The sequence below is a fragment of the Gorilla gorilla genome, chromosome 23 (assembly GCF_029281585.2).
Source record: "Gorilla gorilla gorilla isolate KB3781 chromosome 23, NHGRI_mGorGor1-v2.1_pri, whole genome shotgun sequence".
NCBI classification, from domain to species: domain Eukaryota; kingdom Metazoa; phylum Chordata; class Mammalia; order Primates; family Hominidae; genus Gorilla; species Gorilla gorilla.
The window spans coordinates 13,241,031-13,313,119 of record NC_086018.1 but is presented as its reverse complement, the minus strand read 5'-3'; positions in this window follow the sequence as shown (position 1 = coordinate 13,313,119).

Here is a 72,089-nt window from a genome sequence, read left to right as displayed (position 1 = left end):
GTCTAGATTTTATATGAAGATATTCCCGTTTCCAACAATATCTTCACAGTTATCCAAATATCCACTTGCAGATTCTACAAAAAGTGTGTTTCCAAACTGCTCTATCAAAAGAAAGGTTCAACTCCATTAGTTGAGGACACACATCACAAAGAAGTTTCTGAGAATGCTTCTGTCTCGTTTTTATGGGAAGATATTTCAGTTTTCACCGTAGGCCAGAATGTGCTCCAAATGTCCACTTGCAGATAATACAGAAAGAGTGTTCCATACCTTCTCTAAGAAAGGGAATCTTCAGCTTTGTGAGTTGAATGCAGATATCACAAAGTAGTTTCTGAGAGTGCTTCTGTCTAGATTTTAGATGAAAATATTCCCGTTTCCAACGATATCGTTAGAGCTATCCAAATATCAACTTGCAGATTCTACAAAAAGAGTGGTTCCAAACTACTCTATGAAAAGAAAGGTTGAACTCTGTTAGATGAGGACACACATCACGAAGAAGTTTCTGAGAATGCTTCTGTCTAGATTTTATATAAAGATGTTCCCGTTTCCAATGAAATCTTCACATTAAACAAAATATCCACTTGCAGGTTCTACAAAAAGAGTGTTTCCAAACTGCTGTATCAAAGGAAAGGTTGAACTCTGTTAGTTGAGGACACACATCACAAAAAAGTTTCTAAGAATGCTTCTGTCTAGATTTTATATGAAGATATTCCCGTTTCCAATGAAATCTTCACAGTTATTCAAATATCCACTTGCAGATTCTACAAAAAGAGTGTTTCCAAACTGCTGTATCAATAGAAAGGATCAGCTCTGGTAGTTGAGGACACACATCCTAAATAAGTTTCTGAAAATCCCTCTGTCTCTTTTTTATGGGAAGATATTTCAGTTTTCACCGTAGGCCTTAATGCGCTCGAAATGTCCACTTCCAGATACTACAGAAAGAGTGTTTCAAACCTGCTCTATGAAAGGGAATGTTCCGCTCTGTGACTTGAATGCAGATATCAGAAAGTAGTTTCTGACAGTGCTTCTGTCTAGAATTTAGATGAAGATATTCCCGTTTCCAACGAAATCGATAGAGCTATCCAAATATCCACTTGCAGATTCTACAAAAAGTGTGTTTCCAAACTACTGTATCAAAGGAATGGTTCAACTCTGTTAGTTGAGGACACACATCACAAAGAAGTTTCTGAGAATGCTTCTGTCTAGATTTTATATGAAGATATTCCCGTTTCCAACGAAATCTTCACAGTTATCCAAATATCCACTTGCAGATTCTACAAAAAGAGTGTTTGCAAACTGCTGTATCAAAAGAAAGGATGAACTGTGTTAGCTGAGGACACTCATCAAGAAGAAGTTTCTGAGAATGCTTCGGACTAGATTTCATATGAAGATATTCCCGTTTCCATCGAAATCATTAGCTCTATCAAAATATCCACTTACAGATTCTACAAAAAGAGTGTTTCCAAACTCCTCTATCAAAAGAAAGGTTCAACTCCTTTAGTTGAGGACACACATCACAAAGAAGTTTCTGAGAATGCTACTGTCTAGATTTTATATGAAGATATTCCCTTTTCCAATGAAATCTTCAGAGTCATCCAAATATCCACTTGCAGCTTCTACAAAAAGAGTTTTTCTAAACTGCTGTATCCAAAGAAAGTTTCATCTCTGTCAGTTGAGGACACACATCCCAAATAAGTTCCTGAAAATGCTTCTGTCTCGTTTTTATGGGAAGATATTTCCCTTTTCACCTAAGGCCTGAAAGCGCTCGAAATCTCCACTTGCAGATACTACAGAAAGAGTGTTCCAAACCTGCTCTAAGAAAGGGAATGTTCAGCTCTGTGAGTTCAATGCAGATATCACAAAGTAGTTTCTGAGAGAGCTTCTGTCTAGATTTTAGATGAAGATATTCCCGTTTCCAATGAAATCGTTAGAGCTATCCAAATATCCACTTGCAGATTCTACAAAAAGTGTGTTTCCAAACTGCTGTAACAAAGGAAAGGTTGAAATCTGTTAGTTGAGGACACACACCACAAAAAAGTTTCTGAGAATGCTTCTGTCTAGATTTTATATGACGATATTCCCGTTTCCAATGAAATCTTCACAGTTATTCGAATATCCACTTGCAGATTCTACAAAAAGTGTGTTTCCAAACTGCTCTGTCAAAAGAAAGGTTCAACTCCGTTAGTTGAGGACACACATCACAAAGAAGTTTCTGAGAATGCTTCTGTCTCGTTTTTATGGGAAGATATTTCCCTTTTCACCGTAGGCCCGAATGCGCTCGAAATGTCCACTTGCAGATACTACAGAAAGAGTGTTCCAAACCTTCTCTAAGAAAGGGAATCGTCAGCATTGTGAGTTGAATGCAGATATCACAAAGTAGTTTCTGAGGGTGCTTCTGTCTAGATTTTAGATGAATATATTACCGTTTCCAACGAAATCGATAGAGCTATCCAAATATCCACTTACAGTTTCTACAAAAGAAGTGATTCCAAACTGCTCTATCAACAGAAAGGTTTAAGTCTGTTAGTTGAGGACACACATCACAAAGAAGTTTGTGAGAATGCTTCTGTCTAGATTTTATATGAAGATATTCCCGTTTCCAACAATATCTTCACAGTTATCCAAATATCCACTTGCAGATTCTACAAAAAGTGTGTTTCCAAACTGCTCTATCAAAAGAAAGGTTCAACTCCGTTAGTTGAGGACACACATCACAAAGAAGTTTCTGAGAATGCTTCTGTCTCGTTTTTATGGGAAGATATTTCAGTTTTCACCGTAGGCCCGAATGCGCTCCAAATGTCCACTTGCAGATAATACAGAAAGAGTGTTCCATACCTTCTCTAAGAAAGGGAATCTTCAGCTTTGTGAGTTGAATGCAGATATCACAAAGTAGTTTCTGAGAGTGCTTCTGTCTAGATTTTAGATGAAAATATTCCCGTTTCCAACGATATCGTTAGAGCTATCCAAATATCAACTTGCAGATTCTACAAAAAGAGTGGTTCCAAACTACTCTATGAAAAGAAAGGTTGAACTCTGTTAGATGAGGACACACATCACGAAGAAGTTTCTGAGAATGCTTCTGTCTAGATTTTATATAAAGATGTTCCCGTTTCCAATGAAATCTTCACATTAAACAAAATATCCACTTGCAGGTTCTACAAAAAGAGTGTTTCCAAACTGCTGTATCAAAGGAAAGGTTGAACTCTGTTAGTTGAGGACACACATCACAAAAAAGTTTCTGAGAATGCTTCTGTCTAGATTTTATATGAAGATATTCCCGTTTCCAACGAAATCTTCACAGTTATTCAAATATCCACTTGCAGATTCTACAAAAAGAGTGTTTCCAAACTGCTGTATCAATAGAAAGGATCAGCTCTGGTAGTTGAGGACACACATCCTAAATAAGTTTCTGAAAATCCCTCTGTCTCTTTTTTATGGGAAGATATTTCAGTTTTCACCGTAGGCCTTAATGCGCTCGAAATGTCCACTTCCAGATACTACAGAAAGAGTGTTTCAAACCTGCTCTATGAAAGGGAATGTTCCGCTCTGTGACTTGAATGCAGATATCAGAAAGTAGTTTCTGACAGTGCTTCTGTCTAGAATTTAGATGAAGATATTCCCGTTTCCAACGAAATCGATAGAGCTATCCAAATATCCACTTGCAGATTCTACAAAAAGTGTGTTTCCAAACTACTGTATCAAAAGAATGGTTCAACTCTGTTAGTTGAGGACACACATCACAAAGAAGTTTCTGAGAATGCTTCTGTCTAGATTTTATATGAAGATATTCCCGTTTCCAACGAAATCTTCACAGTTATCCAAATATCCACTTGCAGATTCTACAAAAAGAGTGTTTGCAAACTGCTGTATCAAAAGAAAGGATGAACTGTGTTAGCTGAGGACACTCATCAAGAAGAAGTTTCTGAGAATGCTTCGGACTAGATTTCATATGAAGATATTCCCGTTTCCATCGAAATCATTAGCTCTATCAAAATATCCACTTACAGATTCTACAAAAAGAGTGTTTCCAAACTCCTCTATCAAAAGAAAGGTTCAACTCCTTTAGTTGAGGACACACATCACAAAGAAGTTTCTGAGAATGCTACTGTCTAGATTTTATATGAAGATATTCCCTTTTCCAATGAAATCTTCAGAGTCATCCAAATATCCACTTGCAGCTTCTACAAAAAGAGTTTTTCTAAACTGCTGTATCCAAAGAAAGTTTCATCTCTGTCAGTTGAGGACACACATCCCAAATAAGTTTCTGAGAATGCTTCTGTCTCGTTTTTATGGGAAGATATTTCCCTTTTCACCTAAGGCCCGAATGCGCTCGAAATGTCCACTTGCAGATAATACAGAAAGAGTGTTCCAAACCTTCTCTAAGAAAGGGAATCTTCAGCATTGTGAGTTGAATGCAGATATCACAAAGTAGTTTCTGAGAGTGCTTCTGTCTAGATTTTAGATGAAGATAATCCCGTTTCCAACGAAATCGTTAGAGCTATCCAAATATCAACTTGCAGATTCTTCAAAAAGAGTGGTTCCAAACTACTCTATGAAAAGAAAGGTTGAACTCTGTTAGATGAGGACACACATCACAAAGAAGTTTCTGAGAATGCTTCTGTCTAGATTTTATATGAAGATGATCCCGTTTCCAACGAAATCTTCACATTAAACAAAATATCCACTTGCAGGTTCTACAAAAGAGTGTTTCCAAACTGCTGTATCAATAGAAAGGATCAGCTCTGGTAGTTGAGGACACACATCCTAAATAAGTTTCTGAAAATCCCTCTGTCTCTTTTTTATGGGAAGATATTTCGGTTTTCACCGTAGGCCTTAATGCGCTCGAAATGTCCACTTCCAGACACTACAGAAAGAGTGTTTCAAACCTGCTGTATGAAAGGGAAAGTTCCGCTCTGTGACTTGAATGCAGATAACAGAAAGTAGTTTCTGACAGTGCTTCTGTCTAGAATTTAGATGAAGATATTCCCGTTTCCAACGAAATCTTCACAGTTATCCAAATATCCACTTGCAGATTCTACAAAAAGAGTGTTTGCAAACTGCTGTATCAAAAGATAGGATGAACTGTGTTAGCTGAGGACACTCATCAAGAAGAAGTTTCTGAGAATACTTCGGTCTAGATTTTATATGAAGATATTCCCGTTTCCAACGAAATCATTAGCTCTATCAAAATATCCACTTACAGATTCTACAAAAAGAGTGTTTCCAAACTCCTCTATCAAAAGAAAGTTTCAACTCCTTTAGTTGAGGACACACATCACAAAGAAGTTTCTGAGAATTCTTCTGTCTAGATTTTATATGAAGATACTCCCTTTTTCCAATGAAATCTTAAGAGTCATCCAAATATCCACTTGCAGCTTCTACAAAAAGAGTTTTTCTACACTGCTGTATCCAAAGAAAGTTTCATCTCTGTTAGTTGAGGACACACATCCCAAATAAGTTTCTGAGAATGCTTCTGTCTCGTTTTTATGGGAAGATATTTCCCTTTTCACCTTAGGCCTGAAAGCGCTCGAAGTCTCCACTTGCAGATACTACAGAAAGAGTGTTCCAAACCTGCTCTAAGAAAGGGAATGTTCAGCTCTGTGAGTTCAATGCAGATATCACAAAGTAGTTTCTGAGAGAGCTTCTGTCTAGATTTTAGATGAAGATATTCCCGTTTCCAATGAAATTGATAGAGCTATCCAAATATCCACTTGCAGATTCTACAAAAAGTGTGTTTCCAAACTGCTGTAACAAAGGAAAGGTTGAAATCTGTTAGTTGAGGACACACACCACAAAAAAGTTTCTGAGAATGCTTCTCTCTAGATTTTATATGACGATATTCCCGTTTCCAACGAAATCTTCACAGTTATTCAAATATCCACTTGCAGATTCTACAAAAAGAGTGTTTCCAAACTGCTGTAGCAATAGAAAGGATCAGCTCTGGTAGTTGAGGACACACATCCTAAATAAGTTTCTGAAAATCCTTCTGTCTCTTTTTTATGGGAAGATATTTCAGTTTTCACCGTAGGCCTTAATGCGCTCGTAATGTCCACTTCCAGATACTACAGAAAGAGTGTTTCAAACCTGCTCTATGAAACGGAATGTTCCGCTCTGTGACTTGAATGCAGATATCAGAAAGTAGTTTCTGACAATGCTTCTGTCTAGAATTTAGATGAAGATATTCCCGTTTCCAACGAAATCGATAGAGCTATCCAAATATCCACTTACAGATTCTACAAAAGAAGTGATTCCAAACTGCTCTATCAACAGAAAGGTTTAAGTCTGTTAGTTGAGGACACACATCACAAAGAAGTTTCTGAGAATGCTTCTGTCTCGTTTTTATGGGAAGATATTTCAGTTTTCACCGTAGGCCCGAATGCGCTCGAAATGTCCACTTGCAGATACTACAGAAAGAGTGTTCCAAACCTTCTCTAAGAAAGGGAATCGTCAGCATTGTGAGTTGAATGCAGATATCACAAAGTAGTTTCTGAGGGTGCTTCTGTCTAGATTTTAGATGAATATATTACCGTTTCCAACGAAATCGATAGAGCTATCCAAATATCCACTTACAGATTCTACAAAAGAAGTGATTCCAAACTGCTCTATCAACAGAAAGGTTTAAGTCTGTTAGTTGAGGACACACATCACAAAGAAGTTTGTGAGAATGCTTCTGTCTAGATTTTATATGAAGATATTCCCGTTTCCAACAATATCTTCACAGTTATCCAAATATCCACTTGCAGATTCTGCAAAAAGTGTGTTTCCAAACTGCTCTATCAAACGAAAAGTTCAACTCCGTTAGTTGAGCACACATCACAAAGAAGTTTCTGAGAATGCTTCTGTCTCGTTTTTATGGGAAGATATTTCAGTTTTCACCGTAGGCCCGAATGCGCTCCAAATGTCCACTTGCAGATAATACAGAAAGAGTGTTCCATACCTTCTCTAAGAAAGGGAATCTTCAGCTTTGTGAGTTGAATGCAGATATCACAAAGTAGTTTCTGAGAGTGCTTCTGTCTAGATTTTAGATGAAAATATTCCCGTTTCCAACGAAATCGTTAGAGCTATCCAAATATCAACTTGCAGATTCTACAAAAAGAGTGGTTCCAAACTACTCTATGAAAAGAAAGGTTCAACTCTGTTAGTTGAGGACACACATCACAAAGAAGTTTCTGAGAATGCTTCTGTCTAGATTTTATATGAAGATATTCCCGTTTCCAACGAAATCTTCACAGTTATCCAAATATCCACTTGCAGATTCTACAAAAAGAGTGTTTGCAAACTACTGTATGAAAAGAAAGGATGAACTGTGTTAGCTGAGGACACTCATCAAGAAGAAGTTTCTGAGAATGCTTCGGTCTAGATTTCATATGAAGATATTCCCGTTTCCAAAGAAATCATTAGCTCTATCAAAATATCCACTTACAGATTCTACAAAAAGAGTGTTTCCAAACTCCTCTATCAAAAGAAAGGTTCAACTCCTTTAGTTGAGGACACACATCACAAAGAAGTTTCTGAGAATGCTTCTGTCTAGATTTTATATGAAGATATTCCTTTTTCCAATGAAATCTTCACATTAAACAAAATATCCACTTGCAGCTTCTACAAAAAGAGTTTTTCTAAACTGCTGTATCCAAAGAAAGTTTCATCTCTGTTAGTTGAGGACACACATCCCAAATAAGTTTCTGAGAATGCTTCTGTTTCGTTTTTATGGGAAGATATTTGCCTTTTCACCTTAGGCCTGAAAGCGCTCGAAATCTCCACTTACAGATACTACAGAAAGAGTGTTCCAAACCTGCTCTAAGAAAGGGAATGTTCAGCTCTGTGAGTTCAATGCAGATATCACAAAGTAGTTTCTGAGAGAGCTTCTGTCTAGATTTTAGATGAAGATATTCCCGTTTCCAATGAAATCGTTAGAGCTATCCAAATATCCACTTGCAGATTCTACAAAAAGTGTGATTCCAAACTGCTGTAACAAAGGAAAGGTTGAAATCTGTTAGTTGAGAACACACACCACAAAAAAGTTTCTGAGAATGCTTCTGTCTAGATTTTATATGACGATATTCCCGTTTCCAATGAAATCTTCACAGTTATTCAAATATCCACTTGCAGATTCTACAAAAAGTGTGTTTCCAAACGGCTCTATCAAAAGAAAGGTTCAACTCCGTTAGTTGAGGACACACATCACAAAGAAGTTTCTGAGAATGCTTCTGTCTCGTTTTTATGGGAAGATATTTCCCTTTTCACCTAAGGCCCGAATGCGCTCGAAATGTCCACTTGCAGATACTATAGAAAGAGTGTTCCATACCTTCTCTAAGAAAGGGAATCTTCAGCTTTGTGAGTTGAATGCAGATATCACAAAGTAGTTTCTGAGAGTGCTTCTGTCTAGATTTTAGATGAAAATATTCCCGTTTCCAACGATATCGTTAGAGCTATCCAAATATCAACTGGCAGATTCTACAAAAAGAGTGGTTCCAAACTACTCTATGAAAAGAAAGGTTGAACTCTGTTAGATGAGGACACACATCACGAAGAAGTTTCTGAGAATGCTTCTGTCTAGATTTTATATAAAGATGTTCCCGTTTCCAATGAAATCTTCACATTAAACAAAATATCCACTTGCAGGTTCTACAAAAAGAGTGTTTCCAAACTGCTGTATCAAAGGAAAGGTTGAACTCTGTTAGTTGAGGACACACATCACAAAAAAGTTTCTGAGAATGCTTCTGTCTAGATTTTATATGAAGATATTCCCGTTTCCAACGAAATCTTCACAGTTATTCAAATATCCACTTGCAGATTCTACAAAAAGAGTGTTTCCAAACTGCTGTATCAATAGAAAGGATCAGCTCTGGTAGTTGAGGACACACATCCTAAATAAGTTTCTGAAAATCCCTCTGTCTCTTTTTTATGGGAAGATATTTCAGTTTTCACCGTAGGCCTTAATGCGCTCGAAATGTCCACTTCCAGATACTACAGAAAGAGTGTTTCAAACCTGCTCTATGAAAGGGAATGTTCCGCTCTGTGACTTGAATGCAGATATCAGAAAGTAGTTTCTGACAGTGCTTCTGTCTAGAATTTAGATGAAGATATTCCCGTTTCCAACGAAATCGATAGAGCTATCCAAATATCCACTTGCAGATTCTACAAAAAGTGTGTTTCCAAACTACTGTATCAAAAGAATGGTTCAACTCTGTTAGTTGAGGACACACATCACAAAGAAGTTTCTGAGAATGCTTCTGTCTAGATTTTATATGAAGATATTCCCGTTTCCAACGAAATCTTCACAGTTATCCAAATATCCACTTGCAGATTCTACAAAAAGAGTGTTTGCAAACTACTGTATCAAAAGAAAGGATGAACTGTGTTAGCTGAGGACACTCATCAAGAAGAAGTTTCTGAGAATGCTTCGGTCTAGATTTCATATGAAGATATTCCCGTTTCCAACGAAATCATTAGCTCTATCAAAATATCCACCTACAGATTCTACAAAAAGAGTGTTTCCAAACTCCTCTATCAAAAGAAAGGTTCAACTCCTTTAGTTGAGGACACACATCACAAAGAAGTTTCTGAGAATGCTTCTGTCTAGATTTTATATGAAGATATTCCCTTTTCCAATGAAATCTTCAGAGTCATCCAAATATCCACTTGCAGCTTCTACAAAAAGAGTTTTTCTAAACTGCTGTATCCAAAGAAAGTTTCATCTCTGTTAGTTGAGGACACACATCCCAAATAAGTTTCTGAGAATGCTTCTGTCTCGTTTTTATGGGAAGATATTTCCCTTTTCACCTTAGGCCTGAAAGCGCTCGAAATCTCCACTTGCAGATACTACAGAAAGAGTGTTCCAAACCTGCTCTAAGAAAGGGAATGTTCAGCTCTGTGAGTTCAATGCAGATATCACAAATTAGTTTCTGAGAGAGCTTCTGTCTAGATTTTAGATGAAGATACTCCCGTTTCCAATGAAATCGTTAGAGCTATCCAAATATCCACTTGCAGATTCTACAAAAAGTGTGATTCCAAACTGCTGTAACAAAGGAAAGGTTGAAATCTGTTACTTGAGAACACACACCACAAAAAAGTTTCTGAGAATGCTTCTGTCTACATTTTATATGACGATATTCCCGTTTCCAATGAAATCTTCACAGTTATTCAAATATCCACTTGCAGATTCTACAAAAAGTGTGTTTCCAAACGGCTCTATCAAAAGAAAGGTTCAACTCCGTTAGTTGAGGACACACATCACAAAGAAGTTTCTGAGAATGCTTCTGTCTCGTTTTTATGGGAAGATATTTCCCTTTTCACCTAAGGCCCGAATGCGCTCAAAATGTCCACTTGCAGATACTACAGAAAGAGTGTTCCAAACCTTCTCTAAGAAAGGGAATCTTCAGCATTGTGAGTTGAATGCAGATATCACAAAGTAGTTTCTGAGAGTGCTTCTGTCTAGATTTTAGATGAAGATAATCCCGTTTCCAACGAAATCGTTAGAGCTATCCAAATATCAACTTGCAGATTCTTCAAAAAGAGTGGTTCCAAACTACTCTATGAAAAGAAAGGTTGAACTCTGTTAGATGAGGACACACATCACAAAGAAGTTTCTGAGAATGCTTCTGTCTAGATTTTATATGAAGATGTTCCAGTTTCCAACGAAATCTTCACATTAAACAAAATATCCACTTGCAGGTTCTACAAAAAGAGTGTTTCCAAACTGCTGTATCAATAGAAAGGATCAGCTCTGGTAGTTGAGGACACACATCCTAAATAAGTTTCTGAAAATCCCTCTGTCTCTTTTTTATGGGAAGATATTTCAGTTTTCACCGTAGGCCTTAATGCGCTCGAAATGTCCACTTCCAGATACTACAGAAAGAGTGTTTCAAACCTGCTCTATGAAAGGGAATGTTCCGCTCTGTGACTTGAATGCAGATATCAGAAAGTAGTTTCTGACAGTGCTTCTGTCTAGAATTTAGATGAAGATATTCCCGTTTCCAACGAAATCGATAGAGCTATCCAAATATCCACTTGCAGATTCTACAAAAAGTGTGTTTCCAAACTACTGTATCAAAAGAATGGTTCAACTCTGTTAGTTGAGGACACACATCACAAAGAAGTTTCTGAGAATGGTTCTGTCTAGATTTCATATGAAGATATTCCCGTTTCCAACGAAATCTTCACAGTTATCCAAATATCCACTTGCAGAATCTACAAAAAGTGTGTTTGCAAACTGCTGTATCAAAAGAAAGGATGAACTGTGTTAGCTGAGGACACTCATCAAGAAGAAGTTTCTGAGAATGCTTCGGTCTAGATTTCATATGAAGATATTCCCGTTTCCAACGAAATCATTAGCTCTATCAAAATATCCACTTACAGATTCTACAAAAAGAGTGTTTCCAAACTCCTCTATCAAAAGAAAGTTTCAACTCCTTTAGTTGAGGACACACATCACAAAGAAGTTTCTGAGAATGCTTCTGTCTAGATTTTATATGAAGATATTCCCTTTTCCAATGAAATCTTCAGAGTCATCCAAATATCCACTTGCAGCTTCTACAAAAAGAGTTTTTCTAAACTGCTGTATCCAAAGAAAGTTTCATCTCTGTTAGTTGAGGACACACATCCCAAATAAGTTTCTGAGAATGCTTCTGTCTCGTTTTTATGGGAAGATATTTCCCTTTTCACCTTAGGCCTGAAAGCGCTCGAAATCTCCACTTGCAGATACTACAGAAAGAGTGTTCCAAACCTGCTCTAAGAAAGGGAATGTTCAGCTCTGTGAGTTCAATGCAGATATCAGAAAGTAGTTTCTGAGAGAGCTTCTGTCTAGATTTTAGATGAAGATACTCCCGTTTCCAATGAAATCGTTAGAGCTATCCAAATATCCACTTGCAGATTCTACAAAAAGTGTGATTCCAAACTGCTGTAACAAAGGAAAGGTTGAAATCTGTTAGTTGAGAACACACACCACAAAAAAGTTTCTGAGAATGCTTCTGTCTAGATTTTATATGACGATATTCCCGTTTCCAATGAAATCTTCACAGTTATTCAAATATCCACTTGCAGATTCTACAAAAAGTGTGTTTCCAAACGGCTCTATCAAAAGAAAGGTTCAACTCCGTTAGTTGAGGACACACATCACAAAGAAGTTTCTGAGAATGCTTCTGTCTCGTTTTTATGGGAAGATATTTCCCTTTTCACCTAAGGCCCGAATGCGCTCGAAATGTCCACTTGCAGATACTACAGAAAGAGTGTTCCAAACCTTCTCTAAGAAAGGGAATCTTCAGCATTGTGAGTTGAATGCAGATATCACAAAGTAGTTTTTGAGAGTGCTTCTGTCTAGATTTTAGATGAAGATAATCCCGTTTCCAACGAAATCGTTAGAGCTATCCAAATATCAACTTGCAGATTCTTCAAAAAGAGTGGTTCCAAACTACTCTATGAAAAGAAAGGTTGAACTCTGTTAGATGAGGACACACATCACAAAGAAGTTTCTGAGAATGTTTCTGTCTAGATTTTTTGAAGATGTTCCCGTTTCCAACGAAATCTTCACATTAAACAAAATATCCACTTGCAGGTTCTACAAAAAGAGTGTTTCCAAACTGCTGTATCAATAGAAAGGATCAGCTCTGGTAGTTTAGGACACACATCCTAAATAAGTTTCTGAAAATCCCTCTGTCTCTTTTTTATGGGAAGATATTTCAGTTTTCACCGTAGGCCTTAATGCGCTCGAAATGTCCACTTCCAGATACTACAGAAAGAGTGTTTCAAACCTGCTCTATGAAAGGGAATGTTCCGCTCTGTGACTTGAATGCAGATATCAGAAAGTAGTTTCTGACAGTGCTTCTGTCTAGAATTTAGATGAAGATATTCCCGTTTCCAACGAAATCGATAGAGCTATCCAAATATCCACTTGCAGATTCTACAAAAAGTGTGTTTCCAAACTACTGTATCAAAAGAATGGTTCAACTCTGTTAGTTGAGTACACACATCACAAAGAAGTTTCTGAGAATGCTTCTGTCTAGATTTCATATGAAGATATTCCCGTTTCCAACGAAATCTTCACAGTTATCCAAATATCCACTTGCAGAATCTACAAAAAGTGTGTTTGCAAACTGCTGTATCAAAAGAAAGGATGAACTGTGTTAGCTGAGGACACTCATCAAGAAAAAGTTTCTGAGAATGCTTCGGTCTAGATTTCATATGAAGATATTCCCGTTTCCAACGAAATCATTAGCTCTATCAAAATATCCACTTACAGATTCTACAAAAAGAGTGTTTCCAAACTCCTCTATCAAAAGAAAGTTTCAACTCCTTTAGTTGAGGACACACATCACAAAGTAGTTTCTGAGAATGCTTCTGTCTAGATTTTATATGAAGATATTCCCTTGTCCAATGAAATCTTCATAGTCATCCAAATATCCACTTGCAGCTTCTACAAAAAGAGTTTTTCTAAACTGCTGTATCCATAGAAAGTTTCATCTCTGTTAGTTGAGGACACACATCCCAAATAAGTTTCTGAGAATGCTTCTGTCTCGTTTTTATGGGAAGATATTTCCCTTTTCACCTTAGGCCTGAAAGCGCTCGAAGTCTCCACTTGCAGATACTACAGAAAGAGTGTTCCAAACCTGCTCTAAGAAAGGGAATGTTCAGCTCTGTGAGTTCAATGCAGATATCACAAAGTAGTTTCTGAGAGAGCTTCTGTCTAGATTTTAGATGAAGATATTCCCGTTTCCAATGAAATTGATAGAGCTATCCAAATATCCACTTGCAGATTCTACAAAAAGTGTGATTCCAAACTGCTGTAACAAAGGAAAGGTTGAAATCTGTTAGTTGAGGACACACACCACAAAAAAGTTTCTGAGAATGCTTCTCTCTAGATTTTATATGACGATATTCCCGTTTCCAACGAAATCTTCACAGTTATTCAAATATCCACTTGCAGATTCTACAAAAAGAGTGTTTCCAAACTGCTGTATCAATAGAAAGGATCAGCTCTGGTAGTTGAGGACACACATCCTAAATAAGTTTCTGAAAATCCTTCTGTCTCTTTTTTATGGGAAGATATTTCAGTTTTCACCGTAGGCCTTAATGCGCTCGTAATGTCCACTTCCAGATACTACAGAAAGAGTGTTTCAAACCTGCTCTATGAAACGGAATGTTCCGCTCTGTGACTTGAATGCAGATATCAGAAAGTAGTTTCTGACAATGCTTCTGTCTAGAATTTAGATGAAGATATTCCCGTTTCCAACGAAATCGATAGAGCTATCCAAATATCCACTTACAGATTCTACAAAAGAAGTGATTCCAAACTGCTCTATCAACAGAAAGGTTTAAGTCTGTTAGTTGGGGACACACATCACAAAGAAGTTTCTGAGAATGCTTCTGTCTCGTTTTTATGGGAAGATATTTCAGTTTTCACCGTAGGCCCGAATGCGCTCGAAATGTCCACTTGCAGATACTACAGAAAGAGTGTTCCAAACCTTCTCTAAGAAAGGGAATCGTCAGCATTGTGAGTTGAATGCAGATATCACAAAGTAGTTTCTGAGGGTGCTTCTGTCTAGATTTTAGATGAATATATTACCGTTTCCAACGAAATCGATAGAGCTATCCAAATATCCACTTACAGATTCTACAAAAGAAGTGATTCCAAACTGCTCTATCAACAGAAAGGTTTAAGTCTGTTAGTTGAGGACACACATCACAAAGAAGTTTGTGAGAATGCTTCTGTCTAGATTTTATATGAAGATATTCCCGTTTCCAACAATATCTTCACAGTTATCCAAATATCCACTTGCAGATTCTGCAAAAAGTGTGTTTCCAAACTGCTCTATCAAACGAAAGGTTCAACTCCGTTAGTTGAGGACACACATCACAAAGAAGTTTCTGAGAATGCTTCTGTCTCGTTTTTATGGGAAGATATTTCAGTTTTCACCGTAGGCCCGAATGCGCTCCAAATGTCCACTTGCAGATAATACAGAAAGAGTGTTCCATACCTTCTCTAAGAAAGGGAATCTTCAGCTTTGTGAGTTGAATGCAGATATCACAAAGTAGTTTCTGAGAGTGCTTCTGTCTAGATTTTAGATGAAAATATTCCCGTTTCCAACGATATCGTTAGAGCTATCCAAATATCAACTTGCAGATTCTACAAAAAGAGTGGTTCCAAACTACTCTATGAAAAGAAAGGTTGAACTCTGTTAGATGAGGACACACATCACGAAGAAGTTTCTGAGAATGCTTCTGTCTAGATTTTATATAAAGATGTTCCCGTTTCTAATGAAATCTTCACATTAAACAAAATATCCAATTGCAGGTTCTACAAAAAGAGTGTTTCCAAACTGCTGTATCAAAGGAAAGGTTGAACTCTGTTAGTTGAGGACACACATCACAAAAAACTTTCTGAGAATGCTTCTGTCTAGATTTTATATGAAGATATTCCCGTTTCCAATGAAATCTTCACAGTTATCCAAATATCCACTTGCAGATTCTACAAAAAGAGTGTTTGCAAACTACTGTATCAAAAGAAAGGATGAACTGTGTTAGCTGAGGACACTCATCAAGAAGATGTCTCTGAGAATGCTTCGGTCTAGATTTCATATGAAGATACTCCCCTTTCCAACGAAATTATTACAGCTATCCAAATATCCACGGACAGATTCTACAAAAAGGGTGTTTCCAAACTGCTCTATCAAAAGAAAGGTTGAACTCCGTTAGTTGAAGACACACATCATGAAGAAGTTGCTGAGAATGTTTCGGTCTGGAATTTAGATGAAGATATTCCCGATTCCAACGAAATCTTCACAGTTATCCAAATATCTACCAGCAGATTCTACAAAAAGTGTGTTTCCAAACTACTGTAACAAAAGAAAGGTTGAACTCTGTTAGTTGAGGACACACATCACAAAGAAGTTTCTGAGAATGCTTCTGTCTAGATTTTATATGAAGATATTCACTTTTCCATCGAAATCTTCACAGTTATCCAAATATCCACTTGCGGATACTATAAAAAGAGTGTTTCTAAACTGCTGTATCAAAAGAATGGTTCAACACTGTTAGTTGAGGACACACATCCCATATAAGTTTCAGAGAATGCTTCTGTCTCGTTTTTATGGGAAGATATTTCCCTTTTCACCGTAGGCCTGAAAGCGCTCAAAATGTCCACTTGCAGATAGTACAGAAAGCGTTTTCCAAACCTGCTCTAAGAAATAGAATCTTCAGCTTTCTGAGTTGAATGCAGATATCACAAAGTAGTTTCTGAGAGTGCTTCTGTCTAGATTTTAGATGAAGATATTCCCGTTTCCAACGAAATCGTATGAGCTATCCAAATATCCACTTGCAGATTGTACAAAAAGAGTGGTTCCAAACTACTCTATCAAAAGAAATGTTAAACTCTGTTCGATGAGGACACACATCACAAAGAAGTTTCTGAGAATGCTTCTGTCTAGATTTTATATGAAGATGTTCCCGTTTCCAACGAAATCTTCACATTAAACAAAATATCCACTTGCAGGTTCTACAAAAAGAGTGTTTCCAAACTGCTGTATCAACGGAAAGGTTGAACTCTGTTAGTTGAGGACACACATCACAAAAAAGTTTCTGAGAATGCTTCTGTCTAGATTTTATAAGAAGATACTCCCGTTTCCAACGAAATCTTCACAGTTATTCAAGTATCCACTTGCAGATTCCACAAAAAGAGTGTTTCCAACTGCTTTATCAATAGAAAGGATCAACTCTGCTATTTGAGGACACACATCCTAAATAAGTTTCTGAGAATCCTTCTCTCTCTTTCTTATGGAAGATATTTCAGTTTTCACTGAAGGGCTGAATGCGTTCGAAATGTCCACTTCCAGATACTACAGAAAGAGTGTTTCAAACCTGCTCTATGAAAGGGAATGTTCAGCGCTGTGACTTGAATGCAGATATCACAAAGTAGTTTCTGACAGTGCTTCTGTCTTGAATTCAGATGAAGATATTCCCTTTTCCAACGAAATCGTTAGAGCTATAAAAATATCCACTTGCAGATTCTACAAAAAGGGTGTTTCCAAACTGCTATATCAAAAGAAACGTTGAACTCTGTTAGTTGAGGATACACATCACAAAGAAGTTTCTGAGAATGCTTGTGTCTGGATTTTATATGAAGATATTCCTATTTCCAACTAAATCTTCACAGTTATCCAAATATCCACTTGCAGATTTTACAAAAAGACTGTTTCCAAACTGCTGTTTCAAAGGAAAAGTTGAACTGTGTTAGTCGAGGACACTCATCACAAAGAAGTTTCTGAGAATGCTTCTGTCTAGATTTCATATGAAGATATTCCCGTTTCCAACGAAATCGATAGAGCTATCCAAATATCCACTTGCAGATTCTACAAAAAGTGTGTTTCCAAACTACTGTATCAAAAGAATGGTTCAACTCTGTGAGTTGAGGACACACATCACAAAGAAGTTTCTGAGAATGCTTCTGTCTAGATTTCATATGAAGATATTCCCGTATCCACCGAAATCATTAGAGCTATCCAAATATCCACTTACAGATTCTACAAAAAGAGTGTTACCAATCTGCTCTATAAAAAGAAAGGTTCAACTTCCTTAGTTGAGGACACACATCACAAAGAAGTTTCTGAGAATGCATCTGTCTGGATTTTATATGAAGATATTCCGTTTCCAATGAAATCTTCACAGTTATCCAAATATCCACTTGCAGATTCTACAAAAAGTGTGTTTCCAAACTACTGTATCAAAAGAATGGTTCAACTCTGTTAGTTGAGGACACACATCACAAAGAAGTTTCTGAGAATGCTTCTGTCTAGATTTTATATGAAGATATTCCCGTTTCCAAAGAAATCTTCACAGTTATCCAAATATCCACTTGCAGATTCTACAAAAAGAGTGTTTGCAAACTGCTGTATCAAAAGAAAGGATGAACTGTGTTAGCTGAGGACACTCATCAAGAAGAAGTTTCTGAGAATGCTTCGGTCTAGATTTCATATGAAGATATTCCCGTTTCCAACGAAATCATTAGCTCTATCAAAATATCCACCTATAGATTCTACAAAAAGAGTGTTTCCAAACTCCTCTATCAAAAGAAAGGTTCAACTCCTTTAGTTGAGGACACACATCACAAAGAAGTTTCTGAGAATGCTTCTGTCTAGATTTTATATGAAGATATTCCCTTTTCCAATGAAATCTTCAGAGTCATCCAAATATCCACTTGCAGCTTCTACAAAAAGAGTTTTTCTAAACTGCTGTATCCAAAGAAAGTTTCATCTCTGTTAGTTGAGGACACACATCCCAAATAAGTTTCTGAGAATGCTTCTGTCTCGTTTTTATGGGAAGATATTTCCCTTTTCACCTTAGGCCTGAAAGCGCTCGAAATCTCCACTTGCAGATACTACAGAAAGAGTGTTCCAAACCTGCTCTAAGAAAGGGAATGTTCAGCTCTGTGAGTTCAATGCAGATATCAGAAAGTAGTTTCTGAGAGAGCTTCTGTCTAGATTTTAGATGAAGATACTCCCGTTTCCAATGAAATCGTTAGAGCTATCCAAATATCCACTTGCAGATTCTACAAAAAGTGTGATTCCAAACTGCTGTAACAAAGGAAAGGTTGAAATCTGTTAGTTGAGAACACACACCACAAAAAAGTTTCTGAGAATGCTTCTGTCTAGATTTTATATGACGATATGCCCGTTTCCAATGAAATCTTCACAGTTATTCAAATATCCACTTGCAGATTCTACAAAAAGTGTGGTTCCAAACGGCTCTATCAAAAGAAATGTTCAACTCCGTTAGTTGAGGACACACATCACAAAGAAGTTTCTGAGAATGCTTCTGTCTCGTTTTTATGGGAAGATATTTCCCTTTTCACCTAAGGCCCGAATGCGCTCGAAATGTCCACTTGCAGATACTACAGAAAGAGTGTTCCAAACCTTCTCTAAGAAAGGGAATCTTCAGCATTGTGAGTTGAATGCAGATATCACAAAGTAGTTTCTGAGAGTGCTTCTGTCTAGATTTTAGATGAAGATAATCCCGTTTCCAACGAAATCGTTAGAGCTATCCAAATATCAACTTGCAGATTCTTCAAAAAGAGTGGTTCCAAACTACTCTATGAAAAGAAAGGTTGAACTCTGTTAGATGAGGACACACATCACAAAGAAGTTTCTGAGAATGCTTCTGTCTAGATTTTATATGAAGATGTTCCCGTTTCCAACGAAATCTTCACATTAAACAAAATATCCACTTGCAGGTTCTACAAAAAGAGTGTTTCCAAACTGCTGTATCAACAGAAAGGATCAGCTCTGGTAGTTGAGGACACACATCCTAAATAAGTTTCTGAAAATCCCTCTGTCTCTTTTTTATGGGAAGATATTTCAGTTTTCACCGTAGGCCTTAATGCGCTCGAAATGTCCACTTCCAGATACTACAGAAAGAGTGTTTCAAACCTGCTCTATGAAAGGGAATGTTCCGCTCTGTGACTTGAATGCAGATATCAGAAAGTAGTTTCTGACAGTGCTTCTGTCTAGAATTTAGATGAAGATATTCCCGTTTCCAACGAAATCGATAGAGCTATCCAAATATCCACTTGCAGATTCTACAAAAAGTGTGTTTCCAAACTACTGTATCAAAAGAATGGTTCAACTCTGTTAGTTGAGGACACACATCACAAAGAAGTTTCTGAGAATGCTTCTGTCTAGATTTCATATGAAGATATTCCCGTTTCCAACGAAATCTTCACAGTTATCCAAATATCCACTTGCAGAATCTACAAAAAGTGTGTTTGCAAACTGCTGTATCAAAAGAAAGGATGAACTGTGTTAGCTGAGGACACTCATCAAGAAGAAGTTTCTGAGAATGCTTCGGTCTAGATTTCATATGAAGATATTCCCGTTTCCAACGAAATCATTAGCTCTATCAAAATATCCACTTACAGATTCTACAAAAAGAGTGTTTCCAAACTCCTCTATCAAAAGAAAGGTTCAACTCCTTTAGTTGAGGACACACATCACAAAGAAGTTTCTGAGAATGCTTCTGTCTAGATTTTATATGAAGATATTCCCTTTTCCAATGAAATCTTCAGAGTCATCCAAATATCCACTTGCAGCTTCTACAAAAAGAGTTTTTCTAAACTGCTGTATCCAAAGAGAGTTTCATCTCTGTTAGTTGAGGACACACATCCCAAATAAGTTTCTGAGAATGCTTCTGTCTCGTTTTTATGGGAAGATATTTCCCTTTTCACCTTAGGCCTGAAAGCGCTCGAAATCTCCACTTGCAGATACTACAGAAAGAGTGTTCCAAACCTGCTCTAAGAAAGGGAATGTTCAGCTCTGTGAGTTCAATGCAGATATCACAAAGTAGTTTCTGAGAGAGCTTCTGTCTAGATTTTAGATGAAGATACTCCCGTTTCCAATGAAATCGTTAGAGCTATCCAAATATCCACTTGCAGATTCTACAAAAAGAGTGTTTGCAAACTACTGTATCAAAAGAAAGGATGAACTGTGTTAGCTGAGGACACTCATCAAGAAGAAGTTTCTGAGAATGCTTCGGTCTAGATTTCATATGAAGATATTCCCGTTTCCAACGAAATCATTAGCTCTATCAAAATATCCACTTACAGATTCTACAAAAAGAGTGTTTCCAAACTCCTCTATCAAAAGAAAGTTTCAACTCCTTTAGTTGAGGACACACATCACAAAGAAGTTTCTGAGAATGCTTCTGTCTAGATTTTATATGAAGATATTCCCTTTTCCAATGAAATCTTCAGAGTCATCCAAATATCCACTTGCAACTTCTACAAAAAGAGTTTTTCTAAACTGCTGTATCCATAGAAAGTTTCATCTCTGTTAGTTGAGGACACACATCCCAAATAAGTTTCTGAGAATGCTTCTGTCTCGTTTTTATGGGAAGATATTTCCCTTTTCACCTTAGGCCTGAAAGCGCTCGAAGTCTCCACTTGCAGATACTACAGAAAGAGTGTTCGAAACCTGCTCTAAGAAAGGGAATGTTCAGCTCTGTGAGTTCAATGCAGATATCACAAAGTAGTTTCTGAGAGAGCTTCTGTCTAGATTTTAGATGAAGATATTCCCGTTTCCAATGAAATTGATAGAGCTATCCAAATATCCACTTGCAGATTCTACAAAAAGTGTGTTTCCAAACTGCTGTAACAATGGAAAGGTTGAAATCTGTTAGTTGAGGACACACACCACAAAGAAGTTTCTGAGAATGCTTCTCTCTAGATTTTATAGAACGATATTCCCGTTTCCAACGAAATCTTCACAGTTATTCAAATATCCACTTGCAGATTCTACAAAAAGAGTGTTTCCAAACTGCTGTATCAATAGAAAGGATCAGCTCTGGTAGTTGAGGACACACATCCTAAATAAGTTTCTGAAAATCCTTCTGTCTCTTTTTTATGGGAAGATATTTCAGTTTTCACCGTAGGCCTTAATGCGCTCGTAATGTCCACTTCCAGATACTACAGAAAGAGTGTTTCAAACCTGCTCTATGAAAGGGAATGTTCCGCTCTGTGACTTGAATGCAGATATCAGAAAGTAGTTTCTGACAATGCTTCTGTCTAGAATTTAGATGAAGATATTCCCGTTTCCAACGAAATCGATAGAGCTATCCAAATATCCACTTACAGATTCTACAAAAGAAGTGATTCCAAACTGCTCTATCAACAGAAAGGTTTAAGTCTGTTAGTTGAGGACACACATCACAAAGAAGTTTGTGAGAATGCTTCTGTCTAGATTTTATATGAAGATATTCCCGTTTCCAACAATATCTTCACAGTTATCCAAATATCCACTTGCAGATTCTGCAAAAAGTGTGTTTCCAAACTGCTCTATCAAACGAAAGGTTCAACTCCGTTAGTTGAGGACACACATCACAAAGAAGTTTCTGAGAATGCTTCTGTCTCGTTTTTATGGGAAGATATTTCAGTTTTCACCGTAGGCCCTAATGCGCTCCAAATGTCCACTTGCAGATAATACAGAAAGAGTGTTCCATACCTTCTCTAAGAAAGGGAATCTTCAGCTTTGTGAGTTGAATGCAGATATCACAAAGTAGTTTCTGAGAGTGCTTCTGTCTAGATTTTAGATGAAAATATTCCCGTTTCCAACGATATCGTTAGAGCTATCCAAATATCAACTTGCAGATTCTACAAAAAGAGTGGTTCCAAACTACTCTATGAAAAGAAAGGTTGAACTCTGTTAGATGAGGACACACATCACGAAGAAGTTTCTGAGAATGCTTCTGTCTAGATTTTATATAAAGATGTTCCCGTTTCTAATGAAATCTTCACATTAAACAAAATATCCAATTGCAGGTTCTACAAAAAGAGTGTTTCCAAACTGCTGTATCAAAGGAAAGGTTGAACTCTGTTAGTTGAGGACACACATCACAAAAAACTTTCTGAGAATGCTTCTGTCTAGATTTTATATGAAGATATTCCCGTTTCCAATGAAATCTTCACAGTTATCCAAATATCCACTTGCAGATTCTACAAAAAGAGTGTTTGCAAACTACTGTATCAAAAGAAAGGATGAACTGTGTTAGCTGAGGACACTCATCCAGAAGAAGTCTCTGAGAATGCTTCGGTCTAGATTTCATATGAAGATACTCCCCTTTCCAACGAAATTATTACAGCTATCCAAATATCCACGGACAGATTCTACAAAAAGGGTGTTTCCAAACTGCTCTATCAAAAGAAAGGTTGAACTCCGTTAGTTGAAGACACACATCATGAAGAAGTTGCTGAGAATGCTTCTGTCTGGAATTTAGATGAAGATATTCCCGATTCCAACGAAATCTTCACAGTTATCCAAATATCTACCAGCAGATTCTACAAAAAGTGTGTTTCCAAACTACTGTAACAAAAGAAAGGTTGAACTCTGTTAGTTGAGGACACACATCACAAAGAAGTTTCTGAGAATGCTTCTGTCTAGATTTTATATGAAGATATTCACTTTTCCATCGAAATCTTCACAGTTATCCAAATATCCACTTGCGGATACTATAAAAAGAGTGTTTCTAAACTGCTGTATCAAAAGAATGGTTCAACACTGTTAGTTGAGGACACACATCCCATATAAGTTTCAGAGAATGCTTCTGTCTCGTTTTTATGGGAAGATATTTCCCTTTTCACCGTAGGCCTGAAAGCGCTCGAAATGTCCACTTGCAGATAGTACAGAAAGCGTTTTCCAAACCTGCTCTAAGAAATAGAATCTTCAGCTTTCTGAGTTGAATGCAGATATCACAAAGTAGTTTCTGAGAGTGCTTCTGTCTAGATTTTAGATGAAGATATTCCCGTTTCCAACGAAATCGTATGAGCTATCCAAATATCCACTTGCAGATTGTACAAAAAGAGTGGTTCCAAACTACTCTATCAAAAGAAATGTTAAACTCCGTTCGATGAGGACACACATCACAAAGAAGTTTCTGAGAATGCTTCTGTCTAGATTTTATATGAAGATGTTCCCGTTTCCAATGAAATCTTCACATTAAACAAAATATCCACTTGCAGGTTCTACAAAAAGAGTGTTTCCAAACTGCTGTATCAACGGAAAGGTTGAACTCTGTTAGTTGAGGACACACATCACAAAAAAGTTTCTGAGAATGCTTCTGTCTAGATTTTATAAGAAGATACTCCCGTTTCCAACGAAATCTTCACAGTTATTCAAGTATCCACTTGCAGATTCCACAAAAAGAGTGTTTCCAACTGCTTTATCAATAGAAAGGATCAACTCTGCTATTTGAGGACACACATCCTAAATAAGTTTCTGAGAATCCTTCTCTCTCTTTCTTATGGAAGATATTTCAGTTTTCACTGAAGGGCTGAATGCGTTCGAAATGTCCACTTCCAGATACTACAGAAAGAGTGTTTCAAACCTGCTCTATGAAAGGGAATGTTCAGCGCTGTGACTTGAATGCAGATATCACAAAGTAGTTTCTGACAGTGCTTCTGTCTTGAATTCAGATGAAGATATTCCCTTTTCCAACGAAATCGTTAGAGCTATAAAAATATCCACTTGCAGATTCTACAAAAAGGGTGTTTCCAAACTGCTATATCAAAAGAAACGTTGAACTCTGTTAGTTGAGGATACACATCACAAAGAAGTTTCTGAGAATGCTTGTGTCTGGATTTTATATGAAGATATTCCTATTTCCAACTAAATCTTCACAGTTATCCAAATATCCACTTGCAGATTTTACAAAAAGACTGTTTCCAAACTGCTGTTTCAAAGGAAAAGTTGAACTGTGTTAGTCGAGGACACTCATCACAAAGAAGTTTCTGAGAATGCTTCTGTCTAGATTTCATATGAAGATATTCCCGTTTCCAATGAAATCGATAGAGCTATCCAAATATCCACTTGCAGATTCTACAAAAAGTGTGTTTCCAAACTACTGTATCAAAAGAATGGTTCAACTCTGTTAGTTGAGGACACACATCACAAAGAAGTTTCTGAGAATGCTTCTGTCTAGATTTCATATGAAGATATTCCCGTATCCACCGAAATCATTAGAGCTATCCAAATATCCACTTACAGATTCTACAAAAAGAGTGTTACCAATCTGCTCTATTAAAAGAAAGGTTCAACTTCCTTAGTTGAGGACACACATCACAAAGAAGTTTCTGAGAATGCATCTGTCTGGATTTTATATGAAGATATTCCGTTTCCAATGAAATCTTCACAGTTATCCAAATATCCACTTGCAGATTCTACAAAAAGTGTGTTTCCAAACTACTGTATCAAAAGAATGGTTCAACTCTGTTAGTTGAGGACACACATCACAAAGAAGTTTCTGAGAATGCTTCTGTCTAGATTTTATATGAAGATATTCCCGTTTCCAACGAAATCTTCACAGTTATCCAAATATCCACTTGCAGATTCTACAAAAAGAGTGTTTGCAAACTGCTGTATCAAAAGAAAGGATGAACTGTGTTAGCTGAGGACACTCATCAAGAAGAAGTTTCTGAGAATGCTTCGGACTAGATTTCATATGAAGATATTCCCGTTTCCAACGAAATCATTAGCTCTATCAAAATATCCACTTACAGATTCTACAAAAAGAGTGTTTCCAAACTCCTCTATCAAAAGAAAGTTTCAACTCCTTTAGTTGAGGACACACATCACAAAGAAGTTTCTGAGAATGCTACTGTCTAGATTTTATATGAAGATATTCCCTTTTCCAATGAAATCTTCAGAGTCATCAAAATATCCACTTGCAGCTTCTACAAAAAGAGTTTTTCTAAACTGCTGTATCCAAAGAAAGTTTCATCTCTGTCAGTTGAGGACACACATCCCAAATAAGTTTCTGAGAATGCTTCTGTCTCGTTTTTATGGGAAGATATTTCCCTTTTCACCTTAGGCCTGAAAGCGCTCGAAATCTCCACTTGCAGATACTACAGTAAGAGTGTTCCAAACCTGCTCTAAGAAAGGGAATGTTCAGCTCTGTGAGTTCAATGCAGATATCACAAAGTAGTTTCTGAGAGAGCTTCTGTCTAGATTTTAGATGAAGATATTCCCGTTTCCAATGAAATCGTTAGAGCTATCCAAATATCCACTTGCAGATTCTACAAAAAGTGTGTTTCCAAACTGCTGTAACAAAGGAAAGGTTGAAATCTGTTAGTTGAGGACACACACCACAAAAAAGTTTCTGAGAATGCTTCTGTCTAGATTTTATATGACGATATTCCCGTTTCCAATGAAATCTTCACAGTTATTCGAATATCCACTTGCAGATTCTACAAAAAGTGTGTTTCCAAACTGCTCTGTCAAAAGAAAGGTTCAACTCCGTTAGTTGAGGACACATCACAAAGAAGTTTCTGAGAATGCTTCTGTCTCGTTTTTATGGGAAGATATTTCCCTTTTCACCTAAGGCCCGAATGCGCTCGAAATGTCCACTTGCAGATACTACAGAAAGAGTGTTCCAAACCTTCTCTAAGAAAGGGAATCTTCAGCATTGTGAGTTGAATGCAGATATCACAAAGTAGTTTCTGAGAGTGCTTCTGTCTAGATTTTAGATGAAAATATTCCCGTTTCCAACGAAATCGTTAGAGCTATCCAAATATCAACTTGCAGATCCTACAAAAAGGGTGGTTCCAAACTACTCTATGAAAAGAAAGGTTGAACTCTCTTAGATGAGGACACACATCACAAAGAAGTTTCTGAGAATGCTTCTGTCTAGATTTTATATAAAGATGTTCCCGTTTCCAACGAAATCTTCACTTTAAACAAAATATCCACTTGCAGGTTCTACAAAAAGTGTGTTTCCAAACTGCTGTATCAATAGAAAGGATCAGCTCTGGTAGTTGAGGACACACATCCTAAATAAGTTTCTGAAAATCCTTCTGTCTCTTTTTTATGGGAAGATATTTCAGTTTTCACCGTAGGCCTTAATGCGCTCGAAATGTCCACTTCCAGATACTACAGAAAGAGTGTTTCAAACCTGCTCTATGAAAGGGAATGTTCCGCTCTGTGACTTGAATGCAGATATCAGAAAGTAGTTTCTGACAATGCTTCTGTCTAGAATTTAGATGAAGATATTCCCGTTTCCAACGAAATCGATAGAGCTATCCAAATATCCACTTGCAGATTCTACAAAAAGTGTGTTTCCAAACTACTGTATCAAAAGAATGGTTCAACTCTGTTAGTTGAGGACACACATCACAAAGAAGTTTCTGAGAATGCTTCTGTCTAGATTTTATATGAAGATATTCCCGTTTCCAACGAAATCTTCACAGTTATCCAAATATCCACTTGCAGATTCTACAAAAAGTGTGTTTGCAAACTGCTGTATCAAAAGAAAGGATGAACTGTGTTAGCTGAGGACACTCATCAAGAAGAAGTTTCTGAGAATGCTTCGGTCTAGATTTCATATGAAGATATTCCCGTTTCCAACGAAATCATTAGCTCTATCAAAATATCCACTTACAGATTCTACAAAAAGAGTGTTTCCAAACTCCTCTATCAAAAGAAAGTTTCAACTCCTTTAGTTGAGGACACACATCACAAAGAAGTTTCTGAGAATGCTTCTGTCTAGATTTTATATGAAGATATTCCCTTTTCCAATGAAATCTTCAGAGTCATCCAAATATCCACTTGCAGCTTCTACAAAAAGAGTTTTTCTAAACTGCTGTATCCATAGAAATTTTCATCTCTGTTAGTTGAGGACACACATCCCAAATAAGTTTCTGAGAATGCTTCTGTCTCGTTTTTATGGGAAGATATTTCCCTTTTCACCTTAGGCCTGAAAGCGCTCGAAGTCTCCACTTGCAGATACTACAGAAAGAGTGTTCGAAACCTGCTCTAAGAAAGGGAATGTTCAGCTCTGTGAGTTCAATGCAGATATCACAAAGTAGTTTCTGAGAGAGCTTCTGTCTAGATTTTAGATGAAGATATTCCCGTTTCCAATGAAATTGATAGAGCTATCCAAATATCCACTTGCAGATTCTACAAAAAGTGTGTTTCCAAACTGCTGTAACAATGGAAAGGTTGAAATCTGTTAGTTGAGGACACACACCACAAAAAAGTTTCTGAGAATGCTTCTCTCTAGATTTTATATGACGATATCCCCGTTTCCAACGAAATCTTCACAGTTATTCAAATATCCACTTGCAGATTCTACAAAAAGAGTGTTTCCAAACTGCTGTAGCAATAGAAAGGATCAGCTCTGGTAGTTGAGGACACACATCCTAAATAAGTTTCTGAAAATCCTTCTGTCTCTTTTTTATGGGAAGATATTTCAGTTTTCACCGTAGGCCTTAATGGGCTCGTAATGTCCACTCCAGATACTACAGAAAGAGTGTCTCAAACCTGCTCTATGAAACGGAATGTTCCGCTCTGTGACTTGAATGCAGATATCAGAAAGTAGTTTCTGACAGTGCTTCTGTCTAGAATTTAGATGAAGATATTCCCGTTTCCAACGAAATCGATAGAGCTATCCAAATATCCACTTACAGATTCTACAAAAGAAGTGATTCCAAACTGCTCTATCAACAGAAAGGTTTAAGTCTGTTAGTTGAGGACACACATCACAAAGAAGTTTGTGAGAATGCTTCTGTCTAGATTTTATATGAAGATATTCCCGTTTCCAACAATATCTTCACAGTTATACAAATATCCACTTGCAGATTCTGCAAAAAGTGTGTTTCCAAACTGCTCTATCAAAAGAAAGGTTCAACTCCGTTAGTTGAGGACACACATCACAAAGAAGTTTCTGAGAATGCTTCTGTCTCGTTTTTATGGGAAGATATTTCAGTTTTCACCGTAGGCCCGAATGCGCTCCAAATGACCACTTGCAGATAATACAGAAAGAGTGTTCCATACCTTCTCTAAGAAAGGGAATCTTCAGCTTTGTGAGTTGAATGCAGATATCACAAAGTAGTTTCTGAGAGTGCTTCTGTCTGGATTTTAGATGAAAATATTCCCGTTTCCAACGAAATCGTTAGAGCTATCCAAATATCAACTTGCAGATTCTACAAAAAGAGTGGTTCCAAACTACTCTATGAAAAGAAAGGTTGAACTCTGTTAGATGAGGACACACATCACAAAGAAGTTTCTGAGAATGCTTCTGTCTAGATTTTATATAAAGATGTTCCCGTTTCTAATGAAATCTTCACATTAAACAAAATATCCAATTGCAGGTTCTACAAAAAGAGTGTTTCCAAACTGCTGTATCAAAGGAAAGGTTGAACTCTGTTAGTTGAGGACACACATCACAAAAAACTTTCTGAGAATGCTTCTGTCTAGATTTTCTATGAAGATATTCCCGTTTCCAACGAAATCTTCACAGTTATCCAAATATCCACTTGCAGATTCTACAAAAAGAGTGTTTGCAAACTACTGTATCAAAAGAAAGGATGAACTGTGTTAGCTGAGGACACTCATCAAGAAGAAGTCTCTGAGAATGCTTCGGTCTAGATTTCATATGAAGATACTCCCCTTTCCAACGAAATTATTACAGCTATCCAAATATCCACGGACAGATTCTACAAAAAGGGTGTTTCCAAACTGCTCTATCAAAAGAAAGGTTGAACTCCGTTAGTTGAGGACACACATCACGAAGAAGTTGCTGAGAATGCTTCTGTCTGGAATTTAGATGAAGATATTCCCGATTCCAACGAAATCTTCACAGTTATCCAAATATCTACCAGCAGATTCTACAAAAAGTGTGTTTCCAAACTACTGTAACAAAAGAAAGGTTGAACTCTGTTAGTTGAGGACACACATCACAAAGAAGTTTCTGAGAATGCTTCTGTCTAGATTTTATATGAAGATATTCACTTTTCCATCGAAATCTTCACAGTTATCCAAATATCCACTTGTGGATTCTACAAAAAGAGTGTTTCTAAACTGCTGTATCAAAAGAATGGTTCAACACTGTTAGTTGAGGACACACATCCCATATAAGTTTCAGAGAATGCTTCTGTCTCGTTTTTATGGGAAGATATTTCCCTTTTCACCGTAGGCCTGAAAGCGCTCGAAATGTCCACTTGCAGATAGTACAGAAAGCGTTTTCCAAACCTGCTCTAAGAAACAGAATCTTCAGCTTTCTGAGTTGAATGCAGATATCACAAAGTAGTTTCTGAGAGTGCTTCTGTCTATATTTTCGATGAAGATATTCCCGTTTCCAACGAAATCGTATGAGCTATCCAAATATCCACTTGCAGATTGTACAAAAAGAGTGGTTCCAAACTACTCTATCAAAAGAAATGTTAAACTCTGTTCGATGAGGACACACATCACAAAGAAGTTTCTGAGAATGCTTCTGTCTAGATTTTATATGAAGATGTTCCCGTTTCCAACGAAATCTTCACATTAAACAAAATATCCACTTGCAGGTTCTACAAAAAGAGTGTTTCCAAACTGCTGTATCAACGGAAAGGTTGAACTCTGTTAGTTGAGGACACACATCACAAAAAAGTTTCTGAGAATGCTTCTGTCTAGATTTTATAAGAAGATACTACCGTTTCCAACGAAATCTTCACAGTTATTCAAGTATCCACTTGCAGATTCCACAAAAAGAGTGTTTCCAACTGCTTTATCAATAGAAAGGATCAACTCTGCTATTTGAGGACACACATCCTAAATAAGTTTCTGAGAATCCTTCTCTCTCTTTCTTATGGAAGATATTTCAGTTTTCACCGAAGGGCTGAATGCGTTCGAAATGTCCACTTCCAGATACTACAGAAAGAGTGTTTCAAACCTGCTCTATGAAAGGGAATGTTCAGCTCAGTGACTTGAATGCAGATATCACAAAGTAGTTTCTGACAGTGCTTCTGTCTTGAATTCAGATGAAGATATTCCCTTTTCCAACGAAATCGTTAGAGCTATAAAAATATCCACTTGCAGATTCTACAAAAAGGGTGTTTCCAAACTGCTATATCAAAAGAAACGTTGAACTCTGTTAGTTGAGGATACACATCACAAAGAAGTTTCTGAGAATGCTTGTGTCTGGATTTTATATGAAGATATTCCTATTTCCAACTAAATCTTCACAGTTATCCAAATATCCACTTGCAGATTTTACAAAAAGACTGTTTCCAAACTGCTGTTTCAAAGGAAAAGTTGAACTGTGTTAGTCGAGGACACTCATCACAAAGAAGTTTCTGAGAATGCTTCTGTCTAGATTTCATATGAAGATATTCCCGTATCCACCGAAATCATTAGAGCTATCCAAATATCCACTTACAGATTCTACAAAAAGAGTGTTACCAATCTGCTCTATTAAAAGAAAGGTTCAACTTCGTTAGTTGAGGACACACATCACAAAGAAGTTTCTGAGAATGCTTCTGTCTGGATTTTATATGAAGATATTCCGTTTCCAATGAAATCTTCACAGTTATCCAAATATCCACTTGCAGATTCTACAAAAAGTGTGTTTCCAAACTACTGTATCAAAAGAATGCTTCAACTCTGTTAGTTGAGGACACACATCACAAAGAAGTTTCTGAGAATGCTTCTGTCTAGATTTTATATGAAGATATTCCCGTTTCCAACGAAATCTTCACAGTTATCCAAATATCCACTTGCAGATTCTACAAAAAGAGTGTTTGCAAACTGCTGTATCAAAAGAAAGGATGAACTGTGTTAGCTGAGGACACTCATCAAGAAGAAGTTTCTGAGAATGCTTCGGTCTAGATTTCATATGAAGATATTCCCGTTTCCAACGAAATCATTAGCTCTATCAAAATATCCACTTACAGATTCTACAAAAAGAGTGTTTCCAAACTCCTCTATCAAAAGAAATGTTCAACTCCTTTAGTTGAGGACACACATCACAAAGAAGTTTCTGAGAATGCTACTCTCTAGATTTTATATGAAGATATTCCCTTTTCCAATGAAATCTTCAGAGTCATCCAAATATCCACTTGCAGCTTCTACAAAAAGAGTTTTTCTAAACTGCTGTATCCAAAGAAAGTTTCATCTCTGTCAGTTGAGGACACACATCCCAAATAAGTTTCTGAGAATGCTTCTGTCTCGTTTTTATGGGAAGATATTTCCCTTTTCACCTTAGGCCTGAAAGCGCTCGAAATCTCCACTTGCAGATACTACAGAAAGAGTGTTCCAAACCTGCTCTAAGAAAGGGAATGTTCAGCCCTGTGAGCTCAATGCAGATATCAGAAAGTAGTTTCTGAGAGAGCTTCTGTCTAGATTTTAGATGAGGATATTCCCGTTTCCAATGAAATCGTTAGAGCTATCCAAATATCCACTTGCAGATTCTACAAAAAGTGTGTTTCCAAACTGCTGTAACAAAGGAAAGGTTGAAATCTGTTAGTTGAGGACACACACCACAAAAAAGTTTCTGAGAATGCTTCTGTCTAGATTTTATATGACGATATTCCCGTTTCCAATGAAATCTTCACAGTTATTCGAATATCCACTTGCAGATTCTACAAAAAGTGTGTTTCCAAACTGCTCTGTCGAAAGAAAGGTTCAACTCCGTTAGTTGAGGACACACATCACAAAGAAGTTTCTGAGAATGCTTCTGTCTCGTTTTTATGGGAAGATATTTCCCTTTTCACAGTAGGCCCGAATGCGCTCGAAATGTCCACTTGCAGATACTACAGAAAGAGTGTTCCAAACCTTCTCTAAGAAAGGGAATCTTCAGCATTGTGAGTTGAATGCAGATATCACAAAGTAGTTTCTGAGAGTGCTTCTGTCTAGATTTTAGATGACGATATTCCCGTTTCCAACGAAATCGTTAGAGCTATCCAAATATCAACTTGCAGATTCTACAAAAAGAGTGGTTCCAAACTACTCTATGAAAAGAAAGGTTGAACTCTGTTAGATGAGAACACACATCACAAAGAAGTTTCTGAGAATGCTTCTGTCTAGATTTTATATAAAGATGTTCCCGTTTCCAACGAAATCTTCACTTTAAACAAAATATCCACTTGCAGGTTCTACAAAAAGTGTGTTTCCAAACTGCTGTATCAATAGAAAGGATCAGCTCTGGTAGTTGAGGACACACATCCTAAATAAGTTTCTGAAAATCCTTCTGTCTCTTTTTTATGGGAAGATATTTCAGTTTTCACCGTAGGCCTTAATGGGCTCGTAATGTCCACTCCAGATACTACAGAAAGAGTGTCTCAAACCTGCTCTATGAAACGGAATGTTCCGCTCTGTGACTTGAATGCAGATATCAGAAAGTAGTTTCTGACAGTGCTTCTGTCTAGAATTTAGATGAAGATATTCCCGTTTCCAACGAAATCGATAGAGCTATCCAAATATCCACTTACAGATTCTACAAAAGAAGTGATTCCAAACTGCTCTATCAACAGAAAGGTTTAAGTCTGTTAGTTGAGGACACACATCACAAAGAAGTTTGTGAGAATGCTTCTGTCTAGATTTTATATGAAGATATTCCCGTTTCCAACAATATCTTCACAGTTATACAAATATCCACTTGCAGATTCTGCAAAAAGTGTGTTTCCAAACTGCTCTATCAAAAGAAAGGTTCAACTCCGTTAGTTGAGGACACACATCACAAAGAAGTTTCTGAGAATGCTTCTGTCTCGTTTTTATGGGAAGATATTTCAGTTTTCACCGTAGGCCCGAATGCGCTCCAAATGTCCACTTGCAGATAATACAGAAAGAGTGTTCCATACCTTCTCTAAGAAAGGGAATCTTCAGCTTTGTGAGTTGAATGCAGATATCACAAAGTAGTTTCTGAGAGTGCTTCTGTCTGGATTTTAGATGAAAATATTCCCGTTTCCAACGAAATCGTTAGAGCTATCCAAATATCAACTTGCAGATTCTACAAAAAGAGTGGTTCCAAACTACTCTATGAAAAGAAAGGTTGAACTCTGTTAGATGAGGACACACATCACAAAGAAGTTTCTGAGAATGCTTCTGTCTAGATTTTATATAAAGATGTTCCCGTTTCTAATGAAATCTTCACATTAAACAAAATATCCAATTGCAGGTTCTACAAAAAGAGTGTTTCCAAACTGCTGTATCAAAGGAAAGGTTGAACTCTGTTAGTTGAGGACACACATCACAAAAAACTTTCTGAGAATGCTTCTGTCTAGATTTTCTATGAAGATATTCCCGTTTCCAACGAAATCTTCACAGTTATCCAAATATCCACTTGCAGATTCTACAAAAAGAGTGTTTGCAAACTACTGTATCAAAAGAAAGGATGAACTGTGTTAGCTGAGGACACTCATCAAGAAGAAGTCTCTGAGAATGCTTCGGTCTAGATTTCATATGAAGATACTCCCCTTTCCAACGAAATTATTACAGCTATCCAAATATCCACGGACAGATTCTACAAAAAGGGTGTTTCCAAACTGCTCTATCAAAAGAAAGGTTGAACTCCGTTAGTTGAGGACACACATCACGAAGAAGTTGCTGAGAATGCTTCTGTCTGGAATTTAGATGAAGATATTCCCGATTCCAACGAAATCTTCACAGTTATCCAAATATCTACCAGCAGATTCTACAAAAAGTGTGTTTCCAAACTACTGTAACAAAAGAAAGGTTGAACTCTGTTAGTTGAGGACACACATCACAAAGAAGTTTCTGAGAATGCTTCTGTCTAGATTTTATATGAAGATATTCACTTTTCCATCGAAATCTTCACAGTTATCCAAATATCCACTTGCGGATTCTACAAAAAGAGTGTTTCTAAACTGCTGTATCAAAAGAATGGTTCAACACTGTTAGTTGAGGACACACATCCCATATAAGTTTCAGAGAATGCTTCTGTCTCGTTTTTATGGGAAGATATTTCCCTTTTCACCGTAGGCCTGAAAGCGCTCGAAATGTCCACTTGCAGATAGTACAGAAAGCGTTTTCCAAACCTGCTCTAAGAAACAGAATCTTCAGCTTTCTGAGTTGAATGCAGATATCACAAAGTAGTTTCTGAGAGTGCTTCTGTCTATATTTTCGATGAAGATATTCCCGTTTCCAACGAAATCATATGAGCTATCCAAATATCCACTTGCAGATTGTACAAAAAGAGTGGTTCCAAACTACTCTATCAAAAGAAATGTTAAACTCTGTTCGATGAGGACACACATCACAAAGAAGTTTCTGAGAATGCTTCTGTCTAGATTTTATATGAAGATGTTCCCGTTTCCAACGAAATCTTCACATTAAACAAAATATCCACTTGCAGGTTCTACAAAAAGAGTGTTTCCAAACTGCTGTATCAACGGAAAGGTTGAACTCTGTTAGTTGAGGACACACATCACAAAAAAGTTTCTGAGAATGCTTCTGTCTAGATTTTATAAGAAGATACTACCGTTTCCAACGAAATCTTCACAGTTATTCAAGTATCCACTTGCAGATTCCACAAAAAGAGTGTTTCCAACTGCTTTATCAATAGAAAGGATCAACTCTGCTATTTGAGGACACACATCCTAAATAAGTTTCTGAGAATCCTTCTCTCTCTTTCTTATGGAAGATATTTTAGTTTTCACCTAAGGGCTGAATGCGTTCGAAATGTCCACTTCCAGATACTACAGAAAGAGTGTTTCAAACCTGCTCTATGAAAGGGAATGTTCAGCTCAGTGACTTGAATGCAGATATCACAAAGTAGTTTCTGACAGTGCTTCTGTCTTGAATTCAGATGAAGATATTCCCTTTTCCAACGAAATCGTTAGAGCTATAAAAATATCCACTTGCAGATTCTACAAAAAGGGTGTTTCCAAACTGCTATATCAAAAGAAACGTTGAACTCTGTTAGTTGAGGATACACATCACAAAGAAGTTTCTGAGAATGCTTGTGTCTGGATTTTATATGAAGATATTCCTATTTCCAACTAAATCTTCACAGTTATCCAAATATCCACTTGCAGATTTTACAAAAAGACTGTTTCCAAACTGCTGTTTCAAAGGAAAAGTTGAACTGTGTTAGTCGAGGACACTCATCACAAAGAAGTTTCTGAGAATGCTTCTGTCTAGATTTCATATGAAGATATTCCCGTATCCACCGAAATCATTAGAGCTATCCAAATATCCACTTACAGATTCTACAAAAAGAGTGTTACCAATCTGCTCTATTAAAAGAAAGGTTCAACTTCGTTAGTTGAGGACACACATCACAAAGAAGTTTCTGAGAATGCTTCTGTCTGGATTTTATATGAAGATATTCCGTTTCCAATGAAATCTTCACAGTTATCCAAATATCCACTTGCAGATTCTACAAAAAGTGTGTTTCCAAACTACTGTATCAAAAGAATGCTTCAACTCTGTTAGTTGAGGACACACATCACAAAGAAGTTTCTGAGAATGCTTCTGTCTAGATTTTATATGAAGATATTCCCGTTTCCAACGAAATCTTCACAGTTATCCAAATATCCACTTGCAGATTCTACAAAAAGAGTGTTTGCAAACTGCTGTATCAAAAGAAAGGATGAACTGTGTTAGCTGAGGACACTCATCAAGAAGAAGTTTCTGAGAATGCTTCGGTCTAGATTTCATATGAAGATATTCCCGTTTCCAACGAAATCATTAGCTCTATCAAAATATCCACTTACAGATTCTACAAAAAGAGTGTTTCCAAACTCCTCTATCAAAAGAAATGTTCAACTCCTTTAGTTGAGGACACACATCACAAAGAAGTTTCTGAGAATGCTACTCTCTAGATTTTATATGAAGATATTCCCTTTTCCAATGAAATCTTCAGAGTCATCCAAATATCCACTTGCAGCTTCTACAAAAAGAGTTTTTCTAAACTGCTGTATCCAAAGAAAGTTTCATCTCTGTCAGTTGAGGACACACATCCCAAATAAGTTTCTGAGAATGCTTCTGTCTCGTTTTTATGGGAAGATATTTCCCTTTTCACCTTACGCCTGAAAGCGCTCGAAATCTCCACTTGCAGATACTACAGAAAGAGTGTTCCAAACCTGCTCTAAGAAAGGGAATGTTCAGCCCTGTGAGCTCAATGCAGATATCAGAAAGTAGTTTCTGAGAGAGCTTCTGTCTAGATTTTAGATGAGGATATTCCCGTTTCCAATGAAATCGTTAGAGCTATCCAAATATCCACTTGCAGATTCTACAAAAAGTGTGTTTCCAAACTGCTGTAACAAAGGAAAGGTTGAAATCTGTTAGTTGAGGACACACACCACAAAAAAGTTTCTGAGAATGCTTCTGTCTAGATTTTATATGACGATATTCCCGTTTCCAATGAAATCTTCACAGTTATTCGAATATCCACTTGCAGATTCTACAAAAAGTGTGTTTCCAAACTGCTCTGTCGAAAGAAAGGTTCAACTCCGTTAGTTGAGGACACACATCACAAAGAAGTTTCTGAGAATGCTTCTGTCTCGTTTTTATGGGAAGATATTTCCCTTTTCACAGTAGGCCCGAATGCGCTCGAAATGTCCACTTGCAGATACTACAGAAAGAGTGTTCCAAACCTTCTCTAAGAAAGGGAATCTTCAGCATTGTGAGTTGAATGCAGATATCACAAAGTAGTTTCTGAGAGTGCTTCTGTCTAGATTTTAGATGACGATATTCCCGTTTCCAACGAAATCGTTAGAGCTATCCAAATATCAACTTGCAGATTCTACAAAAAGAGTGGTTCCAAACTACTCTATGAAAAGAAAGGTTGAACTCTGTTAGATGAGAACACACATCACAAAGAAGTTTCTGAGAATGCTTCTGTCTAGATTTTATATAAAGATGTTCCCGTTTCCAACGAAATCTTCACTTTAAACAAAATATCCACTTGCAGGTTCTACAAAAAGTGTGTTTCCAAACTGCTGTATCAATAGAAAGGATCAGCTCTGGTAGTTGAGGACACACATCCTAAATAAGTTTCTGAAAATCCTTCTGTCTCTTTTTTATGGGAAGATATTTCAGTTTTCACCGTAGGCCTTAATGCGCTCGAAATGTCCACTTCCAGATACTACAGAAAGAGTGTTTCAAACCTGCTCTATGAAAGGGAATGTTCCGCTCTGTGACTTGAATGCAGATATCAGAAAGTAGTTTCTGACAATGCTTCTGTCTGGAATTTAGATGAAGATATTCCCGTTTCCAACGAAATCGATAGAGCTATCCAAATATCCACTTACAGATTCTACAAAAGAAGTGATTCCAAACTGCTCTATCAACAGATAGGTTTAAGTATGTTAGTTGAGGACACACATCACAAAGAAGTTTCTGAGAATGCTTCTGTCTCGTTTTTATGGGAAGATATTTCAGTTTTCACCGTAGGCCTGAATGCGCTCGAAATGTCCACTTGCAGATACTAAAGAAAGAGTGTTCCAAACCTTCTCTAAGAAAGGGAATCGTCAGCATTGTGAGTTGAATGCAGATATCACAAAGTAGTTTCTGAGGGTGCTTCTGTCTAGATTTTATATGAATATATTACCGTTTCCAACGAAATCGATAGAGCTATCCAAATATCCACTTACAGATTCTACAAAAGAAGTGATTCCAAACTGCTCTATCAACAGAAAAGTTTAAGTCTGTTAGTTGAGGACACACATCCCAAATAAGTTTCTGAGAATGCTTCTGTCTCGTTTTTATGGGAAGACATTTCCCTTTTCACCTTAGGCCTGAAAGCGCTCAAAATCTCCACTTGCAGATACTACAGAAAGAGTGTTCCAAACCTGCTCTAAGAAAGGGAATGTTCAGCTCTGTGAGTTCAATGCAGATATCACAAAGTAGTTTCTGAGAGAGCTTCTGTCTAGATTTTAGATGAAGATATTCCCGTTTCCAATGAAATCATTAGAGCTATCCAAATATCCACTTGCAGATTCTACAGAAAGTGTGTTTCCAAACTGCTGTAACAAAGGAAAGGTTGAAATCTGTTTGTTGAGGACACACACCACAAAAAAGTTTCTGAGAATGCTTCTGTCTAGATTTTAGATGACGATATTCCCGTTTCCAATGAAATCTTCACAGTTATTCAAATATCCACTTGCAGATTCTACAAAAAGAGTGTTTCCAAACTGCTCTATCAAAAGAAAGGTTCAACTCCGTTAGTTGAGGACACACATTACAAAGAAGTTTCTGAGAATGCTTCTGTCTCGTTTTTATCGGAAGATATTTCAGTTTTCACCGTAGGCCGGAATGCGCTCGAAATGTCCACTTGCAGATACTACAGAAAGAGTGTTCCAAACCTTCTCTAAGAAAGGGAATCTTCAGCTTTGTGAGTTGAATGCAGATATCACAAAGTAGTTTCTGAGAGTGCTTCTGTCTAGATTTTAGATGAAGATATTCCCGTTTCCAACGAAATCGTTAGAGCTATCCAAATATCTACTTCCAGATTCTACAAAAAGAGTGGTTCCAAACTACTCTATGAAAAGAAAGGTTGAACTCTGTTAGATGAGGACACACATCACAAAGAAATTTCTGAGAATGCTTCTGTCTAGATTTTATATGAAGATGTTCCCGTTTCCAACGAAATCTTCACATTAAACAAAATATCCACTTGCAGGTTCTACAAAAGAAGTGATTCCAAACTGCTCTATCAACAGAAAGGTTTAAGTCTGTTAGTTGAGGACACACATCACAAAGAAGTTTGTGAGAATGCTTCTGTCTAGATTTTATATGAAGATATTCCCGTTTCCAACAATATCTTCACAGTTATCCAAATATCCACTTGCAGATTCTACAAAAAGTGTGTTTCCAAACTGCTCTATCAAAAGAAAGGTTCAACTCCGTTAGTTGAGGACACACATCACAAAGAAGTTTCTGAGAATGCTTCTGTCTCGTTTTTATGGGAAGATATTTCAGTTTTCACCGTAGGCCCGAATGCACTCCAAATGTCCACTTGCAGATAATACAGAAAGAGTGTTCCATACCTTCTCTAAGAAAGGGAATCTTCAGCTTTGTGAGTTGAATGCAGATATCACAAAGTAGTTTCTGAGAGTGCTTCTGTCTAGATTTTAGATGAAAATATTCCCGTTTCCAACGATATCGTTAGAGCTATCCAAATATCAACTTGTAGATTCTACAAAAAGAGTGGTTCCAAACTACTCTATGAAAAGAAAGGTTGAACTCTGTTAGATGAGGACACACATCACGAAGAAGTTTCTGAGAATGCTTCTGTCTAGATTTTATATGAAGATGTTCCCGTTTCCAATGAAATCTTCACATTAAACACAATATCCACTTGCACGTTCTACAAAAAGAGTGTTTCCAAACTGCTGTATCAAAGGAAAGGTTGAACTCTGTTAGTTGAGGACACACATCACAAAAAAGTTTCTGAGAATGCTTCTGTCTAGATTTTATATGAAGATATTCCCGTTTCCAACGAAATCTTCACAGTTATTCAAATATCCACTTGCAGATTCTACAAAAAGAGTGTTTCCAAACTGCTGTATCAATAGAAAGTATCAGCTCTGGTAGTTGAGGACACACATCCTAAATAAGTTTCTGAAAATCCCTCTGTCTCTTTTTTATGGGAAGATATTTCAGTTTTCACCGTAGGCCTTAATGCGCTCGAAATGTCCACTTCCAGATACTACAGAAAGAGTGTTTCAAACCTGCTCTATGAAAGGGAATGTTCCGCTCTGTGACTTGAATGCAGATATCAGAAAGTAGTTTCTGACAGTGCTTCTGTCTAGAATTTAGATGAAGATATTCCCGTTTCCAACGAAATTGATAGAGCTATCCAAATATCCACTTGCAGATTCTACAAAAAGTGTGTTTCCAAACTACTGTATCAAAAGAATGGTTCAACTCTGTTAGTTGAGGACACACATCACAAAGAAGTTTCTGAGAATGCTTCTGTCTAGATTTTATATGAAGATATTCCCGTTTCCAACGAAATCTTCACAGTTATCCAAATATCCACTTGCAGATTCTACAAAAAGAGTGTTTGCAAACTACTGTATCAAAAGAAAGGATGAACTGTGTTAGCTGAGGACACTCATCAAGAAGAAGTTTCTGAGAATGCTTCGGTCTAGATTTCATATGAAGATATTCCAGTTTCCAACGAAATCATTAGCTCTATCAAAATATCCACCTACAGATTCTACAAAAAGAGTGTTTCCAAACTCCTCTATCAAAAGAAAGGTTCAACTCCTTTAGTTGAGTACACACATCACAAAGAAGTTTCTGAGAATGCTTCTGTCTAGATTTTATATGAAGATATTCCCTTTTCCAATGAAATCTTCAGAGTCATCCAAATATCCACTTGCAGCTTCTACAAAAAGAGTTTTTCTAAACTGCTGTATCCAAAAAAAGTTTCATCTCTGTTAGTTGAGGACACACATCCCAAATAAGTTTCTGAGAATGCTTCTGTCTCGTTTTTATGGGAAGATATTTCCCTTTTCACCTTAGGCCTGAAAGCGCTCGAAATCTCCACTTGCAGATACTACAGAAAGAGTGTTCCAAACCTGCTCTAAGAAAGGGAATGTTCAGCTCTGTGAGTTCAATGCAGATATCAGAAAGTAGTTTCTGAGAGAGCTTCTGTCTAGATTTTAGATGAAGATATTCCCGTTTCCAATGAAATCGTTAGAGCTATCCAAATATCCACTTGCAGATTCTACAAAAAGTGTGATTCCAAACTGCTGTAACAAAGGAAAGGTTGAAATCTGTTAGTTGAGAACACACACCACAAAAAAGTTTCTGAGAATGCTTCTGTCTAGATTTTATATGACGATATTCCCGTTTCCAATGAAATCTTCACAGTTATTCAAATATCCACTTGCAGATTCTACAAAAAGTGTGTTTCCAAACGGCTCTATCAAAAGAAAGGTTCAACTCCGTTAGTTGAGGACACACATCACAAAGAAGTTTCTGAGAATGCTTCTGTCTCGTTTTTATGGGAAGATATTTCCCTTTTCACCTAAGGCCCGAATGCGCTCGAAATGTCCACTTGCAGATACTACAGAAAGAGTGTTCCAAACCTTCTCTAAGAAAGGGAATCTTCAGCATTGTGAGTTGAATGCAGATATCACAAAGTAGTTTCTGAGAGTGCTTCTGTCTAGATTTTAGATGAAGATAATCCCGTTTCCAACGAAATCGTTAGAGCTATCCAAATATCAACTTGCAGATTCTTCAAAAAGAGTGGTTCCAAACTACTCTATGAAAAGAAAGGTTGAACTCTGTTAGATGAGGACACACATCACAAAGAAGTTTCTGAGAATGCTTCTGTCTAGATTTTATATGAAGATGTTCCCGTTTCCAACGAAATCTTCACATTAAACAAAATATCCACTTGCAGGTTCTACAAAACAGTGTTTCCAAACTGCTGTATCAATAGAAAGAATCAGCTCTGGTAGTTGAGGACACACATCCTAAATAAATTTCTGAAAATCCCTCTGTCTCTTTTTTATGGGAAGATATTTCAGTTTTCACCATAGGCCTTAATGCGCTCGAAATGTCCACTTCCAGATACTACAGAAAGAGTGTTTCAAACCTGCTGTATGAAAGGGAAAGTTCCGCTCTGTGACTTGAATGCAGATAACAGAAAGTAGTTTCTGACAGTGCTTCTGTCTAGAATTTAGATGAAGATATTCCCGTTTCCAACGAAATCTTCACAGTTATCCAAATATCCACTTGCAGATTCTACAAAAAGATTGTTTGCAAACTGCTGTATCAAAAGAAAGGATGAACTGTGTTAGCTGAGGACACTCATCAAGAAGAAGTTTCTGAGAATGCTTCGGTCTAGATTTGATATGAAGATATTCCCGTTTCCAACGAAATCATTAGCTCTATCAAAATATCCACTTACAGATTCTACAAAAAGAGTGTTTCCAAACTCCTCTATCAAAAGAAAGTTTCAACTCCTTTAGTTGAGGACACACATCACAAAGAAGTTTCTGAGAATGCTTCTGTCTAGATTTTATATGAAGATACTCCCTTTTCCAATGAAATCTTCAGAGTCATCCAAATATCCACTTGCAGCTTCTACAAAAAGAGTTTTTCTAAACTGCTGTATCCAAAGAAAGTTTCATCTCTGTTAGTTGAGGACACACATCCCAAATAAGTTTCTGAGAATGCTTCTGTCTCGTTTTTATGGGAAGATATTTCCCTTTTCACCTTAGGCCTGAAAGCGCTTGAAGTCTCCACTTGCAGATACTACAGAAAGAGTGTTCCAAACCTGCTCTAAGAAAGGGAATGTTCAGCTCTGTGAGTTCAATGCAGATATCACAAAGTAGTTTCTGAGAGAGCTTCTGTCTAGATTTTAGATGAAGATATTCCCGTTTCCAATGAAATTGATAGAGCTATCCAAATATCCACTTGCAGATTCTACAAAAAGTGTGTTTCCAAACTGCTGTAACAAAGGAAAGGTTGAAATCTGTTAGTTGAGGACACACACCACAAAAAAGTTTCTGAGAATGCTTCTCTCTAGATTTTATATGACGATATTCCCGTTTCCAACGAAATCTTCACAGTTATTCAAATATCCACTTGCAGATTCTACAAAAAGAGTTTTTCCAAACTGCTGTATCAATAGAAAGGATCAGCTCTCGTAGTTGAGGACACACATCCTAAATAAGTTTCTGAAAATCCTTCTGTCTCTTTTTTATGGGAAGATATTTCAGTTTTCACCGTAGGCCTTAATGCGCTCGTAATGTCCACTTCCACATACTACAGAAAGAGTGTTTCAAACCTGCTCTATGAAAGGGAAAGTTCCGCTCTGTGACTTGAATGCAGATATCAGAAAGTAGTTTCTGACAATGCTTCTGTCTAGAATTTAGATGAAGATATTCCCGTTTCCAACGAAATCTATAGAGCTATCCAAATATCCACTTACAGATTCTACAAAAGAAGTGATTCCAAACTGCTCTATCAACAGAAAGGTTTAAGTCTGGTAGTTGAGGACACACATCACAAAGAAGTTTCTGAGAATGCTTCTGTCTCGTTTTTATGGGAAGATATTTCAGTTTTCACCGTAGGCCCGAATGCGCTCGAAATGTCCACCTGCAGATACTACAGAAAGAGTTTTCCAAACCTTCTCTAAGAAAGGGAATCGTCAGCATTGTGAGTTGAATGCAGATATCACAAAGTAGTTTCTGAGGGTGCTTCTGTCTAGATTTTAGATGAATATATTACCGTTTCCAACGAAATCGATAGAGCTATCCAAATATCCACTTACAGATTCTACAAAAGAAGTGATTCCAAACTGCTCTATCAACAGAAAGGTTTAAGTCTGTTAGTTGAGGACACACATCACAAAGAAGTTTGTGAGAATGCTTCTGTCTAGATTTTATATGAAGATATTCCCGTTTCCAACAATATCTTCACAGTTATCCAAATATCCACTTGCAGATTCTACAAAAAGTGTGTTTCCAAACTGCTCTATCAAAAGAAAGGTTCAACTCCATTAGTTGAGGACACACATCCTAAATAAGTTTCTGAAAATCCCTCTGTCTCTTTTTTATGGGAAGATATTTCAGTTTTCACCGTAGGCCTTAATGCGCTCGAAATTTCCACTTCCAGATACTACAGAAAGAGTGTTTCAAACCTGCTCTATGAAAGGGAATGTTCCGCTCTGTGACTTGAATGCAGATATCAGAAAGTAGTTTCTGACAGTGCTTCTGTCTAGAATTTAGATGAAGATATTCCCGTTTCCAACAAAATCGATAGAGCTATCCAAATATCCACTTGCAGATTCTACAAAAAGTGTGTTTCCAAACTACTGTATCAAAAGAATGGTTCAACTCTGTTAGTTGAGGACACACATCACAAAGAAGTTTCTGAGAATGCTTCTGTCTCGTTTTTATGGGAAGATATTTCAGTTTTCACCGTAGGCCCGAATGCGCTCCAAATGTCCACTTGCAGATAATACAGAAAGAGTGTTCCATACCTTCTCTAAGAAAGGGAATCTTCAGCTTTGTGAGTTGAATGCAGATATCACAAAGTAGTTTCTGAGAGTGCTTCTGTCTAGATATTAGATGAAAATATTCCCGTTTCCAACGATATCGTTAGAGCTATCCAAATATCAACTTGCAGATTCTACAAAAAGAGTGGTTCCAAACTACTCTATGAAAAGAAAGGTTGAACTCTGTTAGATGAGGACACACATCACAAAGAAGTTTCTGAGAATGCTTCTGTCTAGATTTTATATAAAGATGTTCCCGTTTCCAATGAAATCTTCACATTAAACAAAATATCCACTTGCAGGTTCTACAAAAAGAGTGTTTCCAAACTGCTGTATCAAAGGAAAGGTTGAACTCTGTTAGTTGCGGACACACATCACAAAAAAGTTTCTGAGAATGCTTCTGTCTAGATTTTATATGAAGATATTCCCGTTTCCAACGAAATCTTCACAGTTATTCAAATATCCACTTGCAGATTCTACAAAAAGAGTGTTTCCAAACTGCTGTATCAATAGAAAGGATCAGCTCTGGTAGTTGAGGACACACATCCTAAATAAGTTTCTGAAAATCCCTCTGTCTCTTTTTTATGGGAAGATATTTCAGTTTTCACCGTAGGCCTTAATGCGCTCGAAATGTCCACTTCCAGATACTACAGAAAGAGTGTTTCAAACCTGCTCTATGAAAGGGAATGTTCCGCTCTGTGACTTGAATGCAGATATCAGAAAGTAGTTTCTGACAGTGCTTCTGTCTAGAATTTAGATCAAGATATTCCCGTTTCCAACGAAATCGATAGAGCTATCCAAATATCCACTTGCAGATTCTACAAAAAGTGTGTTTCCAAACTACTGTATCAAAAGAATGGTTCAACTCTGTTAGTTGAGGACACACATCACAAAGAAGTTTCTGAGAATGCTTCTGTCTAGATTTTATATGAAGATATTCCCGTTTCCAACGAAATCTTCACAGTTATCCAAATATCCACTTGCAGATTCTACAAAAAGAGTGTTTGCAAACTACTGTATCAAAAGAAAGGATGAACTGTGTTAGCTGAGGACACTCATCAAGAAGAAGTTTCTGAGAATGCTTCGGTCTAGATTTCATATGAAGATATTCCCGTTTCCAACGAAATCATTAGCTCTATCAAAATATCCACTTACAGATTCTACAAAAAGAGTGTTTCCAAACTCCTCTATCAAAAGAAAGGTTCAACTCCTTTAGTTGAGGACACACATCACAAAGAAGTTTCTGAGAATGCTTCTGTCTAGATTTTATATGAAGATATTCCCTTTTCCAATGAAATCTTCAGAGTCATCCAAATATCCACTTGCAGCTTCTACAAAAAGAGTTTTTCTAAACTGCTGTATCCAAAGAAAGTTTCATCTCTGTTAGTTGAGGACACACATCCCAAATAAGTTTCTGAGAATGCTTCTGTCTCGTTTTTATGGGAAGATATTTCCCTTTTCACCTTACGCCTGAAAGCGCTCGAAATCTCCACTTGCAGATACTACAGAAAGAGTGTTCCAAACCTGCTCTAAGAAAGGGAATGTTCAGCTCTGTGAGGTCAATGCAGATATCACAAAGTAGTTTCTGAGAGAGCTTCTGTCTAGATTTTAGATGAAGATATTCCCGTTTCCAATGAAATCGTTAGAGCTATCCAAATATCCACTTGCAGATTCTACAAAAAGTGTGATTCCAAACTGCTGTAACAAAGGAAAGGTTGAAATCTGTTAGTTGAGAACACACACCACTAAAAAGTTTCTGAGAATGCTTCTGTCTAGATTTTATATGACGATATTCCCGTTTCCAATGAAATCTTCACAGTTATTCAAATATCCACTTGCAGATTCTACAAAAAGTGTGTTTCCAAACGGCTCTACCAAAAGAAAGGTTCAACTCCGTTAGTTGAGGACACACATCACAAAGAAGTTTCTGAGAATGCTTCTGTCTCGTTTTTATGGGAAGATATTTCCCTTTTCACCTAAGGCCCGAATGCGCTCGAAATGTCCACTTGCAGATACTATAGAAAGAGTGTTCCAAACCTTCTCTAAGAAAGGGAATCTTCAGCATTGTGAGTTGAATGCAGATATCACAAAGTAGTTTCTGAGAGTGCTTCTGTCTAGATTTTAGATGAAGATAATCCCGTTTCCAACGAAATCGTTAGAGCTATCCAAATATCAACTTGCAGATTCTTCAAAAAGAGTGGTTCCAAACTACTCTATGAAAAGAAAGGTTGAACTCTGTTAGATGAGGACACACATCACAAAGAAGTTTCTGAGAATGCTTCTGTCTAGATTTTATATGAAGATGTTCCCGTTTCCAACGAAATCTTCACATTAAACAAAATATCCACTTGCAGGTTCTACAGAAAGAGTGTTTCCAAACTGCTGTATCAATAGAAAGGATCAGCTCTGGTAGTTGAGGACACACATCCTAAATAAGTTTCTGAAAATCCCTCTGTCTCTTTTTTATGGGAAGATATTTCAGTTTTCACCGTAGGCCTTAATGCGCTCGAAATGTCCACTTCCAGATACTACAGAAAGAGTGTTTCAAACCTGCTCTATGAAAGGGAATGTTCCGCTCTGTGACTTGAATGCAGATATCAGAAAGTAGTTTCTGACAGTGCTTCTGTCTAGAATTTAGATGAATATATTACCGTTTCCAACGAAATCGATAGAGCTATCCAAATATCCACTTGCAGATTCTACAAAAAGTGTGTTTCCAAACTACTGTATCAAAAGAATGGTTCAACTCTGTTAGTTGAGGACACACATCACAAAGAAGTTTCTGAGAATGCTTCTGTCTAGATTTTATATGAAGATATTCCCGTTTCCAACGAAATCTTCACAGTTATCCAAATATCCACTTGCAGATTCTACAAAAAGAGTGTTTGCAAACTGCTGTATCAAAAGAAAGGATGAACTGTGTTAGCTGAGGACACTCATCAAGAAGAAGTTTCTGAGAATGCTTCGGTCTAGATTTGATATGAAGATATTCCCGTTTCCAACGAAATCATTAGCTCTATCAAAATATCCACTTACAGATTCTACAAAAAGAGTGTTTCCAAACTCCTCTATCAAAAGAAAGTTTCAGCTCCTTTAGTTGAGGACACACATCACAAAGAAGTTTCTGAGAATGCTTCTGTCTAGATTTTATATGAAGATACTCCCTTTTCCAATGAAATCTTCAGAGTCATCCAAATATCCACTTGCAGCTTCTACAAAAAGAGTTTTTCTAAACTGCTGTATCCAAAGAAAGTTTCATCTCTGTTAGTTGAGTACACACATCCCAAATAAGTTTCTGAGAATGCTTCTGTCTCGTTTTTATGGGAAGATATTTCCCTTTTCACCTTAGGCCTGAAAGCGCTCGAAGTCTCCACTTGCAGATACTACAGAAAGAGTGTTACAAACCTGCTCTAAGAAAGGGAATGTTCAGCTCTGTGAGTTCAATGCAGATATCACAAAGTAGTTTCTGAGAGAGCTTCTGTCTAGATTTTAGATGAAGATATTCCCGTTTCCAATGAAATCGTTAGAGCTATCCAAATATCCACTTGCAGATTCTACAAAAAGTGTGATTCCAAACTGCTGTAACAAAGGAAAGGTTGAAATCTGTTAGTTGAGAACACACACCACTAAAAAGTTTCTGAGAATGCTTCTGTCTAGATTTTATATGACGATATTCCCGTTTCCAATGAAATCTTCACAGTTATTCAAATATCCACTTGCAGATTCTACAAAAAGTGTGTTTCCAAACGGCTCTATCAAAAGAAAGGTTCAACTCCGTTAGTTGAGGACACACATCACAAAGAAGTTTCTGAGAATGCTTCTGTCTCGTTTTTATGGGAAGATATTTCCCTTTTCACCTAAGGCCCGAATGCGCTCGAAATGTCCACTTGCAGATACTACACAAAGAGTGTTCCAAACCTTCTCTAAGAAAGGGAATCTTCAGCATTGTGAGTTGAATGCAGATATCACAAAGTAGTTTCTGAGAGTGCTTCTTTCTAGATTTTAGATGAAGATAATCCCGTTTCCAACGAAATCGTTAGAGCTATCCAAATATCAACTTGCAGATTCTTCAAAAAGAGTGATTCCTAACTACTCTATGAAAAGAAAGGTTGAACTCTGTTAGATGAGGACACACATCACAAAGAAGTTTCCGAGAATGCTTCTGTCTAGATTTTATATGAAGATGTTCCCGTTTCCAACGAAATCTTCACATTAAACAAAATATCTACTTGCAGGTTCTACAAAAGAGTGTTTCCAAACTGCTGTATCAATAGAAAGAATCAGCTCTGGTAGTTGAGGACACTCATCCTAAATAAATTTCTGAAAATCCCTCTGTCTCTTTTTTATGGGAAGATATTTCAGTTTTCACCGCAGGCCTTAATGCGCTCGAAATGTCCACTTCCAGATACTACAGAAAGAGTGTTTCAAACCTGCTGTATGAAAGGGAAAGTTCCGCTCTGTGACTTGAATGCAGATAACAGAAAGTAGTTTCTGACAGTGCTTCTGTCTAGAATTTAGATGAAGATATTCCCGTTTCCAACGAAATCTTCACAGTTATCCAAATATCCACTTGCAGATTCTACAAAAAGAGTGTTTGCAAACTGCTGTATCAAAAGAAAGGATGAACTGTGTTAGCTGAGGACACTCATCAAGAAGAAGTTTCTGAGAATGCTTCGGTCTAGATTTCATATGAAGATATTCCCGTTTCCAACGAAATCATTAGCTCTATCAAAATATCCACTTACAGATTCTACAAAAAGAGTGTTTCCAAACTCCTCTATCAAAAGAAAGTTTCAACTCCTTTAGTTGAGGACACACATCACAAAGAAGTTTCTGAGAATGCTTCTGTCTAGATTTTATATGAAGATACTCCCTTTTCCAATGAAATCTTCAGAGTCATCCAAATATCCACTTGCAGCTTCTACAAAAAGAGTTTTTCTAAACTGCTGTATCCAAAGAAAGTTTCATCTCTGTTAGTTGAGGACACACATCCCAAATAAGTTTCTGAGAATGCTTCTGTCTCGTTTTTATGGGAAGATATTTCCCTTTTCACCTTAGGCCTGAAAGCGCTCGAAGTCTCCACTTGCAGATACTACAGAAAGAGTGTTCCAAACCTGCTCTAAGAAAGGGAATGTTCAGCTCTGTGAGTTCAATGCAGATATCACAAAGTAGTTTCTGAGAGAGCTTCTGTCTAGATTTTAGATGAAGATATTCCCGTTTCCAATGAAATTGATAGAGCTATCCAAATATCCACTTGCAGATTCTACAAAAAGTGTGTTTCCAAACTGCTGTAACAAAGGAAAGGTTGAAATCTGTTAGTTGAGGACACAAACCACAAAAAAGTTTCTGAGAATGCTTCTCTCTAGATTTTATATGACGATATTCCCGTTTCCAACGAAATCTTCACAGTTATTCAAATATCCACTTGCAGATTCTACAAAAAGAGTGTTTCCAAACTGCTGTATCAATAGAAAGGATCAGCTCTCGTAGTTGAGGACACACATCCTAAATAAGTTTCTGAAAATCCTTCTGTCTCTTTTTTATGGGAAGATATTTCAGTTTTCACCGTAGGCCTTAATGCGCTCGTAATGTCCACTTCCAGATACTACAGAAAGAGTGTTTCAAACCTGCTCTATGAAAGGGAAAGTTCCGCTCTGTGACTTGAATGCAGATATCAGAAAGTAGTTTCTGACAATGCTTCTGTCTAGAATTTAGATGAAGATATTCCCGTTTCCAACGAAATCTATAGAGCTATCCAAATATCCACTTACAGATTCTACAAAAGAAGTGATTCCAAACTGCTCTATCAACAGAAAGGTTTAAGTCTGGTAGTTGAGGACACACATCACAAAGAAGTTTCTGAGAATGCTTCTGTCTCGTTTTTATGGGAAGATATTTCAGTTTTCACTGTAGGCCCGAATGCGCTCGAAATGTCCACCTGCAGATACTACAGAAAGAGTTTTCCAAACCTTCTCTAAGAAAGGGAATCGTCAGCATTGTGAGTTGAATGCAGATATCACAAAGTAGTTTCTGAGGGTGCTTCTGTCTAGATTTTACATGAATATATTACCGTTTCCAACGAAATCGATAGAGCTATCCAAATATCCACTTACAGATTCTACAAAAGAAGGGATTCCAAACTGCTCTATCAACAGAAAGGTTTAAGTCTGTTAGTTGAGGACACACATCACAAAGAAGTTTGTGAGAATGCTTCTGTCTAGATTTTATATGAAGATATTCCCGTTTCCAACAATATCTTCACAGTTATCCAAATATCCACTTGCAGATTCTACAAAAAGTGTGTTTCCAAACTGCTCTATCAAAAGAAAGGTTCAACTCCGTTAGTTGAGGACACACATCCTAAATAAGTTTCTGAAAATCCCTCTGTCTCTTTTTTATGGGAAGATATTTCAGTTTTCACCGTAGGCCTTAATGCGCTCGAAATGTCCACTTCCAGATACTACAGAAAGAGTGTTTCAAACCTGCTCTATGAAAGGGAATTTTCCGCTCTGTGACTTGAATGCAGATATCAGAAAGTAGTTTCTGACAGTGCTTCTGTCTAGAATTTAGATGAAGATATTCCCGTTTCCAACAAAATCGATAGAGCTATCCAAATATCCACTTGCAGATTCTACAAAAAGTGTGTTTCCAAACTACTGTATCAAAAGAATGGTTCAACTCTGTTAGTTGAGGACACACATCACAAAGAAGTTTCTGAGAATGCTTCTGTCTCGTTTTTATGGGAAGATATTTCAGTTTTCACCGTAGGCCCGAATGCGCTCCAAATGTCCACTTGCAGATAATACAGAAAGAGTGTTCCATACCTTCTCTAAGAAAGGGAATCTTCAGCTTTGTGAGTTGAATGCAGATATCACAAAGTAGTTTCTGAGAGTGCTTCTGTCTAGATATTAGATGAAAATATTCCCGTTTCCAACGATATCGTTAGAGCTATCCAAATATCAACTTGCAGATTCTACAAAAAGAGTGGTTCCAAACTACTCTATGAAAAGAAAGGTTGAACTGTGTTAGATGAGGACACACATCACAAAGAAGTTTCTGAGAATGCTTCTGTCTAGATTTTATATAAAGATGTTCCGGTTTCCAATGAAATCTTCACATTAAACAAAATATCCACTTGCAGGTTCTACAAAAAGAGTGTTTCCAAACTGCTGTATCAAAGGAAAGGTTGAACTCTGTTAGTTGAGGACACACATCACAAAAAAGTTTCTGAGAATGCTTCTGTCTAGATTTTATATGAAGATATTCCCGTTTCCAACGAAATCTTCACAGTTATTCAAATATCCACTTGCAGATTCTACAAAAAGAGTGTTTCCAAACTGCTGTATCAATAGAAAGGATCAGCTCTGGTAGTTGAGGACACACATCCTAAATAAGTTTCTGAAAATCCCTCTGTCTCTTTTTTATGGGAAGATATTTCAGTTTTCACCGTAGGCCTTAATGCGCTCGAAATGTCCACTTCCAGATACTACAGAAAGAGTGTTTCAAACCTGCTCTATGAAAGGGAATGTTCCGCTCTGTGACTTGAATGCAGATATCAGAAAGTAGTTTCTGACAGTGCTTCTGTCTAGAATTTAGATGAAGATATTCCCGTTTCCAACGAAATCGATAGAGCTATCCAAATATCCACTTGCAGATTCTACAAAAAGTGTGTTTCCAAACTACTGTATCAAAAGAATGGTTCAACTCTGTTAGTTGAGGACACACATCACAAAGAAGTTTCTGAGAATGCTTCTGTCTAGATTTTATATGAAGATATTCCCGTTTCCAACGAAATCTTCACAGTTATCCAAATATCCACTTGCAGATTCTACAAAAAGAGTGTTTGCAAACTACTGTATCAAAAGAAAGGATGAACTGTGTTAGCTGAGGACACTCATCAAGAAGAAGTTTCTGAGAATGCTTCGGTCTAGATTTCATATGAAGATATTCCCGTTTCCAACGAAATCATTAGCTCTATCAAAATATCCACTTACAGATTCTACAAAAAGAGTGTTTCCAAACTCCTCTACCAAAAGAAAGGTTCAACTCCTTTAGTTGAGGACACACATCACAAAGAAGTTTCTGAGAATGCTTCTGTCTAGATTTTATATGAAGATATTCCCTTTTCCAATGAAATCTTCAGAGTCATCCAAATATCCACTTGCAGCTTCTACAAAAAGAGTTTTTCTAAACGGCTGTATCCAAAGAAAGTTTCATCTCTGTTAGTTGAGGACACACATCCCAAATAAGTTTCTGAGAATGCTTCTGTCTCGTTTTTATGGGAAGATATTTCCCTTTTCACCTTACGCCTGAAAGCGCTCGAAATCTCCACTTGCAGATACTACAGAAAGAGTGTTCCAAACCTGCTCTAAGAAAGGGAATGTTCAGCTCTGTGAGGTCAATGCAGATATCACAAAGTAGTTTCTGAGAGAGCTTCTGTCTAGATTTTAGATGAAGATATTCCCGTTTCCAATGAAATCGTTAGAGCTATCCAAATATCCACTTGCAGATTCTACAAAAAGTGTGATTCCAAACTGCTGTAACAAAGGAAAGTTTGAAATCTGTTAGTTGAGAACACACACCACAAAAAAGTTTCTGAGAATGCTTCTGTCTAGATTTTATATGACGATATTCCCGTTTCCAATGAAATCTTCACAGTTATTCAAATATCCACTTGCAGATTCTACAAAAAGTGTGTTTCCAAACGGCTCTATCAAAAGAAAGGTTCAACTCCGTTAGTTGAGGACACACATCACAAAGAAGTTTCTGAGAATGCTTCTGTCTCGTTTTTATGGGAAGATATTTCCCTTTTCACCTAAGGCCCGAATGCGCTCGAAATGTCCACTTGCAGATACTATAGAAAGAGTGTTCCAAACCTTCTCTAAGAAAGGGAATCTTCAGCATTGTGAGTTGAATGCAGATATCACAAAGTAGTTTCTGAGAGTGCTTCTGTCTAGATTTTAGATGAAGATAATCCCGTTTCCAACGAAATCGTTAGAGCTATCCAAATATCAACTTGCAGATTCTTCAAAAAGAGTGGTTCCAAACTACTCTATGAAAAGAAAGGTTGAACTCTGTTAGATGAGGACACACATCACAAAGAAGTTTCTGAGAATGCTTCTGTCTAGATTTTATATGAAGATGTTCCCGTTTCCAACGAAATCTTCACATTAAACAAAATATCCACTTGCAGGTTCTACAAAAAGAGTGTTTCCAAACTGCTGTATCAATAGAAAGGATCAGCTCTGGTAGTTGAGGACACACATCCTAAATAAGTTTCTGAAAATCCCTCTGTCTCTTTTTTATGGGAAGATATTTCAGTTTTCACCGTAGGCCTTAATGCGCTCGAAATGTCCACTTCCAGATACTACAGAAAGAGTGTTTCAAACCTGCTCTATGAAAGGGAATGTTCCGCTCTGTGACTTGAATGCAGATATCAGAAAGTAGTTTCTGACAGTGCTTCTGTCTAGAATTTAGATGAAGATATTCCCGTTTCCAACGAAATCGATAGAGGTATCCAAATATCCACTTGCAGATTCTACAAAAAGTGTGTTTCCAAACTACTGTATCAAAAGAATGGTTCAACTCTGTTAGTTGAGGACACACAGCACAAAGAAGTTTCTGAGAATGCTTCTGTCTAGATTTTATATGAAGATATTCCCGTTTCCAACGAAATCTTCACAGTTATCCAAATATCCACTTGCAGAATCTACAAAAAGTGTGTTTGCAAACTGCTGTATCAAAAGAAAGGATGAACTGTGTTAGCTGAGGACACTCATCAAGAAGAAGTTTCTGAGAATGCTTCGGTCTAGATTTCATATGAAGATATTCCCGTTTCCAACGAAATCATTAGCTCTATCAAAATATCCACTTACAGATTCTACAAAAAGAGTGTTTCCAAACTCCTCTATCAAAAGAAAGTTTCAACTCCTTTAGTTGAGGACACACATCACAAAGAAGTTTCTGAGAATGCTTCTGTCTAGATTTTATATGAAGATATTCCCTTTTCCAATGAAATCTTCAGAGTCATCCAAATACCCACTTGCAGCTTCTACAAAAAGAGTTTTTCTAAACTGCTGTATCCATAGAAAGTTTCATCTCTGTTAGTTGAGGACACACATCCCAAATAAGTTTCTGAGAAGGCTTCTGTCTCGTTTTTATGGGAAGATATTTCCCTTTTCACCTTAGGCCTGAAAGCGCTCGAAGTCTCCACTTGCAGATACTACAGAAAGAGTGTTCGAAACCTGCTCTAAGAAAGGGAATGTTCAGCTCTGTGAGTTCAATGCAGATATCACAAAGTAGTTTCTGAGAGAGCTTCTGTCTAGATTTTAGATGAAGATATTCCCGTTTCCAATGAAATTGATACAGCTATCCAAATATCCACTTGCAGATTCTACACAAAGTGTGTTTCCAAACTGCTGTAACAATGGAAAGGTTGAAATCTGTTAGTTGAGGACACACACCACAAAAAAGTTTCTGAGAATGCTTCTCTCTAGATTTTATATGACGATATTCCCGTTTCCAACGAAATCTTCACAGTTATTCAAATATCCACTTGCAGATTCTACAAAAAGAGTGTTTCCAAACTGCTGTATGAATAGAAAGGATCAGCTCTGGTAGTTGAGGACACACATCCTAAATAAGTTTCTGAAAATCCTTCTGTCTCTTTTTTATGGGAAGATATTTCAGTTTTCACCGTAGGCCTTAATGCGCTCGTAATGTCCACTTACAGATACTACAGAAAGAGTGTTTCAAACCTGCTCTATGAAAGGGAATGTTCCGCTCTGTGACTTGAATGCAGATATCAGAAAGTAGTTTCTGACAATGCTTCTGTCTAGAATTTAGATGAAGATATTCCCGTTTCCAACGAAATCGATAGAGCTATCCAAATATCCACTTACAGATTCTACAAAAGAAGTGATTCCAAACTGCTCTATCAACAGAAAGGTTTAAGTCTGCTAGTTGAGGACACACATCACAAAGAAGTTTGTGAGAATGCTTCTGTCTAGATTTTATATGAAGATATTCCCGTTTCCAACGAAATCTTCACAGTTATCCAAATATCCACTTGCAGATTCTACAAAAAGTGTGTTTCCAAACTGCTCTATCAAAAGAAAGGTTCAACTCCGTTAGTTGAGGACACACATCACAAAGAAGTTTCTGAGAATGCTTCTGTCTCGTTTTTATGGGAAGATATTTCAGTTTTCACCGTAGGCCCGAATGCGCTCCAAATGTCCACTTGCAGATAATACAGAAAGAGTGTTCCATACCTTCTCTAAGAAAGGGAATCTTCAGCTTTGTGAGTTGAATGCAGATATCACAAAGTAGTTTCTGAGAGTGCTTCTGTCTAGATTTTAGATGAAAATATTCCCGTTTCCAACGATATCGTTAGAGCTATCCAAATATCAACTTGCAGATTCTACAAAAAGAGTGGTTCCAAACTACTCTATGAAAAGAAAGGTTGAACTCTGTTAGATGAGTACACACATCACAAAGAAGTTTCTGAGAATGCTTCTGTCTAGATTTTATATAAAGATGTTCCGGTTTCCAATGAAATCTTCACATTAAACAAAATATCCACTTGCAAGTTCTACAAAAAGAGTGTTTCCAAACTGCTGTATCAAAGGAAAGGTTGAACTCTGTTAGTTGAGGACACACATCACAAAAAAGTTTCTGAGAATGCTTCTGTCTAGATTTTATATGAAGATATTCCCGTTTCCAACGAAATCTTCACAGTTATTCAAATATCCACTTGCAGATTCTACAAAAAGAGTGTTTCCAAACTGCTGTATCAATAGAAAGGATCAGCTCTGGTAGTTGAGGACACACATCCTAAATAAGTTTCTGAAAATCCCTCTGTCTCTTTTTTATGGGAAGATATTTCAGTTTTCACCGTAGGCCTTAATGCGCTCGAAATGTCCACTTCCAGATACTACAGAAAGAGGGTTTCAAACCTGCTCTATGAAAGGGAATGTTCCGCTCTGTGACTTGAATGCAGATATCAGAAAGTAGTTTCTGACAGTGCTTCTGTCTAGAATTTAGATGAAGATATTCCCGTTTCCAACAAAATCGATAGAGCTATCCAAATATCCACTTGCAGATTCTACAAAAAGTGTGTTTCCAAACTACTGTATCAAAAGAATGGTTCAACTCTGTTAGTTGATGACACACATCACAAAGAAGTTTCTGAGAATGCTTCTGTCTAGATTTTATATGAAGATATTCCCGTTTCCAACGAAATCTTCACAGTTATCCAAATATCCACTTGCAGATTCTACAAAAAGAGTGTTTGCAAACTACTGTATCAAAAGAAAGGATGAACTGTGTTAGCTGAGGACACTCATCAAGAAGAAGTTTCTGAGAATGCTTCGGTCTAGATTTCATATGAAGATATTCCCGTTTCCAACGAAATCATTAGCTCTATCAAAATATCCACTTACAGATTCTACAAAAAGAGTGTTTCCAAACTCCTCTATCAAAAGAAAGGTTCAACTCCTTTAGTTGAGGACACACATCACAAAGAAGTTTCTGAGAATGCTTCTGTCTAGATTTTATATGAAGATATTCCCTTTTCCAATGAAATCTTCAGAGTCATCCAAATATCCACTTGCAGCTTCTACAAAAAGAGTTTTTCTAAACTGCTGTATCCAAAGAAAGTTTCATCTCTGTTAGTTGAGGACACACATCCCAAATAAGTTTCTGAGAATGCTTCTGTCTCGTTTTTATGGGAAGATATTTGCCTTTTCACCTTAGGCCTGAAAGCGCTCGAAATCTCCACTTGCAGATACTACAGAAAGAGTGTTCCAAACCTGCTCTAAGAAAGGGAATGTTCAGCTCTGTGAGGTCAATGCAGATATCACAAAGTAGTTTCTGAGAGAGCTTCTGTCTAGATTTTAGATGAAGATATTCCCGTTTCCAATGAAATCGTTAGAGCTATCCAAATATCCACTTGCAGATTCTACAAAAAGTGTGATTCCAAACTGCTGTAACAAAGGAAAGGTTGAAATCTGTTAGTTGAGAACACACACCACAAAAAAGTTTCTGAGAATGCTTCTGTCTAGATTTTATATGACGATATTCCCGTTTCCAATGAAATCTTCACAGTTATTCAAATATCCACTTGCAGATTCTACAAAAAGTGTGTTTCCAAACGGCTCTATCAAAAGAAAGGTTCAACTCCGTTAGTTGAGGACACACATCACAAAGAAGTTTCTGAGAATGCTTCTGTCTCGTTTTTATGGGAAGATATTACCCTTTTCACCTAAGGCCCGAATGCGCTCGAAATGTCCACTTGCAGATACTATAGAAAGAGTGTTCCAAACCTTCTCTAAGAAAGGGAATCTTCAGCATTGTGAGTTGAATGCAGATATCACAAAGTAGTTTCTGAGAGAGCTTCTGTCTAGATTTTAGATGAAGATAATCCCGTTTCCAACGAAATTGTTAGAGCTATCCAAATATCAACTTGCAGATTCTTCAAAAAGAGTGGTTCCAAACTACTCTATGAAAAGAAAGGTTGAACTCTGTTAGATGAGGACACACATCACAAAGAAGTTTCTGAGAATGCTTCTGTCTAGATTTTATATGAAGATGTTCCCGTTTCCAACGAAATCTTCACATTAAACAAAATATCCACTTGCAGGTTCTACAAAAAGAGTGTTTCCAAACTGCTGTATCAATAGAAAGGATCAGCTCTGGTAGTTGAGGACACACATCCTAAATAAGTTTCTGAAAATACCTCTGTCTCTTTTTTATGGGAAGATATTTCAGTTTTCACCGTAGGCCTTAATGCGCTCGAAATGTCCACTTCCAGATACTACAGAAAGAGTGTTTCAAACCTGCTCTATGAAAGGGAATGTTCCGCTCTGTGACTTGAATGCAGATATCAGAAAGTAGTTTCTGACAGTGCTTCTGTCTAGAATTTAGATGAAGATATTCCCGTTTCCAACGAAATCGATAGAGCTATCCAAATATCCACTTGCAGATTCTACAAAAAGTGTGTTTCCAAACTACTGTATCAAAAGAATGGTTCAACTCTGTTAGTTGAGGACACACATCACAAAGAAGTTTCTGAGAATGCTTCTGTCTAGATTTTATATGAAGATATTCCCGTTTCCAACGAAATCATTAGCTCTATCAAAATATCCACTTACAGATTCTACAAAAAGAGTGTTTGCAAACTGCTGTATCAAAAGAAAGGATGAACTGTGTTAGCTGAGGACACTCATCAAGAAAAAGTTTCTGAGAATGCTTCGGTCTAGATTTCATATGAAGATATTCCCGTTTCCAACGAAATCATTAGCTCTATCAAAATATCCACTTACAGATTCTACAAAAAGAGTGTTTCCAAACTCCTCTATCAAAAGAAAGTTTCAACTCCTTTAGTTGAGGACACACATCACAAAGAAGTTTCTGAGAATGCTTCTGTCTAGATTTTATATGAAGATATTCCCTTTTCCAATGAAATCTTCAGAGTCATCCAAATATCCACTTGCAGCTTCAACAAAAAGAGTTTTTCTAAACTGCTGTATCCATAGAAAGTTTCATCTCTGTTAGTTGAGGACACACATCCCAAATAAGTTTCTGAGAATGCTTCTGTCTCGTTTTTATGGGAAGATATTTCCCTTTTCACCTTAGGCCTGAAAGCGCTCGAAGTCTCCACTTGCAGATACTACAGAAAGAGTGTTCGAAACCTGCTCTAAGAAAGGGAATGTTCAGCTCTGTGAGTTCAATGCAGATATCACAAAGTAGTTTCTGAGAGAGCTTCTGTCTAGATTTTAGATGAAGATATTCCCGTTTCCAATGAAATTGATAGAGCTATCCAAATATCCACTTGCAGATTCTACACAAAGTGTGTTTCCAAACTGCTGTAACAATGGAAAGGTTGAAATCTGTTAGTTGAGGACACACACCACAAAAAAGTTTCTGAGAATGCTTCTCTCTAGATTTTATATGACGATATTCCCGTTTCCAACGAAATCTTCACAGTTATTCAAATATCCACTTGCAGATTCTACAAAAAGAGTGTTTCCAAACTGCTGTATCAATAGAAAGGATCAGCTCTGGTAGTTGAGGACACACATCCTAAATAAGTTTCTGAAAATCCTTCTGTCTCTTTTTTATGGGAAGATATTTCAGTTTTCACCGTAGGCCTTAATGCGCTCGTAATGTCCACTTCCAGATACTACAGAAAGAGTGTTTCAAACCTGCTCTATGAAAGGGAATGTTCCGCTCTGTGACTTGAATGCAGATATCAGAAAGTAGTTTCTGACAATGCTTCTGTCTAGAATTTAGATGAAGATATTCCCGTTTCCAACGAAATCGATAGAGCTATCCAAATATCCACTTACAGATTCTACAAAAGAAGTGATTCCAAACTGCTCTATCAACAGAAAGGTTTAAGTCTGTTAGTTGAGGACACACATCACAAAGAAGTTTGTGAGAATGCTTCTGTCTAGATTTTATATGAAGATATTCCCGTTTCCAACAATATCTTCACAGTTATCCAAATATCCACTTGCAGATTCTACAAAAAGTGTGTTTCCAAACTGCTCTATCAAAAGAAAGGTTCAACTCCGTTAGTTGAGGACACACATCACAAAGAAGTTTCTGAGAATGCTTCTGTCTCGTTTTTATGGGAAGATATTTCAGTTTTCACCGTAGGCCCGAATGCGCTCCAAATGTCCACTTGCAGATAATACAGAAAGAGTGTTCCATACCTTCTCTAAGAAAGGGAATCTTCAGCTTTGTGAGTTGAATGCAGATATCACAAAGTAGTTTCTGAGAGTGCTTCTGTCTAGATTTTAGATGAAAATATTCCCGTTTCCAACGATATCGTTAGAGCTATCCAAATATCAACTTGCAGATTCTACAAAAAGAGTGGTTCCAAACTACTCTATGAAAAGAAAGGTTGAACTCTGTTAGATGAGTACACACATCACAAAGAAGTTTCTGAGAATGCTTCTGTCTAGATTTTATATAAAGATGTTCCCGTTTCCAATGAAATCTTCACATTAAACAAAATATCCACTTGCAGGTTCTACAAAAAGAGTGTTTCCAAACTGCTGTATCAAAGGAAAGGTTGAACTCTGTTAGTTGAGGACACACATCACAAAAAAGTTTCTGAGAATGCTTCTGTCTAGATTTTATATGAAGATATTCCCGTTTCCAACGAAATCTTCACAGTTATTCAAATATCCACTTGCAGATTCTACAAAAAGAGTGTTTCCAAACTGCTGTATCAATAGAAAGGATCAGCTCTGGTAGTTGAGGACACACATCCTAAATAAGTTTCTGAAAATCCCTCTGTCTCTTTTTTATGGGAAGATATTTCAGTTTTCACCGTAGGCCTTAATGCGCTCGAAATGTCCACTTCCAGATACTACAGAAAGAGTGTTTCAAACCTGCTCTATGAAAGGGAATGTTCCGCTCTGTGACTTGAATGCAGATATCACAAAGTAGTTTCTGACAGTGCTTCTGTCTAGAATTTAGATGAAGATATTCCCGTTTCCAACGAAATCGATAGAGCTATCCAAATATCCACTTGCAGATTCTACAAAAAGTGTGTTTCCAAACTACTGTATCAAAAGAATGGTTCAACTCTGTTAGTTGAGGACACACATCACAAAGAAGTTTCTGAGAATGCTTCTGTCTAGATTTTATATGAAGATATTCCCGTTTCCAACGAAATCTTCACAGTTATCCAAATATCCACTTGCAGATTCTACAAAAAGAGTGTTTGCAAACTACTGTATCAAAAGAAAGGATGAACTGTGTTAGCTGAGGACACTCATCAAGAAGAAGTTTCTGAGAATGCTTCGGTCTAGATTTCATATGAAGATATTCCCGTTTCCAACGAAATCATTAGCTCTATCAAAATATCCACTTACAGATTCTACAAAAAGAGTGTTTCCAAACTCCTCTATCAAAAGAAAGGTTCAACTCCTTTAGTTGAGGACACACATCACAAAGAAGTTTCTGAGAATGCTTCTGTCTAGATTTTATATGAAGATATTCCCTTTTCCAATGAAATCTTCAGAGTCATCCAAATATCCACTTGCAGCTTCTACGAAAAGAGTTTTTCTAAACTGCTGTATCCATAGAAAGTTTCATCTCTGTTAGTTGAGGACACACATCCCAAATAAGTTTCTGAGAATGCTTCTGTCTCGTTTTTATGGGAAGATATTTCCCTTTTCACCTTAGGCCTGAAAGCGCTCGAAGTCTCCACTTGCAGATACTACAGAAAGAGTGTTCGAAACCTGCTCTAAGAAAGGGAATGTTCAGCTCTGTGAGTTCAATGCAGATATCACAAAGTAGTTTCTGAGAGAGCTTCTGTCTAGATTTTAGATGAAGATATTCCCGTTTCCAATGAAATTGATAGAGCTATCCAAATATCCACTTGCAGATTCTACAAAAAGTGTGTTTCCAAACTGCTGTAACAATGGAAAGGTTGAAATCTGTTAGTTGAGGACACACACCACAAAAAAGTTTCTGAGAATGCTTCTCTCTAGATTTTATATGACGATATTCCCGTTTCCAACGAAATCTTCACAGTTATTCAAATATCCACTTGCAGATTCTACAAAAAGAGTGTTTCCAAACTGCTGTATCAATAGAAAGGATCAGCTCTGGTAGTTGAGGACACACATCCTAAATAAGTTTCTGAAAATCCTTCTGTCTCTTTTTTATGGGAAGATATTTCAGTTTTCACCGTAGGCCTTAATGCGCTCGTAATGTCCACTTCCAGATACTACAGAAAGAGTGTTTCAAACCTGCTCTATGAAAGGGAATGTTCCGCTCTGTGACTTGAATGCAGATATCAGAAAGTAGTTTCTGACAATGCTTCTGTCTAGAATTTAGATGAAGATATTCCCGTTTCCAACGAAATCGATAGAGCTATCCAAATATCCACTTACAGATTCTACAAAAGAAGTGATTCCAAACTGCTCTATCAACAGAAAGGTTTAAGTCTGTTAGTTGAGGACACACATCACAAAGAAGTTTGTGAGAATGCTTCTGTCTAGATTTTATATGAAGATATTCCCGTTTCCAACAATATCTTCACAGTTATCCAAATATCCACTTGCAGATTCTACAAAAAGTGTGTTTCCAAACTGCTCTATCAAAAGAAAGGTTCAACTCCGTTAGTTGAGGACACACATCACAAAGAAGTTTCTGAGAATGCTTCTGTCTCGTTTTTATGGGAAGATATTTCAGTTTTCACCGTAGGCCCGAATGCGCTCCAAATGTCCACTTGCAGATAATACAGAAAGAGTGTTCCATACCTTCTCTAAGAAAGGGAATCTTCAGCTTTGTGAGTTGAATGCAGATATCACAAAGTAGTTTCTGAGAGTGCTTCTGTCTAGATTTTAGATGAAAATATTCCCGTTTCCAACGATATCGTTAGAGCTATCCAAATATCAACTTGCAGATTCTACAAAAAGAGTGGTTCCAAACTACTCTATGAAAAGAAAGGTTGAACTCTGTTAGATGAGTACACACATCACAAAGAAGTTTCTGAGAATGCTTCTGTCTAGATTTTATATAAAGATGTTCCCGTTTCCAATGAAATCTTCACATTAAACAAAATATCCACTTGCAGGTTCTACAAAAAGAGTGTTTCCAAACTGCTGTATCAAAGGAAAGGTTGAACTCTGTTAGTTGAGGACACACATCACAAAAAAGTTTCTGAGAATGCTTCTGTCTAGATTTTATATGAAGATATTCCCGTTTCCAACGAAATCTTCACAGTTATTCAAATATCCACTTGCAGATTCTACAAAAAGAGTGTTTCCAAACTGCTGTATCAATAGAAAGGATCAGCTCTGGTAGTTGAGGACACACATCCTAAATAAGTTTCTGAAAATCCCTCTGTCTCTTTTTTATGGGAAGATATTTCAGTTTTCACCGTAGGCCTTAATGCGCTCGAAATGTCCACTTCCAGATACTACAGAAAGAGTGTTTCAAACCTGCTCTATGAAAGGGAATGTTCCGCTCTGTGACTTGAATGCAGATATCACAAAGTAGTTTCTGACAGTGCTTCTGTCTAGAATTTAGATGAAGATATTCCCGTTTCCAACGAAATCGATAGAGCTATCCAAATATCCACTTGCAGATTCTACAAAAAGTGTGTTTCCAAACTACTGTATCAAAAGAATGGTTCAACTCTGTTAGTTGAGGACACACATCACAAAGAAGTTTCTGAGAATGCTTCTGTCTAGATTTTATATGAAGATATTCCCGTTTCCAACGAAATCTTCACAGTTATCCAAATATCCACTTGCAGATTCTACAAAAAGAGTGTTTGCAAACTACTGTATCAAAAGAAAGGATGAACTGTGTTAGCTGAGGACACTCATCAAGAAGAAGTTTCTGAGAATGCTTCGGTCTAGATTTCATATGAAGATATTCCCGTTTCCAACGAAATCATTAGCTCTATCAAAATATCCACTTACAGATTCTACAAAAAGAGTGTTTCCAAACTCCTCTATCAAAAGAAAGGTTCAACTCCTTTATTTGAGGACACACATCGCAAAGAAGTTTCTGAGAATGCTTCTGTCTTGATTTTATATGAAGATATTCCCTTTTCCAATGAAATCTTCAGAGTCATCCAAATATCCACTTGCAGCTTCTACAAAAAGTGTTTTTCTAAACTGCTGTATCTAAAGAAAGTTTCATCTCTGTTAGTTGAGGACACACATCCCAAATAAGTTTCTGAGAATGCTTCTGTCTCGTTTTTATGGGAAGATATTTCCCTTTTCACCATAGGCCTGAAAGCGCTCGAAATCTCCACTTGCAGATACTACAGAAAGAGTGTTCCAAACCTGCTCTAAGAAAGGGAAAGTTCAGCTCTGTGAGTTCAATGCAGATATTACAAAGTAGTTTCTGAGAGAGCTTCTGTCTAGAATTTAGATGAAGATATTCCCGTTTCCAATGAAATCGTTAGAGCTATCCAAATATCCACTTGCAGATTCTACAAAAAGTGTGTTTCCAAACTGCTGTAACAAAAGAAAGGTTGAAATCTGTTAGTTGAGGACACACACCACAAAAAAGTTTCTGAGAATGCTTCTGTCTAGATTTTATATGACGATATTCCCGTTTCCTATGAAATCTTCACAGTTGTTCAAATATCCACTTGCAGATTCTACAAAAAGTGTGTTTCCAAACTGCTCTATCAAAAGAAAGGTTCAACTCCGTTAGTTGAGGACACACATCACAAAGAAGTTTCTGAGAATGCTTCTGTCTCGTTTTTATGGGAAGATATTTCCCTTTTCACCTAAGGCCCTAATGCGCTCGAAATGTCCACTTGCAGATACTACAGAAAGAGTGTTCCAAACCTTCTCTAAGAAAGGGAATCTTAAGCATTGTGAGTTGCATGCAGATATCACAAAGTAGTTTCAGAGAGTGCTTCTGTCTAGATTTTAGATGAAGATATTCCCGATTCCAACGAAATCGTTAGATCTATCCAAATATCAACTTGCAGATTCTTCAAAAAGAGTGGTTCCAAACTACTCTGTGAAAAGAAAGGTTGAACTCTGTTAGATGAGGACACACATCACAAAGAAGTTTCTGAGAATGCTTCTGTCTAGATTTTATATGAAGATGTTCCCGTTTCCAACGAAATCTTCACATTAAACAAATTATCCACTTGCAGGTTCTACAAAAAGAGTGTTTCCAAACTGCTGTATCAATAGAAAGGATCAGCTCTGGTAGTTGAGGACACACATCCTAAATAAGTTTCTGAAAATCCCTCTGTCTCTTTTTTATGGGAAGATATTTCAGATTTCACCGTAGGCCTTAATGCGCTCGAAACGTCCACTTCCAGATACTACAGAAAGAGTGTTTCAAACCTGCTCTATGAAAGGGAATGTTCCGCTCTGTGACTTGAATGCAGATATCAGAAAGTAGTTTCTGACAGTGCTTCTGTCTAGAATTTAGATGAAGATATTCCCGTTTCCAACGAAATCGATAGAGCTATCCAAATATCCACTTGCAGATTCTACAAAAAGTGTGTTTCCAAACTACTGTATCAAAAGAATGGTTCAACTCTGTTAGTTGAGGACACACATCACAAAGAAGTTTCTGAGAATGCTTCTGTCTAGATTTTATATGAAGATATTCCCGTTTCCAACGAAATCTTCACAGTTATCCAAATATCCACTTGCAGATTCTACAAAAAGTGTGTTTCCAAACTGCTCTATCAAAAGAAAGGTTCAACTCCGTTAGTTGAGGACACACATCACAAAGAAGTTTCTGAGAATGCTTCTGTCTCGTTTTTATGGGAAGATATTTCAGTTTTCACCGTAGGCCCGAATGCGCTCCAAATGTCCACTTGCAGATAATACAGAAAGAGTGTTCCATACCTTCTCTAAGAAAGGGAATCTTCAGCTTTGTGAGTTGAATGCAGATATCACAAAGTAGTTTCTGAGAGTGCTTCTGTCTAGATTTTAGATGAAAATATTCCCGTTTCCAACGATATCGTTAGAGCTATCCAAATATCAACTTGCAGATTCTACAAAAAGAGTGGTTCCAAACTACTCTATGAAAAGAAAGGTTGAACTCTGTTAGATGAGTACACACATCACAAAGAAGTTTCTGAGAATGCTTCTGTCTAGATTTTATATAAAGATGTTCCCGTTTCCAATGAAATCTTCACATTAAACAAAATATCCACTTGCAGGTTCTACAAAAAGAGTGTTTCCAAACTGCTGTATCAAAGGAAAGGTTGAACTCTGTTAGTTGAGGACACACATCACAAAAAAGTTTCTGAGAATGCTTCTGTCTAGATTTTATATGAAGATATTCCCGTTTCCAACGAAATCTTCACAGTTATTCAAATATCCACTTGCAGATTCTACAAAAAGAGTGTTTCCAAACTGCTGTATCAATAGAAAGGATCAGCTCTGGTAGTTGAGGACACACATCCTAAATAAGTTTCTGAAAATCCCTCTGTCTCTTTTTTATGGGAAGATATTTCAGTTTTCACCGTAGGCCTTAATGCGCTCGAAATGTCCACTTCCAGATACTACAGAAAGAGTGTTTCAAACCTGCTCTATGAAAGGGAATGTTCCGCTCTGTGACTTGAATGCAGATATCACAAAGTAGTTTCTGACAGTGCTTCTGTCTAGAATTTAGATGAAGATATTCCCGTTTCCAACGAAATCGATAGAGCTATCCAAATATCCACTTGCAGATTCTACAAAAAGTGTGTTTCCAAACTACTGTATCAAAAGAATGGTTCAACTCTGTTAGTTGAGGACACACATCACAAAGAAGTTTCTGAGAATGCTTCTGTCTAGATTTTATATGAAGATATTCCCGTTTCCAACGAAATCTTCACAGTTATCCAAATATCCACTTGCAGATTCTACAAAAAGAGTGTTTGCAAACTACTGTATCAAAAGAAAGGATGAACTGTGTTAGCTGAGGACACTCATCAAGAAGAAGTTTCTGAGAATGCTTCGGTCTAGATTTCATATGAAGATATTCCCGTTTCCAACGAAATCATTAGCTCTATCAAAATATCCACTTACAGATTCTACAAAAAGAGTGTTTCCAAACTCCTCTATCAAAAGAAAGGTTCAACTCCTTTAGTTGAGGACACACATCACAAAGAAGTTTCTGAGAATGCTTCTGTCTAGATTTTATATGAAGATATTCCCTTTTCCAATGAAATCTTCAGAGTCATCCAAATATCCACTTGCAGCTTCTACAAAAAGAGTTTTTCTAAACTGCTGTATCCAAAGAAAGTTTCATCTCTGTTAGTTGAGGACACACATCCCAAATAAGTTTCTGAGAATGCTTCTGTCTCGTTTTTATGGGAAGATATTTCCCTTTTCACCTTACGCCTGAAAGCGCTCGAAATCTCCACTTGCAGATACTACAGAAAGAGTGTTCCAAACCTGCTCTAAGAAAGGGAATGTTCAGCTCTGTGAGGTCAATGCAGATATCACAAAGTAGTTTCTGAGAGAGCTTCTGTCTAGATTTTAGATGAAGATATTCCCGTTTCCAATGAAATCGTTAGAGCTATCCAAATATCCACTTGCAGATTCTACAAAAAGTGTGATTCCAAACTGCTGTAACAAAGGAAAGGTTGAAATCTGTTAGTTGAGAACACACACCACAAAAAAGTTTCTGAGAATGCTTCTGTCTAGATTTTATATGACGATATTCCCGTTTCCAATGAAATCTTCACAGTTATTCAAATATCCACTTGCAGATTCTACAAAAAGTGTGTTTCCAAACGGCTCTATCAAAAGAAAGGTTCAATTCCGTTAGTTGAGGACACACATTACAAAGAAGTTTCTGAGAATGCTTCTGTCTCGTTTTTATGGGAAGATATTTCCCTTTTCACCTAAGGCCCGAATGCGCTCGAAATGTCCACTTGCAGATACTATAGAAAGAGTGTTCCAAACCTTCTCTAAGAAAGGGAATCTTCAGCATTGTGAGTTGAATGCAGATATCACAAAGTAGTTTCTGAGAGTGCTTCTGTCTAGATTTTAGATGAAGATAATCCCGTTTCCAACGAAATCGTTAGAGCTATCCAAATATCAACTTGCAGATTCTTCAAAAAGAGTGGTTCCAAACTACTCTATGAAAAGAAAGGTTGAACTCTGTTAGATGAGGACACACATCACAAAGAAGTTTCTGAGAATGCTTCTGTCTAGATTTTATATGAAGATGTTCCCGTTTCCAACGAAATCTTCACATTAAACAAAATATCCACTTGCAGGTTCTACAAAAACAGTGTTTCCAAACTGCTGTATCAATAGAAAGGATCAGCTCTGGTAGTTGAGGACACACATCCTAAATAAGTTTCTGAAAATCCCTCTGTCTCTTTTTTATGGGAAGATATTTCAGTTTTCACCGTAGGCCTTAATGCGCTCGAAATGTCCACTTCCAGATACTACAGAAAGAGTGTTTCAAACCTGCTCTATGAAAGGGAATGTTCCGCTCTGTGACTTGAATGCAGATATCAGAAAGTAGTTTGTGACAGTGCTTCTGTCTAGAATTTAGATGAAGATATTCCCGTTTCCAACGAAATCGATAGAGCTATCCAAATATCCACTTGCAGATTCTACAAAAAGTGTGTTACCAAACTACTGTATCAAAAGAATGGTTCAACTCTGTTAGTTGAGGACACACATCACAAAGAAGTTTCTGAGAATGCTTCTGTCTAGATTTTATATGAAGATATTCCCGTTTCCAACAATATCTTCACAGTTATCCAAATATCCACTTGCAGATTCTACAAAAAGTGTGTTTCCAAACTGCTCTATCAAAAGAAAGGTTCAACTCCGTTAGTTGAGGACACACATCACAAAGAAGTTTCTGAGAATGCTTCTGTCTCGTTTTTATGGGAAGATATTTCCCTTTTCACCTAAGGCCCGAATGCGCTCGAAATGTCCACTTGCAGATACTACAGAAAGAGTGTTCCAAACCTTCTCTAAGAAAGGGAATCATCAGCATTGTGAGTTGAATGCAGATATCACAAAGTAGTTTCTGAGGGTGCTTCTGTCTAGATTTTGGATGAATATATTACCGTTTCCAACGAAATCGATAGAGCTATCCAAATATCCACTTACATATTCTACAAAAGAAGTGATTCCAAACTGCTCTATCAACAGAAAGGTTTAAGTCTGTTAGTTGAGGACACACATCACAAAGAATTTTGTGAGAATGCTTCTGTCTAGATTTTATATGAAGATATTCCCGTTTCCAACAATATCTTCACAGTTATCCAAATATCCACTTGCAGATTCTGCAAAAAGTGTGTTTCCAAACTGCTCTATCAAAAGAAAGGTTCAACTCCGTTAGTTGAGGACACACATCACAAAGAAGTTTCTGAGAATGCTTCTGTCTCGTTTTTATGGGAAGATATTTCAGTTTTCACCATAGGCCCGAATGCGCTCCAAATGTCCACTTGCAGATAATACAGAAAGAGTGTTCCATACCTTCTCTAAGAAAGGGAATCTTCAGCTTTGTGAGTTGAATGCAGATATCACAAAGTAGTTTCTGAGAGTGCTTCTGTCTAGATTTTAGATGAAAATATTCCCGTTTCCAACGATATCGTTAGAGCTATCCAAATATCAACTTGCAGATTCTACAAAAAGAGTGGTTCCAAACTACTCTATGAAAAGAAAGGTTGAACTCTGTTAGATGAGGACACACATCACAAAGAAGTTTCTGAGAATGCTTCTGTCTGGATTTTATATAAAGATGTTCCCGTTTCCAATGAAATCTTCACATTAAACAAAATATCCACTTGCAGGTTCTACAAAAAGAGTGTTTCCAAACTGCTGTATCAAAGGAAAGGTTGAACACTGTTAGTTGAGGACACACGTCACAAAAAAGTTTCTGAGAATGCTTCTGTCTAGATTTTATATGAAGATATTCCCGTTTCCAACGAAATCTTCACAGTTATTCAAATATCCACTTGCAGATTCTACAAAAAGTGTGTTTCCAAACTGCTGTATCAATAGAAAGGATCAGCTCTGGTAGTTGAGGACACACATCCTAAATAAGTTTCTGAAAATCCCTCTGTCTCTTTTTTATGGGAAGATATTTCAGTTTTCACCGTAGGCCTTAATACGCTCGAAATGTCCACTTCCAGATACTACAGAAAGAGTGTTTCAAACCTGCTCTATGAAAGGGAATGTTCCACTCTGTGACTTGAATGCACATATCAGAAAGTAGTTTCTGACAGTGCTTCTGTCTAGAATTTAGATGAAGATATTCCCGTTTCCAACGAAATCTTCACAGTTATCCAAATATCCACTTGCAGATTCTACAAAAAGAGTGTTTGCAAACTGCTGTATCAAAAGAAAGGATGAACTGTGTTAGCTGAGGACACTCATCAAGAAGAATTTTCTGAGAATGCTTCGGTCTAGATTTCATATGAAGATATTCCCGTTTCCAATGAAATCATTAGCTCTATCAAAATATCCACTTACAGATTCTACAAAAAGAGTGTTTCCAAACTCCTCTATCAAAAGAAAGGTTCAACTCCTTTATTTGAGGACACACATCGCAAAGAAGTTTCTGAGAATGCTTCTGTCTTGATTTTATATGAAGATATTCCCTTTTCCAATGAAATCTTCAGAGTCATCCAAATATCCACTTGCAGCTTCTACAAAAAGTGTTTTTCTAAACTGCTGTATCTAAAGAAAGTTTCATCTCTGTTAGTTGAGGACACACATCCCAAATAAGTTTCTGAGAATGCTTCTGTCTCGTTTTTATGGGAAGATATTTCCCTTTTCACCATAGGCCTGAAAGCGCTCGAAATCTCCACTTGCAGATACTACAGAAAGAGTGTTCCAAACCTGCTCTAAGAAAGGGAAAGTTCAGCTCTGTGAGTTCAATGCAGATATTACAAAGTAGTTTCTGAGAGAGCTTCTGTCTAGATTTTAGATGAAGATATTCCCGTTTCCAATGAAATCGTTAGAGCTATCCAAATATCCACTTGCAGATTCTACAAAAAGTGTGTTTCCAAACTGCTGTAACAAAAGAAAGGTTGAAATCTGTTAGTTGAGGACACACACCACAAAAAAGTTTCTGAGAATGCTTCTGTCTAGATTTTATATGACGATATTCCCGTTTCCTATGAAATCTTCACAGTTGTTCAAATATCCACTTGCAGATTCTACAAAAAGTGTGTTTCCAAACTGCTCTATCAAAAGAAAGGTTCAACTCCGTTAGTTGAGGACACACATCACAAAGTAGTTTCTGAGAGTGCTTCTGTCTAGATTTTAGATGAAAATATTCCCGTTTCCAACGAAATCGTTAGAGCTATCCAAATATCAACTTGCAGATTCTACAAAAAGAGTGGTTCCAAACTACTCTATGAAAAGAAAGGTTGAACTCTGTTAGATGAGGACACACATCACAAAGAAGTTTCTGAGAATGCTTCTGTCTAGATTTTATATAAAGATGTTCCCGTTTCCAATGAAATCTTCACATTAAACAAAATATCCACTTGCAGGTTCTACAAAAAGAGTGTTTCCAAACTGCTGTATCAAAGGAAAGGTTGAACTCTGTTAGTTGAGGACACACATCACAAAAAAGTTTCTGAGAATGCTTCTGTCTAGATTTTATATGAAGATATTCCCGTTTCCACCGAAATCTTCACAGTTATTCAAATATCCACTTGCAGATTCTACAAAAAGAGTGTTTCCAAACTGCTGTATCAATAGAAAGGATCAGCTCTGGTAGTTGAGGACACACATCCTAAATAAGTTTCTGAAAATCCCTCTGTCTCTTTTTTAAGGGAAGATATTTCAGTTTTCACCGTAGGCCTTAATGCGCTCGAAATGTCCACTTCCAGATACTACAGAAAGAGTGTTTCAAACCTGCTCTATGAAAGGGAATGTTCCGCTCTGTGACTTGAATGCAGATATCAGAAAGTAGTTTCTGACAGTGCTTCTGTCTAGAATTTAGATGAAGATATTCCCGTTTCCAACGAAATCGATAGAGCTATCCAAATATCCACTTGCAGATTCTACAAAAAGTGTGTTTCCAAACTACTGTATCAAAAGAATGGTTCAACTCTGTTAGTTGAGGACACACATCACAAAGAAGTTTCTGAGAATGCTTCTGTCTAGATTTTATATGAAGATATTCCCGTTTCCAACGAAATCTTCACAGTTATCCAAATATCCACTTGCAGATTCTACAAAAAGAGTGTTTGCAAACTACTGTATCAAAAGAAAGGATGAACTGTGTTAGCTGAGGACACTCATCAAGAAGAAGTTTCTGAGAATGCTTCGGTCTAGATTTCATATGAAGATATTCCCGTTTCCAACGAAATCATTAGCTCTATCAAAATATCCTCTTACAGATTCTACAAAAAGAGTGTTTCCAAACTCCTCTATCAAAAGAAAGGTTCA